This window comes from Hyla sarda, unplaced genomic scaffold (genome assembly GCF_029499605.1).
Source record: "Hyla sarda isolate aHylSar1 unplaced genomic scaffold, aHylSar1.hap1 scaffold_871, whole genome shotgun sequence".
Classification (NCBI taxonomy): Eukaryota; Metazoa; Chordata; class Amphibia; order Anura; family Hylidae; genus Hyla; species Hyla sarda.
Window position 1 is genome coordinate 76,713 of NW_026610899.1, and position 72,089 is coordinate 148,801.

Consider the following 72,089-nt stretch of genomic DNA (forward strand, 5'->3'; position numbering starts at 1 on the left):
ACACAGCAAACCTTCTTGGCACAGCTCGCATTGATGTGCCATCCTGGATGAGCTGCACTACCTGAGCCACTTGTGTGGGTTGTAGACTCCATCTCATGCTACCACTAGAGTGAAAGCACCGCCAGCATTTAAAAGTGACCAAAACGTCAGCCAGGAAGCATAGGAATTGAGAAGTGGTCTGTGGTCACCACCTGCAGAACCACTCCTTTATTGGGGGTGTCTTGCTAATTGCCTATAATTTCCACGTGTTGTCTGTTCCATGTGAAATTGATTGTCAATCAGTGTTCTTCCTGAGTGGACAGTGGGATCTCACACAAGTGTCAGTGACTTGGAGTTACGTTGTGGTGTTTAAGTGTTACCTTTATTTTTTAGAGCAGTGTATGAAACCAGACGGTGGGGCCCAGAGCATGTGGAATGTGGCCCCTTCTAGTTTTTAAACATCCCCTCCCCCACCCTGTAGTCACATGATCTGTGGTATTCACACAATTCCACCTAATGATCTGCACCAGGTATCTTCAGAGTGGATGATGGGGCTTCTCACCCAGAAGGTGGAGACAGAGGACTGTGGGGCAGATATTATACAGTGGCCCTCAGGTGACACTATGACATCACAGTCCATCAGAGAAGAGATGACGGATCCTGCCGGGATCTAGAGGATCCTATGGTGACACATGACCACATATAATGACAGCAGATGCCACAGGCCAATGACTGCATAGGACTATAGTAACTGCAGCTTGTTCTGGGGATGGACCCCTTCTCCTGATGATGGAGCTTATTCTGGAGATGGATCCCTTCTCCTGATGATGGAGCTTGTTCTGGAGATGGACCCATTCTCCTGATGATGGAGCTTGTTCTGTAGATGGATCCCTTCTCCTGATGATGGAGCTTGTTCTGTAGATGGATCCCTTCTCCTGATGATGGAGCTTGTTCTGGGGATGGACCCCTTCTCCTGATGATGGAGCTTGTTCTGGAGATGGATCCCTTCTCCTGATGATGGAGCTTGTTCTGGAGATGGACCCCTTCTCCTGATGATGGAGCTTGTTCTGTAGATGGATCCCTTCTCCTGATGATGGAGCTTGTTCTGTAGATGGATCCCTTCTCCTGATGATGGAGCTTGTTCTGTAAATGGACCCCTTCTCCTGATGATGGAGCTTGTCCTGTAGATGGATCCCTTCTCCTGATGATGGAGCTTGTTCTGTAAGATGGATCGTTTCTTCGGATTATGGAGCTTGTTCTGGAGATGGACCCCTTCTCCTGATGATGGAGCTTGTTCTGGAGATGGATTCCTTCTCCTGATGATGGAGCTTGTTCTGGAGATGGACCCCTTCTCCTGATGATGGAGCTTGTTCTGGAGATGGATCCCTTCTCCTGATGATGGAGCTTGTTCTGTAAGATGGATCGTTTCTTCTGATGATGGAGCTTGTTCTGGAGATGGACCCCTTCTCCTGATGATGGAGCTTGTTCTGGAGATGGATTCCTTCTCCTGATGATGGAGCTTGTTCTGGAGATGGACCCCTTCTCCTGATGATGGAGCTTGTTCTGGAGATGGATCCCTTCTCCTGATGAAGGAGCTTGTTCTGTAGATGGATCCCTTCTCCTGATGATGTAGCTTGTTCTGTAGATGGATCCCTTCTCCTGATTATAGAGCTTGTTCTGGAGATAGACCCCTTCTCCTGATGAGGGAGCTTGTTCTGTAGATGGATCCCTTCTCCTGATGATGGAGCTTGTTCTGTAGATTGATCCCTTCTCCTGATGATGGAGCTTGTTCTGTAAATGGATCCCTTCTCCTGAAGCTAGAGCTTGTTCTCGAGATGGACCCATTCTCCTGATGATAGAGCTTGTTCTGGAGATGGACCCATTCTCCTGATGATAGAGCTTGTTCTGGAGATGGGTCCCTTCTACTGATGATAGAGCTTGTTCTGGAGATGGGTCCCTTCTCCTGATGATGGAGCTTGTTCTGGAGATGGATCCCTTCTCCTGATGATGGAGCTTGTTCTAGAGATGGATCCCTTCTCCTGATGATAGAGCTTGTTCTGTAGATGGATCCCTTCTCCTGATGATGGAGCTTGTTCTGTAAATGGATCCCTTCTCCTGAAGATAGAGCTTGTTCTGGAGATGGACCCATTCTCCTGAAGATAGAGCTTGTTCTGGGGATGGGTCCCTTCTCCTGATGATGGAGCTTGTTCTGGAGATGGGTCCCTTCTCCTGATGATGGAGCTGGTTCTGGAGATGGATCCCTTCTCCTGATGATGGAGCTGGTTCTGTAGATTGATCCCTTCTCCTGATGATGGAGCTTGTTCTGTAAATGGATCCCTTCTCCTGAAGATAGAGCTTGTTCTGGAGATGGGTCCCTTCTCCTGATGATGGAGCGGGTTCTGGAGATGGATCCCTTCTCCTGATGATGGAGCTTGTTCTGGAGATGGATCCCTTCTCCTGATGATGGAGCTTGTTCTGGAAATGGATCCCTTCTCCTGATGACTGAGCTTGTTCTATAGATGGATCCCTTCTCCTGATGATGGAGCTTGTTCTGGAGATGGATCCCTTCTCCTGATGACTGAGCTTGTTCTATAGATGGATCCCTTCTCCTGATGATGGAGCTTGTTCTGGAGATGGATCCCTTCTCCTGATGATGGAGCTTGTTCTGTAGATTGATCCCTTCTCCTGATGATGGAGCTTGTTCTGTAAATGGATCCCTTCTCCTGATGATAGAGCTTGTTCTATAGATGGATCCCTTCTCCTGATGATGGAGCTTGTTCTGGAAATGGATCCCTTCTCCTGATGACTGAGCTTGTTCTATAGATGGATCCCTTCTCCTGATGATGGAGCTTGTTCTCGAGATGGATCCCTTCTCCTGATGATGGAGCTTGTTCTGGAGATGGATCCCTTCTCCTGATGATGGAGCTTGTTCTGGAGATGGATCCCATCTCCTGATGATGGAGCTTGTTCTGGAGACGCCTGGGGCTCAGTATGAGGACATCACGTGGGCAGTGATAAAGAATGTTTCTATTCAGTAGGGGGCACAGACAATATCTGGGGTGCTCAGCAGGATCTCCAGCCAGCAGGGGCAGGATGTAATGAATTGACGGGAATAGTAGGCACCCCAACCTTTGGCAAAGCTGATGCGCACACTGTGGGGGTCACAGGGCCCGTCCCCCAGGTCATAACACCCCAATAAATGAGCTGCTTGTTCAGCATCGAAGACCTTGATGGAGAATCCGGGCAGAACCTTATGCACAGGTTGCCCGCGGGCGGGGGCAGTGGCCAGGGTGGGCGAGTTGATGAAGATGGGGTGTTCGCTGCGGTTATACACCCACACATCTCCTTGCTCATTGCTCAGGACCAGGCCCTGGCCGATCTTCTTCCGGGTGCGTCTCACTATCTCATTGCTGGGCCCAGAGCCCAAGAACCCCAGGCAAAATCCACTGGCCTTGGGCAGATCATGGAAGATGTCGACGGAGGGTTCGGTGACGCTGTAGAGGCGCCCCACACGTGTGCGGTGCTCCCAGTACGCCAGCTTACACCAGTGCCCGTCCTGGATGGAGCCCCTGGACAGAGTGGTGTCTGCAATGACAAAAAGAGACGTAAGAACCTCATTGTAGCAGAGCTGACCCCCAAAACCAGTGTGTGCTGACCCCCAATGTGTACTGACCCCAAAACCAATATAGATGACCCCCAAAACAAAAGTGTACTGACCCCCAAACCAATGTGTACTGACCCAAAAACCAAAGTGTACTGACCCCCAAAACCAATGTGTACTGACCCCCAAAACCAATGTGTACTGACCCCCAAAACCAATGTGTACTGACCCCCAAAACCAATGTGTACTGACCCCCAAAATCAATGTGTACTAACCCCCAAAACCAATGTGTGCTGACCTCCAAAACCAGTGTGTACTGACCCCAAAACCAATATAGATGACCCCCAAAACAAAAGTGTACTCACCCCCAAACCAATGTGTACTGACCCCAAAACCAAAGTGTACTGACCCCCAAAACCAATGTGTACTGACCCCCAAAACCAATGTGTACTGACCCCCAAAACCAATGTGTACTGACCCCCAAAATCAATGTGTACTAACCCCCAAAACCAATGTGTGCTGACCTCCAAAACCAATGTGTACTGACCTCCAAAACCAATGTGTGCTGACCTCCAAAACCAATGTGTGCTGACCTCCAAAACCAGTGTGTGCTGACCTCCAAAACCAATGTGTGCTGACCTCCAAAACCAATGTGTACTGACCTCCAAAACCAATGTGTGCTGACCTCCAAAACCAATGTGTGCTGACCTCCAAAACCAGTGTGTGCTGACCTCCAAAACCAGTGTGTGCTGACCTCCAAAACCAATGTGTGCTGACCTCCAAAAACAATGTGTACTGACTCCCAAAACCAATGTGTGCTGACCTCCAAAAACAATGTGTGCTGACCCCAACCCCCTGTCCTCACCTTGTAATCCGCGCACATTATAGAAGTCGGATTCCTCCTCAGTGAGCGGCACTCTGGACAGGACGGTGCGGCAGGATTTCACCTTAGAGCCGAAGGAGATGGCGACTTCTAGTTCATAGTAAAAGAAATAAAAATATTTTTTTTTAAACGGCCCCCGATAATTTGTCCAGTTAACCTCCATGATCTCTCCCAATATCCTCCTCCCCTCCCTGTTATCCTCCATGATCTCTCCCAATATCCTCCACCCCTCCCTGTTATCCTCCATGATCTCCTGATATCCTCCTCCCCTCCCTGTTATCCTCCATGATCTCCTGATATCCTCCTCCCCTCCCTGTTATCCTCCATGATCTCCTCTGATATCCTCCTCTCCTCCCTGTTATCCTCCATGATCTCCTCTTATATCCTCCTCCCCTCCCTGTTATCCTCCATGATCTCCTGATATCCTCCTCCCCTCCCTGTTATCCTCCATGATCTCCTGATATCCTCCTCCCCTCCCTGTTATCCTCCATGATCTCCTGATATCCTCCTCTCCTCCCTGTTATCCTCCATGATCTCCTCTTATATCCTCCTCCCCTCCCTGTTATCCTCCATGATCTCCTCTGATATCCTCCTCTCCTCCCTGTTATCCTCCATGATCTCCTCTTATATCCTCCTCCCCTCCCTGTTATCCTCCATGATCTCCTCTGATATCCTCCTCTCCTCCCTGTTATCCTCCATGATCTCCTGATATCCTCCTCCCCTCCCTGTTATCCTCCATGATCTCCTGATATCCTCCTCCCCTCCCTGTTATCCTCCATGATCTCCTGATATCCTCCTCCCCTCCCTGTTATCCTCCATGATCTCCTCTTATATCCTCCTCTCCTCCCTGTTATCCTCCATGATCTCCTCTTATATCTTCCTCTCCTCCCTGTTATCCTCCATGATCTCCTGATATCCTCCTCTCCTCCCTGTTATCCTCCATGATCTCCTCTCATATCCTCCTCCCCTCCCTGTTATCCTCCATGGTCTCCTCTTATATCTTCCTCCCCTCCCTGTTATCCTCCATGATCTCCTGATATCCTCCTCCCCTCCCTGTTATCCTCCATGATCTCCTGATATCCTCCTCCCCTCCCTGTTATCCTCCATTATCTCCTGATATTCTCCTCCCCTCCCTGTTATCCTCCATGATCTCCTGATATCCTCCTCCACCTCTCCATGTTATCCTCCATGATCTCCTGATATCCTCCTCCCCTCCCTGTTATCCTCCATGATCTCCTGATATCCTCCTCCCCTCCCTGTTATCCTCCATTATCTCCTGATATTCTCCTCCCCTCCCTGTTATCCTCCATGATCTCCTGATATCCTCCTCCACCTCTCCATGTTATCCTCCATGATCTCCTGATATCCTCCTCCCCTCCCTGTTATCCTCCATGATCTCCTGCTATCCTCCTCTCCTCCCTGTTATCCTCCATTATCTCCTGATATTCTCCTCTCCTCCCTGTTATCCTCCATGATCTCCTGATATCCTCCTCCCCTCCCTGTTATCCTCCATGATCTCCTCTTATATCCTCCTCCCCTCCCTGTTATACTCCATGATCTCCTGATATCCTCCTCTCCTCCCTGTTATCCTCCATGATCTCCTCTGATATCCTCCTCCCCTCCCTGTTATCCTCCATGATCTCCTCTGATATCCTCCTCCCCTCCCTGTTATCCTCCATGATCTCCTGATATCCTCCACCCCTCCCTGTTATCCTCCATGATCTCCTCTTATATCTTCCTCCCCTCCCTGTTATCCTCCATGATCTCCTGATATCCTCCTCTCCTCCCTGTTATCCTCCATGATCTCCTGATATCCTCCTCCCCTCCCTGTTATCCTCCATGATCTCCTGATATCCTCCTCCCCTCCCTGTTATCCTCCATTATCTCCTCTGATATCCTCCTCCCCTCCCTGTTATCCTCCATGATCTCCTGATATCCTCCTCCCCTCCCTGTTATCCTCCATGATCTCCTCTGATATCCTCCTCCCCTCCCTGTTATCCTCCATGATCTCCTGATATCCTCCTCTCCTCCCTGTTATCCTCCATGATCTCCCAATATCCTCCTCCCCTCCCTGTTATCTTCCATGATCTCCTGATATCCTCCTCCCCTCCCTGTTATCCTCCATGATCTCCTGATATCCTCCTCTCCTCCCTGTTATCCTCCATGATCTCCCAATATCCTCCTCCCCTCCCTGTTATCCTCCATGATCTCCTGATATCCTCCTCTCCTCCCTGTTATCCTCCATGATCTCCTGATATCCTCCTCCCCTCCCTGTTATCCTCCATTAACTCCTGATATCCTCCTCCCCTCCCTGTTATCCTCCATGATCTCCTGATATCCTCCTCCCCTCCCTGTTATCCTCCATGATCTCCTCTGATATTCTCCTCTCCTCCCTGTTATCCTCCATGATCTCCTCTTATATCCTCCTCCCCTCCCTGTTATCCTCCATGATCTCCTCTTATATCCTCCTCCCCTCCCTGTTATCCTCCATGATCTCCTGATATCCTCCTCCCCTCCCCTTTATCCTCCATTATCTCCTGATATCCTCCTCTCCTCCCTGTTATCCTCCATTATCTCCTGATATCCTCCTCCCCTCCCTGTTATCCTCCATGATCTCCTGATATCCTCCTCTCCTCCCTGTTATCCTCCATGATCTCCTCTGATATCCTCCTCCCCTCCCTGTTATCCTCCATTATCTCCTGATATCCTCCTCCCCTCCCTGTTATCCTCCATGATCTCCTGATATCCTCCTCCCCTCCCTGTTATCCTCCATGATCTCCTGATATCCTCCTCTCCTCCCTGTTATCCTCCATGATCTCCTCTGATATCCTCCTCCCCTCCCTGTTATCCTCCATGATCTCCTGATATCCTCCTCCCCTCCCTGTTATCCTCCATGATCTCCTGATATCCTCCTCCCCTCCCTGTTATCCTCCATGATCTCCTCTGATATCCTCCTCCCCTCCCTGTTATCCTCCATGATCTCCTGATATCCTCCTCCCCTCCCTGTTATCCTCCATTATCTCCTCTGATATCCTCCTCCCCTCCCTGTTATCCTCCATGATCTCCTGATATCCTCCTCTCCTCCCTGTTATCCTCCATGATCTCCTGATATCCTCCTCTCCTCCCTGTTATCCTCCATGATCTCCTGATATCCTCCTCTCCTCCCTGTTATCCTCCATGATCTCCTGATATCCTCCTCTCCTCCCTGTTATCCTCCATGATCTCCTGATATCCTCCTCCCCTCCCTGTTATCCTCCATGATCTCCTCTGATATCCTCCTCCCCTCCCTGTTATCCTCCATGATCTCCTGATATCCTCCTCCCCTCCCTGTTATCCTCCATGATCTCCTGATATCCTCCTCTCCTCCCTGTTATCCTCCATGATCTCCTGATATCCTCCTCTCCTCCCTGTTATCCTCCATGATCTCCTGCTATCCTCCTCTCCTCCCTGTTATCCTCCATTATCTTCTGATATCCTCCTCCCCTCCCTGTTATCCTCCATTATCTTCTGATATCCTCCACCCCTCCCTGTTATCCTCCATAATCTCCTGATATCCTCCTCTCCTCCCTGTTATCCTCCATGATCTCCTGATATCCTCCTCTCCTCCCTGTTATCCTCCATGATCTCCTCTGATATCCTCCTCCCCTCCCTGTTATCCTCCATGATCTCCTCTGATATCCTCCTCCCCTCCCTGTTATCCTCCATGATCTCCTGATATCCTCCTCCCCTCCCTGTTATCCTCCATGATCTCCTGATATCCTCCTCCCCTCCCTGTTATCCTCCATGATCTCCTGATATCCTCCTCTCCTCCCTGTTATCCTCCATGATCTCCTGATATCCTCCTCTCCTCCCTGTTATCCTCCATGATCTCCTGATATCCTCCTCCCCTCCCTGTTATCCTCCATGATCTCCTGATATCCTCCTCTCCTCCCTGTTATCCTCCATGATCTCCTGATATCCTCCTCCCCTCCCTGTTATCCTCCATGATCTCCTGATATCCTCCACCCCTCCCTGTTATACTCCATGATCTCCTGATATCCTCCTCCCCTCCCTGTTATCCTCCATGATCTCCTGATATCCTCCTCTCCTCCCTGTTATCCTCCATTATCTCCTGATATCCTCCTCCCCTCCCTGTTATCCTCCATGATCTCCTCTGATATCCTCCTCCCCTCCCTGTTATCCTCCATTATCTCCTGATATCCTCCTCCCCTCCCTGTTATCCTCCATGATCTCCTGATATTCTCCTCTCCTCCCTGTTATCCTCCATGATCTCCTGATATCCTCCTCCCCTCCCTGTTATCCTCCATGATCTCCTCTGATATCCTCCTCCCCTCCCTGTTATCCTCCATGATCTCCTGATATTCTCCTCTCCTCCCTGTTATCCTCCATGATCTCCTGATATCCTCCTCTCCTCCCTGTTATCCTCCATGATCTCCTCTGATATCCTCCTCTCCTCCCTGTTATCCTCCATGATCTCCTGATATTCTCCTCCCCTCCCTGTTATCCTCCATGATCTCCTGATATCCTCCTCCCCTCCCTGTTATCCTCCATGATCTCCTGATATCCTCCTCCCCTCCCTGTTATCCTCCATGATCTCCTGATATCCTCCTCCCCTCCCTGTTATCCTCCATGATCTCCTCTGATATCCTCCTCCCCTCCCTGTTATCCTCCATGATCTCCTGATATCCTCCTCTCCTCCCTGTTATCCTCCATGATCTCCCAATATCCTCCTCCCCTCCCTGTTATCCTCCATGATCTCCTGATATCCTCCTCTCCTCCCTGTTATCCTCCATGATCTCCTGATATCCTCCTCCCCTCCCTGTTATCCTCCATGATCTCCTGATATCCTCCTCCCCTCCCTGTTATCCTCCATTATCTCCTCTGATATCCTCCTCCCCTCCCTGTTATCCTCCATGATCTCCTCTGATATCCTCCTCCCCTCCCTGTTATCCTCCATGATCTCTCCTGATATCCTCCTCCCCTCCCTGTTATCCTCCATGATCTCCTCTTATATCCTCCTCTCCTCCCTGTTATCCTCCATGATCTCCCAATATCCTCCTCCCCTCCCTGTTATCCTCCATGATCTCCTGATATCCTCCTCCCCTCCCTGTTATCCTCCATGATCTCCTGATATCCTCCTCTCCTCCCTGTTATCCTCCATGATCTCCCAATATCCTCCTCCCCTCCCTGTTATCCTCCATGATCTCCTGATATCCTCCTCTCCTCCCTGTTATCCTCCATGATCTCCTGATATCCTCCTCCCCTCCCTGTTATCCTCCATTAACTCCTGATATCCTCCTCCCCTCCCTGTTATCCTCCATGATCTCCTGATATCCTCCTCCCCTCCCTGTTATCCTCCATGATCTCCTCTGATATTCTCCTCTCCTCCCTGTTATCCTCCATGATCTCCTCTTATATCCTCCTCCCCTCCCTGTTATCCTCCATGATCTCCTCTTATATCCTCCTCCCCTCCCTGTTATCCTCCATGATCTCCTGATATCCTCCTCCCCTCCCCTTTATCCTCCATTATCTCCTGATATCCTCCTCTCCTCCCTGTTATCCTCCATTATCTCCTGATATCCTCCTCCCCTCCCTGTTATCCTCCATGATCTCCTGATATCCTCCTCTCCTCCCTGTTATCCTCCATGATCTCCTCTGATATCCTCCTCCCCTCCCTGTTATCATCCATTATCTCCTGATATCCTCCTCCCCTCCCTGTTATCCTCCATGATCTCCTGATATCCTCCTCCCCTCCCTGTTATCCTCCATGATCTCCTGATATCCTCCTCTCCTCCCTGTTATCCTCCATGATCTCCTCTGATATCCTCCTCCCCTCCCTGTTATCCTCCATGATCTCCTGATATCCTCCTCCCCTCCCTGTTATCCTCCATGATCTCCTGATATCCTCCTCCCCTCCCTGTTATCCTCCATGATCTCCTCTGATATCCTCCTCCCCTCCCTGTTATCCTCCATGATCTCCTGATATCCTCCTCCCCTCCCTGTTATCCTCCATTATCTCCTCTGATATCCTCCTCCCCTCCCTGTTATCCTCCATGATCTCCTGATATCCTCCTCTCCTCCCTGTTATCCTCCATGATCTCCTGATATCCTCCTCTCCTCCCTGTTATCCTCCATGATCTCCTGATATCCTCCTCTCCTCCCTGTTATCCTCCATGATCTCCTGATATCCTCCTCTCCTCCCTGTTATCCTCCATGATCTCCTGATATCCTCCTCCCCTCCCTGTTATCCTCCATGATCTCCTCTGATATCCTCCTCCCCTCCCTGTTATCCTCCATGATCTCCTGATATCCTCCTCTCCTCCCTGTTATCCTCCATGATCTCCTGATATCCTCCTCTCCTCCCTGTTATCCTCCATGATCTCCTGCTATCCTCCTCTCCTCCCTGTTATCCTCCATTATCTTCTGATATCCTCCTCCCCTCCCTGTTATCCTCCATTATCTTCTGATATCCTCCACCCCTCCCTGTTATCCTCCATAATCTCCTGATATCCTCCTCTCCTCCCTGTTATCCTCCATGATCTCCTGATATCCTCCTCTCCTCCCTGTTATCCTCCATGATCTCCTCTGATATCCTCCTCCCCTCCCTGTTATCCTCCATGATCTCCTCTGATATCCTCCTCCCCTCCCTGTTATCCTCCATGATCTCCTGATATCCTCCTCCCCTCCCTGTTATCCTCCATGATCTCCTGATATCCTCCTCCCCTCCCTGTTATCCTCCATGATCTCCTGATATCCTCCTCTCCTCCCTGTTATCCTCCATGATCTCCTGATATCCTCCTCTCCTCCCTGTTATCCTCCATGATCTCCTGATATCCTCCTCTCCTCCCTGTTATCCTCCATGATCTCCTCTGATATCCTCCTCCCCTCCCTGTTATCCTCCATGATCTCCTGATATCCTCCTCTCCTCCCTGTTATCCTCCATAATCTCCTGATATCCTCCTCTCCTCCCTGTTATCCTCCATGATCTCCTCTAATATTCTCCTCTCCTCCCTGTTATCCTCCATGATCTCCTGATATCCTCCTCCCCTCCCTGTTATCCTCCATGATCTCCTGATATCCTCCTCTCCTCCCTGTTATCCTCCATGATCTCCTGATATCCTCCTCCCCTCCCTGTTATCCTCCATGATCTCCTGATATCCTCCTCCCCTCCCTGTTATCCTCCATGATCTCCTGATATCCTCCACCCCTCCCTGTTATACTCCATGATCTCCTGATATCCTCCTCCCCTCCCTGTTATCCTCCATGATCTCCTGATATCCTCCTCTCCTCCCTGTTATCCTCCATTATCTCCTGATATCCTCCTCCCCTCCCTGTTATCCTCCATGATCTCCTCTGATATCCTCCTCCCCTCCCTGTTATCCTCCATTATCTCCTGATATCCTCCTCCCCTCCCTGTTATCCTCCATGATCTCCTGATATTCTCCTCTCCTCCCTGTTATCCTCCATGATCTCCTGATATCCTCCTCCCCTCCCTGTTATCCTCCATGATCTCCTGATATTCTCCTCTCCTCCCTGTTATCCTCCATGATCTCCTGATATCCTCCTCTCCTCCCTGTTATCCTCCATGATCTCCTCTGATATCCTCCTCCCCTCCCTGTTATCCTCCATGATCTCCTGATATCCTCCTCTCCTCCCTGTTATCCTCCATGATCTCCTCTGATATCCTCCTCTCCTCCCTGTTATCCTCCATGATCTCCTGATATTCTCCTCCCCTCCCTGTTATCCTCCATGATCTCCTGATATTCTCCTCCCCTCCCTGTTATCCTCCATGATCTCCTCTGATATCCTCCTCCCCTCCCTGTTATCCTCCATGATCTCCTGATATCCTCCTCCCCTCCCTGTTATCCTCCATGATCTCCTGATATCCTCCTCCCCTCCCTGTTATCCTCCATGATCTCCTGATATCCTCCTCCCCTCCCTGTTATCCTCCATGATCTCCTCTGATATCCTCCTCCCCTCCCTGTTATCCTCCATGATCTCCTGATATCCTCCTCTCCTCCCTGTTATCCTCCATGATCTCCCAATATCCTCCTCCCCTCCCTGTTATCCTCCATGATCTCCTGATATCCCCCTCCCCCTCCCTGTTATCCTCCATGATCTCCTGATATCCTCCTCCCCTCCCTGTTATCCTCCATGATCTCCTGATATCCTCCTCCCCTCCCTGTTATCCTCCATGATCTCCTGATATCCTCTACCCTCCCTGTTATCCTCCATGATCTCTCCCAATATCCTCCACCCCTCCCTGTTATACTCCATGATCTCCTGATATTCTCCTCTCCTCCCTGTTATCCTCCATGATCTCCTGATATCCTCCTCTCCTCCCTGTTATCCTCCATGATCTCCTCTAATATTCTCCTCTCCTCCCTGTTATCCTCCATGATCTCCTGATATCCTCCTCTCCTCCCTGTTATCCTCCATGATCTCCTGATATCCTCCTCTCCTCCCTGTTATCCTCCATGATCTCCTGATATCCTCCTCTCCTCCCTGTTATCCTCCATGATCTCCTGATATCCTCCTCCCCTCCCTGTTATCCTCCATGATCTCCTGATATCCTCCTCTCCTCCCTGTTATCCTCCATGATCTCCTCTGATATTCTCCTCTCCTCCCTGTTATCCTCCATGATCTCCTGATATCCTCCTCCCCTCCCTGTTATCCTCCATGATCTCCTCTGATATCCTCCTCTCCTCCCTGTTATCCTCCATGATCTCCTGATATCCTCCTCTCCTCCCTGTTATCCTCCATGATCTCCTGATATCCTCCTCCCCTCCCTGTTATCCTCCATGATCTCCTGATATCCTCCTCCCCTCCCTGTTATCCTCCATGATCTCCTCTGATATTCTCCTCCCCTCCCTGTTATCCTCCATGATATCCTGATATCCTCCTCTCCTCCCTGTTATCCTCCATGATCTCCTCTAATATTCTCCTCTCCTCCCTGTTATCCTCCATGATCTCCTGATATCCTCCTCTCCTCCCTGTTATCCTCCATGATCTCCTCTAATATTCTCCTCTCCTCCCTGTTATCCTCCATGATCTCCTGATATCCTCCTCTCCTCCCTGTTATCCTCCATGATCTCCTGATATCCTCCTCTCCTCCCTGTTATCCTCCATGATCTCCTGATATCCTCCTCCCCTCCCTGTTATCCTCCATGATCTCCTGATATCCTCCTCCCCTCCCTGTTATCCTCCATGATCTCCTGATATCCTCCCCTCCCCTCCCTGTTATCCTCCATGATCTCCTGATATCCTCCTCCCCTCCCTGTTATCCTCCATGATCTCCTGATATCCTCCTCTCCTCCCTGTTATCCTCCATGATCTCTCCCAATATCCTCCACCCCTCCCTGTTATACTCCATGATCTCCTGATATCCTCCTCCCCTCCCTGTTATCCTCCATGATCTCCTCTGATATTCTCCTCCCCTCCCTGTTATCCTCCATGATATCCTGATATCCTCCTCTCCTCCCTGTTATCCTCCATGATCTCCTCTAATATTCTCCTCTCCTCCCTGTTATCCTCCATGATCTCCTGATATCCTCCTCTCCTCCCTGTTATCCTCCATGATCTCCTCTAATATTCTCCTCTCCTCCCTGTTATCCTCCATGATCTCCTGATATCCTCCTCTCCTCCCTGTTATCCTCCATGATCTCCTGATATCCTCCTCTCCTCCCTGTTATCCTCCATGATCTCCTGATATCCTCCTCCCCTCCCTGTTATCCTCCATGATCTCCTGATATCCTCCTCCCCTCCCTGTTATCCTCCATGATCTCCTGATATCCTCCCCTCCCCTCCCTGTTATCCTCCATGATCTCCTGATATCCTCCTCTCCTCCCTGTTATCCTCCATGATCTCCTGATATCCTCCTCCCCTCCCTGTTATCCTCCATGATCTCCTGATATCCTCCCCTCCCCTCCCTGTTATCCTCCATGATCTCCTGATATCCTCCTCTCCTCCCTGTTATCCTCCATGATCTCCTCTGATATCCTCCTCCCCTCCCTGTTATCCTCCATGATCTCCTCTGATATCCTCCTCCCCTCCCTGTTATCCTCCATGATCTCCTGATATCCTCCTCTCCTCCCTGTTATCCTCCATGATCTCCTGATATCCTCCCCTCCCCTCCCTGTTATCCTCCATGATCTCCTGATATCCTCCTCCCCTCCCTGTTATCCTCCATGATCTCCTGATATTCTCCTCTCCTCCCTGTTATCCTCCATGATCTCCTGATATCCTCCTCCCCTCCCTGTTATCCTCCATGATCTCCTGATATCCTCCTCTCCTCCCTGTTATCCTCCATGATCTCTCCCAATATCCTCCACCCCTCCCTGTTATACTCCATGATCTCCTGATATCCTCCTCTCCTCCCTGTTATCCTCCATGATCTCTCCCAATATCCTCCTCCCCTCCCTGTTATCCTCCATGATCTCCTGATATCCTCCTCCCCTCCCTGTTATCCTCCATGATCTCCTGATATCCTCCTCTCCTCCCTGTTATCCTCCATGATCTCCTGATATCCTCCTCCCCTCCCTGTTATCCTCCATGAACTCCTGATATCCTCCTCCCCTCCCTGTTATCCTCCATGATCTCCTGATATCCTCCTCCCCTCCCTGTTATCCTCCATGATCTCCTGATATCCTCCTCTCCTCCCTGTTATCCTCCATGATCTCCTGATATCCTCCTCCCCTCCCTGTTATCCTCCATGATCTCCTGATATCCTCCTCTCCTCCCTGTTATCCTCCATGATCTCCTCTAATATTCTCCTCTCCTCCCTGTTATCCTCCATGATCTCCTGATATCCTCCTCCCCTCCCTGTTATCCTCCATGATCTCCTCTGATATTCTCCTCTCCTCCCTGTTATCCTCCATGATCTCCTGATATCCTCCTCTCCTCCCTGTTATCCTCCATGATCTCCTGATATCCTCCACCCCTCCCTGTTATCCTCCATGATCTCCTGATATCCTCCTCTCCTCCCTGTTATCCTCCATGATCTCCTGATATCCTCCTCTCCTCCCTGTTATCCTCCATGATCTCCTCTAATATTCTCCACCCCTCTGTTTCTGCCCCCCTTTCCTCGATATCCTCCCAATTCCCATTTCCCTCCGGTACCTGGTGCTGCCAGCCGGCTGAGGTGGTAGGGGTTGCAGCAGATGGTGGTGCCCTCTCCGCTTCTTCTCCAGAAGTTCTGGCAGTGGCTCAGGCTCTTTAGCTCGGCGTTGGTGCGGAGGTCCGGCCATCGGTACAGCCGGCAGAGGAGAACCTGAGGGGGCAGCACCTGTTTCCCTGCACGCACCTCCCAGGGCAGCCATATGCAGCCGCAGTCCCAGCGGCCCCGGCTCTTCACCGCCTCCGACAGCTGCCATAGGTGCTCATCCTTTAGCTTCTTGAATAGCTGATGGACCGCTGGGCGCAAGGCATTGTGGAGGTCCTCGGGGTTGGGGGGCGCCCCTTCCCCCTGACCCCGGTTTGATGTTATGCAGCGCTGCTTCCAAAGCTGCCTCACCAAAAGAGAGCGCCGAGAACGGAACATAAGATGGAGGCGATCGTTCTGCAGAACCCACGCACAGAACACGGGCCAGGGGAACCTGTCAGAAATTAGAGGAAACCGCGTGAGTGTGAACCCGGCCCAATCCTCAACTGATCACTACTGAGCAGACATTCATCAGACTCTCACCAGAAACTGACCAGACTCTAACCAGACACTCAGCAGAAACTGACCAGACTCTCACCAGACACTCATCAGACTCTTGCCAGACACTGACAAGACATTCGCCAGACAAGCACTAGACCTGCGCCAGACACTGACAAGACATTCGCCAGACACGCACTAGACCTGCGCCAGACACTGGCCAGACTCTCGCTAGACACTCATCAGACACTCATCAGACACGCATCAGACACTCATCAGACACGCATCAGACACGCATCAGACACGCATCAGACACGCATCAGACACTGACCAGACTCTCAGCAGACTCTTACCAGACACTCAGCAGACTCTCACCAGAAACTGACCAGACTCTCGCCAGACACTGACCAGACATTCGCCAGACTCTCACCAGAAACTGACCAGACTCTCACCAGACACTCACCAGACACTCATCAGACTCTTGCCAGACACTGAAAAGACATTCGCCAGACTCTCACCAGACACGCACTAGACCTGCGCCAGACACTGACCAGATTCTCGCTAGACACTCATCAGACACTCACCAGACACTGACCAGACTCTCAGCAGACTCTCACCACATACTCATCAGACACTCACCACATACTCATCAGACACTCACCAGATACTCATCAGACACTCACCAGATACTCATCAGACACTCATCAGACACTCACCAGAATCTCACCAGACACTCACCAGACACTCACCAGATACTCATCAGACACTCACCAGATACTCATCAGACTCTCACCAGACACTCACCACATACTCATCAGACTCTCACCAGATACTTGTTAGGATTCGGCTAGCTGGATGTGGATCCTCTGTGTCAGCGAGGGATTGGCGTGGACCATGTCGGTGGACCGGTTCTAGGGTTGCTACTGGTTTTCACCAGAGCCCGCCGCAAAGCGGGATGGTCTTGCTGCGGCGGTAGCAACCAGGTCGTATCCACCGGCAACGGCTCAACCTCGCTGACTGCTGAGAAGGCGTGGGACAGAAGGACTAGGCAGAGGCAAGGTCAGACGTAGCAGAAGGTCAGGGCAGGCGGCAAGGTTCGTAGTCAATGAGGATAGCAGGAGGTCAGGTACACTGGCTTTGGACAACACTAAACGCTTTCACTGGCACAAGGCAACAAGATCTGGCAAGGAAGTGCAGGGGAAGTGAGGTAATATGGACAGGGAGCAGGTGGAAGTTGATTGGGCCAGGCACCAATCACTGGTGCACTGGCCCTTTAAATCTTAGAGAGCTGGCGCGCGCGCCCTAGAGAGCGGAGCCGCGCACGCCAGAACATGACAGCCGGGGACCGGGACGGGTAAGTGACTTGGGATGCGATTCGCAAGCGGGCGCGTACCGTTATGCGAATCGCATCCCCGCCGGCAATGTCAGTGCAGCGCTCCCGGTCAGCTGGTCTGACCGGGGCGCTGCAGAGAGAGAGACGCCGCGTGCGCTCCGGGGAGGAGCATGGACCCGGAGCGCTCGGCGTAACAGTACCCCCCCCCCCTTAGGTCTCCCCCTCTTTTTGTCTCCTTGTCCCTTCAAAAGAGACGAGAACATCGGGGACGCCTCTTGAGTCTCTTTCTGAAAAAAGAAGTCCTGGGTAGCTATACCAGCAGCAGGTAGTTCAGAAGAAGTAAGAATGGGGAGGGGGGGCAGAGGGTGAAGCTTGTCACGGGGCAGAGTGTCACCAGGACGGGGGCTATGAGGAGGCACGGCACAGTCCTGATAGGCCTTGGGGAGACCAGGCACAGGAGGAGACACTGAGGCCCGACAGACGGGACTGGGAGCAGACGTGAGGCATTTCTTGCGGCAAGCAGAACCCCAATTCTTGATCTCCGCGGTGGTCCAGTCAAGGGTGGGAGAATGATGCTGGAGCCAAGGCAGACCGAGGAGGACTTCAGAGGTGCAGTTGGGAAGGACGAAAAATTCAATTTTCTCGTGATGCAGTCCAATGCTCATAGGCAAGGGCTCTGTACGGTAACGCACAGTGCAATCCAACTTCACTCCGTTGACCGAAGAAATGTAGAGCGGCTTGACGAGACGGGTCACCGGGATGCAGAACTTATTCACCAAAGAGGCCAGAATAAAATTTCCAGAAGAACCAGAGTCCAAGAAGGCCGCGGCTGAGAAGGAGGAGTTGGCAGAAGGAGAAATCCGCACGGGCACCGTGAGACGTGGAGAAGCAGACTTCACACCAAGAGACGCCACTCCCACGTGAGCTGGGTGCGTGCGTGCATTTCCCAGACGTGGAGGGCGAATAGGGCAATCCACCAAGAAGTGTTCGGTACTAGCGCAGTACAGACATAAATTTTTGTCCCTACGGCGAGTCCTCTCTTCATGGGTCAGGCGAGACCGATCCACTTGCATAGCCTCCTCGGCGGGAGGCACAGGGGTAGATTGCAAAGGATACTGTGAGAGAGGTGCCCAGAGATCAAGGTCTTTTTCCTGGCGGAGCTCCTGGTGTCTTTCAGAAAAACGCATGTCAATGCGGGTGGCCAAATGGATAAGTTCATGCAGGTTGGCAGGAATCTCTCGTGCGGCCAGGACATCCTTGATGTTACTGGATAGGCCTTTTTTAAAGGTCGCGCAGAGAGCCTCGTTATTCCAAGATAATTCGGAAGCGAGAGTACGAAATTGGATGGTGTACTCGCCTACTGAATAATTACCCTGGACCAGGTTCAGCAGGGCAGTCTCAGCAGAAGAAGCTCGGGCTGGTTCCTCGAAGACACTACGGACTTCAGCGAAGAAGGACTGGACTGTGGTAGGATCATTGCGGTCCCAGAGCGGTGTGGCCCAAGACAAGGCCTTTCCAGATAGAAGACTCACTACGAACGCCACCTTAGACCGTTCTGTAGGAAATTGGTCCGACAACATCTCCATATGTAGGGAACATTGAGACAAGAAGCCACGGCAGAGTCTAGAGCCCCCATCAAATTTGTCCGGCAGGGACAAGCGGAGGCTAGGAGCGGCCACTCGCTGCGGAGGAGGTGCAGGAGCTGGCGGAGGAGATGGTTGCTGCTGTAGCAGTGGCAGAAGTTGCTGTAACATGGCGGTCAACTGTGACAGCTGCTGTCCTTGTTGGGAAATTTGCTGCGATTGTTGGGCGACCACCGTGGGTAGGTCAGCGAGACTTGGCAGCGGCACCTCAGCGGGATCCATGGCCGGATCTACTGTTAGGATTCGGCAGGCTGAATGTGGATCCTCTGTGTCAGGCTGGGTTCACACTACGTTTTGTCCCATACGGGAGCGCATACGGCAGGGGGGAGCTAAAAGCTTGCGCTCCCGTATGTGACCGTATGCGCTCCCGTATGTAATTTATTTCAATGAGCCGACCGGAGTGAAACGTTCGGTCCGGTCGGCTCATTTTTGCGCCGTATGCGCTTTTACAACCGGACCTAAAACCGTGGTTGACCACGGTTTGAGGTCCGGTTGTAAAAGCGCATACGGCGCAAAAATGAGCCGACCGGACCGAACGTTTCACTCCGGTCGGCTCATTGAAATGAATGACATACGGGAGCGCATACGGTCACATACGGGAGCGCGAGCTTTTAGCTCCCCCCTGCCGTATGCGCTCCCGTATGGGACAAAACGTAGTGTGAACCCAGCCTCAGCGAGGGATTGGCGTGGACCGGTTCTAGGGTTGCTACTGGTTTTCACCAGAGCCCGCCGCAAAGCGGGATGGTCTTGCTGCGGCGGTAGCAACCAGGTCGTATCCACCGGCAACGGCTCAACCTCGCTGACTGCTGAGAAGGCGTGGGACAGAAGGACTAGGCAGAGGCAAGGTCAGACGTAGCAGAAGGTCAGGGCAAGCGGCAAGGTTCGTAGTCAATGTGGATAGCAGAAGATCTGCAACACAGGCTTTGGACAACACTAAACGCTTTCACTGGCACAAGGCAACAAGATCCGGCAAGGGAGTGCAGGGGAAGTGAGGTAATATAGCCAGGGAGCAGGTGGAAGCTAATTAGGCTGATTGGGCCAGGCACCAATCACTGGTGCACTGGCCCTTTAAATCTTAGAGAGCGCCCTAGAGAGCGGAGCTGCGCGCGCCCGAACATGACAGCCGGGGACCGGGACGGGTAAGTGACTTGGGATGCGATTCGCGAGCGGGCCCGTCCCGCTATGTGAATCACATCCCCGCCAGCAATGTCAGTGCAGCGCTCCCGGTCAGCGGGTCTGACCGGGGCGCTGCAGAGAGAGACGCCACGAGCGCTCCGGGGAGGGGCAGGGACCCGGAGCGCTCGGCGTAACAATACTCATCAGACTCTCACCAGATACTCATCAGACACTCACCAGATACTCATCAGACACTCACCAGATACTCATCAGACACTCATCAGACACTCATCAGACACTCACCAGACACTCATCAGACACTCACCAGATACTCATCAGACACTCACCAGATACTAACCAGACTCTCAGCAGACACTCACCAGATACTCATCAGACACTCACCAGATACTCATCAGACACTCACCAGATACTCATCAGACACTCACCAGATACTCATCAGACACTCACCAGACACTCATCAGACACTCACCAGATACTCATCAGACACTCACCAGATACTAACCAGACTCTCAGCAGACACTCACCAGATACTCATCAGACACTCACCAGATACTCATCAGACACTCACCAGATACTCATCAGACACTCACCAGATACTCATCAGACACTCACCAGACACTCATCAGACACTCACCAGATACTCATCAGATACTCATCAGACACTCACCAGATACTCATCAGACACTCACCAGACACTCATCAGACACTCACCAGACACTCATCAGACACTCACCAGACACTCATCAGACACTCACCAGATACTCATCAGACACTCACCAGATACTCATCAGACACTCACCAGATACTCATCAGACACTCATCAGACACTCATCAGACACTCACCAGATACTCATCAGACACTCACCAGATACTCATCAGACACTCACCAGATACTCATCAGACACTCATCAGACACTCACCAGATACTCATCAGACACTCTCTAGACACACTGAGGAATAGTTGCCCAGTTTTCCATAGCAACCAATCAGATCACTTCTTTCATTTTTACAAGGCCTCTGCAAAATGAAAGAAGCGATCTGATTGGTTGCTATGGGCAACTGGATAACTTTTCCTCTTCACAGGTTTTGATAAATCTCCCCCTCACATGATCACAGTGTGTCAGACTCCCATCACCCTGCACCACAGAGGAGACAATACAGGACACTTCATACTCCTCCGGCCACCAGGGGGCACCGAACAACTCCTCTATATATTGTATATATCTATGTGTGTGTGTGCACTGGGTGATGTGTACATTGAATACAGAGGACATCACTAGAGAATATTCCAGAACTACAGGATCGCTATGTATGTACACAGTGACCCCACCAGCAGAATAGTGAGTACAGCTCTGGAGTATAAAACAAGATATAACTCAGGATCAGTACAGGATAAGTAATGTAATGTATGTACACAGTGACCCCACCAGCAGAATAGTGAGTACAGCTCTGGAGTATAATACAAGATATAACTCAGGATCAGTACAGGATAAGTAATGTAATGTATGTACACAGTGATCTCACCAGCAGAATAGTGAGTACAGCTCTGGAGTATAATACAGGATATAACTCAGGATCAGTACAGGATAAGTAATGTATGTACACAGTGACCTCACCAGCAGAATAGTGAGTACAGCTCTGGAGTATAATACAGGATATAACTCAGGATCAGTACAGGATAAGTAATGTAACGTATGTACACAGTGATCTCACCAGCAGAATAGTGAGTACAGCTCTGGAGTATAATACAAGATATAACTCAGGATCAGTACAGGATAAGTAATGTAATGTATGTACACAGTGATCTCACCAGCAGAATAGTGAGTACAGCTCTGGAGTATAATACAAGATATAACTCAGGATCAGTACAGGATAAGTAATGTAATGTATGTACACAGTGACCTCACCAGCAGAATAGTGAGTACAGCTCTGGAGGGTGTGGTCGCTAGGTGTGTCTGTTGCTGAGCTCCTGAGACTCCAGACTTCCAGAGGAGAGAGGCTGATTTTTCCACCTGCTTTCCCAGGAAGGTGGCAGATTCCTGGGGGAGCCATCAGCATGAATCCCCTGACCTCCACTCCTCGGTCCAGGCTGGCGAGGGGTGTAGAGGGAAAGCTACCAGCCAGTGCCCCGGCTGGAGGGGTTAGAAGATCTGGCAGGGTCCGCAGCGATGTGGATTCTGTCCCTCCAGCAATGGTTGGAAGCCGCAAGGCTCTCAGCCAGGAAGAAAAGCCTGCAAGCAAGACAAGTTTAAAGAAGGTCTCTGCAGCACAGAAGAGCTCCTCCAAGAGCCAGGTTGTGGAGCAGTGGGGCCAGAGAAAACCCAAGGAGTCTATGGCGACATACAGCTCCAGACTTGCTGCCAAGATTGGTGAGTACGAACTCCTTGGGAAGAAGCTGAGGGAGCTGAGAGAGGAGCTAAAGTTTGCAAAGTATCAGGTGAGCACAACTACCAAGCGGAAGAAACCAGAGTACTCTGCAAGGGTTAAGTCCTTGAGGCTGGAGCTGGAGGAGACTGAGCTGAGGAGAATGGCTGTCCTGGAGGGGAGCGATTTATTTAGGGAGAAACTTCTTAATGAGGATCGCTCCTCCAGGATGAAATCCCCAGTCAAAGAAGAGGAGATTGGGGGTGATTGTTCAGCAGATGAGAGCAGTAGTGAGGATGAGGTCCAAGAAATGGAGGCTGAAGAGGCTAAGGTGCTGGCAAGTGGGGAAGCTGTGGAAGCCAAGCCGCAGCCAATGCAGGGTGTGAACATGTCCCAAGCAAGTCTACCTGCAGGACAAGTGGCATTACCACCTTCATCGGGCGAGAGTGCTGGCGAGGAGGAGGAGGGTTGTGGTGGCGCCCTGCTGGCACAAATTGTAAAGATGGAGTCCCCCATGCATTTGGATAATTTTAGTTTTGGCGACGACCTTGGAGAGGAACAAATAATAAAAAAGAAGAAGAAAAGGCAGAAAAAAACATCTGAGCAAGTAAGCTTGATTTATGTTCCTTTTGTGCACCCTGGGCCGGCTGCAAAGTCAGTTCAGGGTGCAGACCCTGGTAATCTGCCTGTCCCCCCTTCTGCAAATGTGGAGCGGGGCCAGAACACCTGGGATAATAAAGTAAAGATGGGGGAAAGCGCTGACCTCGCTTGTCATAGTAGCGGGGCCAGCACCTGCAAAGATACGGCCAAGGGGCCGGACAGTGTTGCGGACAAGGTAGCATGTCCCCAGTTAGGGGATATTGGCGTTGCGGGGCACTCCTCTGCAGGTGAGGGGGGGAGTGTCCAGGTGGCAGAGGTTGGTATGGAGCTCGGGCGGCCGGGCAATTATAAAGACAAGGGAGAGGGCAGCTCCCAGAACAGGTCTGGCACTGCAGGGCACTCCTCTGCAGGCAAAGGGGGGAGTGTCCAGGTGTCTGGAACCGGAGCGCCATTCTCGGCGGCCCAGTCAGCGGTGTCTGGCTCTTTTGAGTTGTGGCGCTGTGGTGGGGCTGCTGTGGGTGGAGCTGGCGGTGGAGGACTGGTACCACAGGAACATGGACATGATACAACCCATGCAATGTTAGTAGCAGTTAAAGAAATTGAAGCCGAGGTATTGGCGGAGGCCGAGGGCAAAGTATGCGACAAAGCAGCTTCTTCCGATATTTCTAAAGGGAAGACTGCTGCAAGGTTGAGTGTGCCCAATGAAGCCAATGATGCAAGTGTAAAGCCCGGCATCATAAAGCCAGCAAGATTATATCCCGGCCAGTCCAGTGCAGCTAGGCAGGAGGAGACAGGCACAAGTGTTATGTATAATGTTACTGCCTCTACTGTTGTTTCTGGGGGGAGTGGTGTCGGTCCGGCTGCCCCCCCGGTAGCGACTGCTCCAATAAGGAGTTATGCTAATGTCGCTGCTGGGGGTCCCAGGGGATCCTCATCTCTTAATCCAGGGGAAGGTAACTTGCAACAGCGCCTCCTGGAGGCTTTAAGGAGAGGGGATAGAACGCTCCAGGTAGAGGACCGGGAGGTCGACTTGTCTTTTTGGATAGAAAGACATGGACTTGGGGCATTCCGAGAGCATAATGGGGAGGTGGTCTGGTCCCTTCCAACAAGCGGGCAGGAGCGTGGCCGGAGGAATGTGGCCCGTCTGGTATGGAGAGGCGGTGATGCATGCCCTTCTAGGGCAAAAGTTGTGGAGCTTCTTTTCCAGATGGGATTCAGGGCTAATGACATCTTTGCTCTGATCCACCCCTTCAGTACCTCTGAGTTCGACATCAGTTTTGTGAAGCCAGAAGGGCTTGAGCTCTTTTGGTCTAATCACGCACTGGTGAAGAACGAGCCTGTCTGGCAGGATTTCGCTGTGAAGGCGGTATCCCGCCAGAGTTTTGTCAAGAAAGTGACCGTTCTGACACGTAACGAGTCTCTTTCTTGCTATGACATAATGACCTGGCTGAGCAGGTATGGGGAGGTGACGGACGTCCCCAAGAAAAATCTGGATGAACATGGCATTTGGTCTGGAGCCTGGACGTTTTCCGTCCGCCTCCGCCGTTCAGGTAACACTGTCGCACACATTCCATCAGCCGCCTTTCTCGGCCGCGATAGGATCCAAGTCTTTTACCAGGGACAGCCGAAGCTGTGCCACAAGTGTGGTGATCCCACACACTTTAGCGCAAACTGCACTAAGCAGATGTGCGCATTGTGCGGTGCGGAGGGTCATCTGGCTGCAACCTGTGGCCAGATTCGCTGTAACCTGTGTGGTGACCTTGGTCACCCATTTAGCCGGTGTCCCCGCTCATTCTCCAATGCTGTGACCACCCGGGATGGGGAGAGCAGTGAGGTTGCCTCATCTGGGGTGGGGACCAGCAGAGGAGAAGGGGCACTAGAGCCAATGAAGAAAGTTAAGAACAAGAGCCCCTCTAAGCTTAGGAGGGAGGAGAGGCGCAGAAGGAGCAGGGATCTTGAAAGTTCCCTGGTAGAAGGTGTAGTCCGGGATCCTGCTCCCGACGCTGGCTCAGAGAAGACAGCTGAGGCTCTTGGGGACGCCGAGTTAGGTGAAGAGATAAGGAAACTTCGTAAAGAGGAGGCAAATAGGGCCATTTCCTCAAGTTCCTCTCAATATGAAAGTTTGGATGAGGAAGATGGGAAAGGGCAAAAGGAAAAACAAAAGTGCGGCAGAAGGAGGCAGGGCCAGAGGGTACTCAGGGCATCATCTTCCTCCTCCGGTGTTGCAGGCCAAGTGCCTGGGAAAAGCCTGACCAACCCCCCTCTGATCGTTCTATCCAATAGGTATCGGGCCCTTGGCAAGGACTCTTCCCTTTCTTTGGAGGGGGAGGCTGAGAGTCTTTGTTCAGAGGCGGAGGAACCTCCGGGAGGTGCTGAGCCTGTTCCTTCTGAGGTAACTTCCTTGGGAGGGCAGGTGGCCCCTGGGTCAGGAGATGAGGATCGTGGGATGGATATGTCAGCATCCCTAAAGAGGTCTAAAAAGAAGGAAAGGGGGTCTTCTTCTGATGGGGAAGGGGGGAAGAAGAAGGGTAAGAGGTAAAGGGGATAGGCCATCCAACTCGATCACTCAGGATGGCGGCACTCACCCCATTGACGCTGGCATCCATTAACTGTGCCAGCATTAAGTCTGATATGGCTAGATTTGCAGCCTTTGATTTTCTCGGCCGAGTTGAAGCCGACATTTTGTATCTGCAAGAGACCAGGTTGTCAGATCTAGCCTCCCTGGTAAAAGCCAGGAGAGAGTGGAGGCGCGGCCCCTCCCACTGGTCTCTTGCGGCTGAGCCATATAGTGGGGTGGCGGTCCTTTTTACCGCTCCTGTTGAATGCAGACGGGTTATCGAGTTGGAAATGGGGAGGTGCCTGATCTTAGATGTCCTCATGAAGGGGCAAGAGCTCCGGCTCATTAACATCTACGCCCCACAAACAAAGTGGGACCGTAAAAGCCTCTTTATGAGGATCAAGCCCTTCCTTTTTACAAGTCGGCAAGTGATCTTTGGAGGGGACTTCAATACTGTCACGAGGTCCCAAGATAGGAGAGGCTCCAATGGTCCGCTGGCTTATGACAGTACAGCCCTCAATAGCATAGTTAGGGAAGCTCGCCTAGAGGACGCCCACATCCGGAGCCCCTCAGGCCACGCGGGTTTCACCTATCATCGAGGTAGCTGCAGGTCTAGGATAGACAGGTTTTATTTAAAGGAGGAAGCCGTCTCTTCCGCAGTGTCCGTGATTGAGGTGGAGTTCTCCGATCACTGTATGATTTTGTTTTCCTTGAATGTTTCAGAGACCCCCCGGATGGGTAAAGGTTATTGGAAGCTGAATTCGTCCCTCCTGGAGGAAGCGGAGATAAGACAGTCCTTTGAGGATTTTCTTCAGAGTCAGGTACCTTTACTGGGCCTTTGTAGTAGTAAGTCAGAGTGGTGGGAGATATTCAAGAAGCGGGTTGCGGGGTTCTTCCGCCAGCTCTCGAGCCTCAGGTCCCTGAACAGGTATCGCCTGTATCAGGGTCTGAGGAGGAAACTCGAGCTTCTCGTCTCGACTGGAGGTAGCCGAGAGGATATCTCCACAGTGAAATCCTTGCTGATGAGGTGTCAGTACGATAGGCACGCATCTTTGGTTTTTGAGAGGGATTTCGGGAAGTACCGCTCGCCCGACCCTTACAGAAACTGTAAGATGTCAGTGAGTAGTAAAGTCATTTCAGGACTGATCGATAGTACGGGATCTCTGAATCGGTCCAGATCAGGGATCCTGGAGGTTGTCAGATCCTTCTACTCACACCTCTTGGGGAGGAAGGATCTAGATCGGGACAAGATGTCGGCTTTCCTGGCTGAAACCATTCCTGAGCCAGGGGTAGACCCCTCTCTTGATGTTTTGGCAGAAGAAATCAGGGAAGAGGAAGTGAGACTGGCGATCGAGGGGCTTGCCCCTAAGAAGTCTCCAGGTCCGGATGGCTTAACATCCGAGTGGTACAGGACCTTTAAGGAGTCTTTAGCTCCCCTCTTGACTGAGGTATTTAATGAGTGTCTCTCCTCGGGCACTCTGCCAAAGTCAATGAGGAGGTCGGCCCTGATTCTTCTCTCAAAGGGTAAAGATCCTAGCCGGATTGAGAATTGGAGACCCATAGCTCTTCTCAATACGGACAGGAAGCTTCTGGCCAAGATACTGTTTAATCGGTTGGTGAAGTTTGCACCCCGGCTCCTTTCGGGGGCCCAGCACTGCTCTGTTCCGGGCCGAAGCACCTTAAGTGCTGTCCTCAGTGTCAGGGAGGCAGTGGAGCGGAGTAGTGCGGGTCTCTGGAAGGGGTACTTGTTGTCCCTGGATCAGGCCAAAGCATTTGATCGGGTGAACCACGAGTACCTCTGGTCCGTCCTCCTGAGATATGGCTTACCGAGTACTTTTGTGAATTGGCTTGTCACCATATATGCAGGGGCAGAGAGTTTCCCACTGGTGAACGGTTGGTCTGGCCGCTCTTTTGAAGTGGGGTCCGGAGTCCGTCAGGGTTGTCCTTTGAGCCCGCTGTTATATGTGTTCGCAATCGATCCCTTCGTCCGGAGGGTAGATTGTGGGCCGTTAGCGGGAGTCGGGATGAGTCTGGCGGAGCTGGATGTCGCCCAGAGAGTGGTGGCGTACGCTGATGATGTCACCATTTTCGTCTCCTCGAGGGTGGAGGTCGAGGTGGTGATGTCGGAGGTGGATCGTTACTCGGAGGCATCCGGGTCCAAGATCAATCGGGATAAGTGTGAAAGTCTCTGGCTGGGAGGGGGAGATCCCACGTTTGATCTCCCGGACACCCTTCCAGGGCTCCAAGAGTCAGCAAAAGTTTTGGGCATCACATTCGGCCAGGATGATTATCCCACCAAAAACTGGGACGGTAAGCTCCAGGATGCCACTCAGAAGGTGGACCAGTGGAAGGGTTGGTCTATGACCCTCAGGGAAAGGGTACACCTGATCAAATCGTACCTGCTCCCCTTGTTTATCTATCTGGGCAGCGTATGTATCTTGCCAGAGGCTTACTACACTAGGATCTACAGCCTGTTTTTCCAACTGTTATGGGGGAACAGGTTGAACCTAGTCAAGAGGGAGGTTACGTACCGCACGAGGAGACTAGGGGGTTTATCTATGGTAAACCCTGTGGTGTTCTTAACGAACACCTTCTTGAAAGCCAACATCGCAAACCTCTGGAAAGAGAGGGCTCCTCCGTGGGTATTCTCCTGCAGGGAGTGGTTTCGGCCTTTCTTCCAGGAATGGGAGACAGGAGGGCAAGTGAAGGACCTCCGTACACCACATGGATATCTTCCGGCTTACGCTACCCCGACTCTGAAGGCGTTACGTCGGTGGGGTCTGGGAGTGTGGGAGATCAGGACCCAGTCAAGGCGTTCCCTTGACAAACGGGTTCTGTTGACCCACTTCCAGAGGCCTCTGGCGCTCAGGGACTGCCCAGGTCGGGATCTGAGGGTTGGTTTAAGTCTTTTGAACTCGAAACGGATCCCCCAGAAGTTTTGGGACTTGGCCTGGCGCTGCTTTCAGGGGAAGCTATGTGTAAGGGACAACCTGAAGTGTAGGAGCTCTGATGACCGGGACTGTCCCCGAGAAGAGTGCGGGAACACGCTGGAAAGCATGGACCACTTCCTGCTTCATTGTCCCTTTAATATAGGGGTCTACAACCGGGTGGGCGCTTCCATCGGCTGGAGTCAACTTGCCGGCCTTGCCTATCCGGAGTGGGCTTATGGAGCATTCAAGATCCTGGGTGGCCGAGATCGGTGCACATTATTTTTAGTTAGCTTAGTGGTTAGGTACCACACGTGGAATGCACGGTGTTTAGTATCTACACAGCGAAAAGTCCTCTCTGAGGTGGAGGTCTGTAGGAATATCACTGGTGACCTCGGGAAGATCAGGTCTTTAGAGTATGGCAGATTGGGTACAAGTAGGGCTTCTCTCCTATGGAGAGGGTTTTCATTTGATGTGCCCTAGATGCTGAACCCTTTGGGGGAGGCACCTTAATTCTGGTTAGGGATAGAGTGGTAGGGTCAGTGTAGGGTCAGTGTGTAGGGACAGCTTAAACTTTAGGGGCAGCGATAGTGTGAGTCTAGGGAAAGTAGGTGAGGGATAGGTTTAAAAATTATTTGGTATCTGGTCTGCCATACTCTGATCCCGGTGGAGGGCTGGCGCATGTCACCTTTAGCTTTTTGTTTTGTTTTAGAGAAATGAGTGTATGAAGGGCTTGCAGGTAACTGAACTTGGGCCTTACAATTGTTATGTTATGTATATAGTAATGTAGTTATATGTATAGTTATGTTATGTATATAGTTATGTTTATGTTAATAAGTGTATAGTATGTGTTTAAGTAATTATGTTGTGTGGCAAACCTTTTGGTGGCATGGCTGAATAGGCCTTGCTTTTACTTTCTTGTATATATGTATATAGGGGGCTATAGAATAGGTTGGGTGGGGGAATGGGGGGTAAGAGGTGAGCTGGGTGGAGCCATTGATGAACAATATTGGACTCCATGATGCCCGGCTCCTGGTGTGGATTATGGACTGGACTGGACATTTATACCATCTCATGGCCAGAGGGGCTGGAGGGGCTTTGGGATTAGATAGTGAAAGAGTTGTTATGGTTATTCATTTACCTGTATTTCTGTATTACCGTATATGTATGCTTATTTAATGTTTAGTTACCTTTTGTTTTAGTTAAGGCAGCCGGATCTATTTGTTTTGAAATTTTTTTTTTTTTTTTTTTTTTTTTTTATATATATTAGGAGAGGAGGGGTATGAGTGTGATATCCGCTAATGATGGTGGTGAGGATGGGTGTGAGTGAGTGTGGGATTGGAGGGAGGGAGAGAGAGAGGGAGAGAGGGGGAGAGAGAGAGAGAGAGAGAGAGAGAGAGAGAGAGAGAGAGAGAGGAAAAGTAAAAAAAAAAAAGTCTATGTATGTTTATATGTATGTTTATATGTATGTTTATATGTATGTTTATATGTATGTTTATATGCATGTTTATGTTTATGTGTATGTTTTGTCTGTAATGTATCTGCTGCCTGTTAGTCAATATCTTCATTATGTCCAGGTTTGGACGGCTTTTATTTCCTATTGCCGGGCATGGCAGAGTTTTTGTTTGTGTATTTGGTGTGATGTATGGTGTGAGTTTGGTGTGATGTATGGGGTGATGTATGGGGTTGGGGTACACATATTATTTCATTAGTTTATATATACGTGTACGTAATTAGTTTTAGTTGAAACTGGACTGGCTGGTAAAAGTTTAGTTTTTGTTATAATGACAATTTGTCTTATTTTGTTTCATATTTATGGCGCATGTAAGCTGAGTTTATGTTATGTATTATTGATTATGTCTGTTATGTTTTAGATTTTTATAATAAAAAGATTTACAGGATATAACTCAGGATCAGTACAGGATAAGTAATGTATGTACACAGTGACCTCACCAGCAGAATAGTGAGTACAGCTCTGGAGTATAATACAGGATATAACTCAGGATCAGTACAGGATAAGTAATGTAATGTATGTACACAGTGACCTCACCAGCAGAATAGTGAGTACAGCTCTGGAGTATAATACAGGATATAACTCAGGATCAGTACAGGATAAGTAATGTAATGTATGTACACAGTGACCTCACCAGCAGAATAGTGAGTACAGCTCTGGAGTATAATACAGGATATAACTTACCTGTGTATTAAGGTTAATTATTAATCTTTTTATTCTATTTCAGCAACTTTAAATATCCAAACAACATCCGATGTCTGAGAACCATCCCCCCTATTATGGAGTTATTGGGGGTGCGAAGTTATTGGGGGTGCAGAGTTATGGGGGGTGCGTTATTATGGGGGCACAATGTTTGGGGCTTCGGAGGATTATGGGGGCTGAATGTTTGGGGCTCCGGAGGATTATGGGGGCACAATGTTTAGGGCTCCGGAGGATTATGGGGGGCACAATGTTTGGGGCTCCGGAGGATTATGGGGGGCACAATGTTTGGGGCTCCGGAGGATTATGGGGGGAACAATGTTTGGGGCTCCGGAGGATTATGGGGGGCACAATGGTTGGGGCTCCGGAGGATTATGGGGGGCACAATGTTTAGGGCTCCGGAGGATTATGGGGGGCACAATGTTTGGGGCTCCGGAGGATTATGGGGGGCACAATGTTTGGGGCTCCGGAGGATTATGGGGGGAACAATGTTTGGGGCTCCGGAGGATTATGGGGGGCACAATGGTTGGGGCTCCGGAGGATTATGGGGGCACAATGGTTGGGGCTCCGGAGGATTATGGGGGCACAATGGTTGGGGCTCCGGAGGATTATGGGGGCACAATGTTTGGGACTCTGGAGGATTATGGGGGGCACAATGGTTGGGGCTCTTGAGGATTAGGGGGCACAATGGTTGGGGCTCCGGAGGATTATGGGGGCACAATGTTTGGGGCTCCGGAGGATTATGGGGGGCTGAATATTTGGGGCTCCGGAGGATTATGGGGGGCACAATGGTTGGGTCTCTGGAGGATTATGGGGGACACAATGTTTGGGGCTTCGGAGGATTATGGGGGGCACAATGGTTGGGGCTCTGAAGGATTATGGGGGCACAATGTTTGGGGCTCCGGAGGATTATGGGGGGCTGAATGTTTGGGGTTCCGGAGGATTATGGGGGGCACAATGGTTGGGGCTCCGGAGGATTATGGGGGGCTGAATATTTGGGGCTCCGGAGGATTATGGGGGGCACAATGGTTGGGGCTCCGGAGGATTATGGGGGGCTGAATGTTTGGGGCTCCGGAGGATTATGGGGAGCACAATGTTTGGGGCTTCGGAGGATTATGGGGGGCACAATGGTTGGGGCTCTGAAGGATTATGGGGGCACAATGTTTGGGGCTCCGGAGGATTATGGGGGGCTGAATGTTTGGGGCTCCAGAGGATTATGGGGGGCACAATGGTTGGGGCTCTGGAGGATTATGGGGGACACAATGTTTGGGGCTCCGGAGGATTATGGGGGCACAATGTTTGGGGCTTCGGAGGATTATGGGGGGCACAATGTTTGGGGCTCTGGAGGATTATGGGGGGCACAATGTTTGGGGCTCCGGAGGATTATGGGGCACAATGTTTGGGGCTCCGGAGGATTATGGGGGGCACAATGTTTGGGGTTCCGGAGGATTATGGGGGGCACAATGTTTGGGGCTCTGGAGGATAATGGGGGGGCTGAATGTTTGGGGCTCTGGAGGATTATGGGGGCACAATGTTTGGGGCTCTGGAGGATTATGGGGGGCTGAATGTTTGGGGCTCCGGTAGATTATGGGGGCACAATGTTTGGGGCTTCGGAGGATTATGGGGGACACAATGTTTGGGGCTCCGGAGGATTATGGGGGGCTGAATGTTTGGGGCTCCGGAGGATTATGGGGGCACAATGTTTTGGGGTTCCCGAGGATTATGGGGGCACAATGTTTGGGGCTCCGGATGATTATGGGGGAACAATGTTTAGGGCTCTGGAGGATTTTAGGGGCACAATGTTTGGGGTTCCAGAGGATAATGGGGGGCACAATGTTTGGGGCTCTGGAGGATTATGGGGGCTGAATGTTTGGGTCTCTGGAGGATTATGGGGGCTGAATGTTTGGGGCTCTGGAGGAATATGGGGGGCACAATGTTTGGGGCACAATCCGGAGGATTATGGAGGGCTGAATGTTTGGGTCTGCGGAGGATTATGGGGGGCTGAATGTTTGGGGCTCTGGAGGATAATGGGGGGCACAATGTTTGGGGCTCTGGAGGATAATGGGGGGCACAATGTTTGGGGCTCTGGAGGATAATGGGGGGCACAATGTTTGGGGCTCTGGAGGATAATGGGGGGCACAATGTTTGGGGCTCTGGAGGATTATGGGGGCACAATGTTTGGGGCTCTGGAGGATTATGGGGGCACAATGGTTGGGGCTCCGGAGGATTATGGGGGCACAATGTTTGGGACTCTGGAGGATTATGGGGGGCACAATGGTTGGGGCTCTTGAGGATTAGGGGGCACAATGGTTGGGGCTCCGGAGGATTATGGGGGCACAATGTTTGGGGCTCCGGAGGATTATGGGGGGCTGAATATTTGGGGCTCCGGAGGATTATGGGGGGCACAATGGTTGGGTCTCTGGAGGATTATGGGGGACACAATGTTTGGGGCTTCGGAGGATTATGGGGGGCACAATGGTTGGGGCTCTGAAGGATTATGGGGGCACAATGTTTGGGGCTCCGGAGGATTATGGGGGGCTGAATGTTTGGGGTTCCGGAGGATTATGGGGGGCACAATGGTTGGGGCTCCGGAGGATTATGGGGGGCTGAATATTTGGGGCTCCGGAGGATTATGGGGGGCACAATGGTTGGGGCTCCGGAGGATTATGGGGGGCTGAATGTTTGGGGCTCCGGAGGATTATGGGGAGCACAATGTTTGGGGCTTCGGAGGATTATGGGGGGCACAATGGTTGGGGCTCTGAAGGATTATGGGGGCACAATGTTTGGGGCTCCGGAGGATTATGGGGGGCTGAATGTTTGGGGCTCCAGAGGATTATGGGGGGCACAATGGTTGGGGCTCTGGAGGATTATGGGGGACACAATGTTTGGGGCTCCGGAGGATTATGGGGGCACAATGTTTGGGGCTTCGGAGGATTATGGGGGGCACAATGTTTGGGGCTCTGGAGGATTATGGGGGGCACAATGTTTGGGGCTCCGGAGGATTATGGGGCACAATGTTTGGGGCTCCGGAGGATTATGGGGGGCACAATGTTTGGGGTTCCGGAGGATTATGGGGGGCACAATGTTTGGGGCTCTGGAGGATAATGGGGGGGCTGAATGTTTGGGGCTCTGGAGGATTATGGGGGCACAATGTTTGGGGCTCTGGAGGATTATGGGGGGCTGAATGTTTGGGGCTCCGGTAGATTATGGGGGCACAATGTTTGGGGCTTCGGAGGATTATGGGGGACACAATGTTTGGGGCTCCGGAGGATTATGGGGGGCTGAATGTTTGGGGCTCCGGAGGATTATGGGGGCACAATGTTTTGGGGTTCCCGAGGATTATGGGGGCACAATGTTTGGGGCTCCGGATGATTATGGGGGAACAATGTTTAGGGCTCTGGAGGATTTTAGGGGCACAATGTTTGGGGTTCCAGAGGATAATGGGGGGCACAATGTTTGGGGCTCTGGAGGATTATGGGGGCTGAATGTTTGGGTCTCTGGAGGATTATGGGGGCTGAATGTTTGGGGCTCTGGAGGAATATGGGGGGCACAATGTTTGGGGCACAATCCGGAGGATTATGGAGGGCTGAATGTTTGGGTCTGCGGAGGATTATGGGGGGCTGAATGTTTGGGGCTCTGGAGGATAATGGGGGGCACAATGTTTGGGGCTCTGGAGGATAATGGGGGGCACAATGTTTGGGGCTCTGGAGGATAATGGGGGGCACAATGTTTGGGGCTCTGGAGGATAATGGGGGGCACAATGTTTGGGGCTCTGGAGGATTATGGGGGCACAATGTTTGGGGCTCTGGAGGATTATGGGGGCACAATGTTTGGGGCTCTGGAGGATTATGGGGGCACAATGTTTGGGGCTCTGGAGGATTATGGGGGGCACAATGTTTGGGGCTCTGGAGGATTATGGGGGGCACAATGTTTGGGGTTCTGGAGGATTATGGGGGCACAATGTTTGGGGCTCTGGAGGATTATGGGGGCACAATGTTTGGGGCTCTGGAGGATTATGGGGGGCACAATGTTTGGGGCTCTGGAGGATTATGGGGGGCACAATGTTTGGGGCTCTGGAGGATTATAGGGGACTCTGCACAGACAGATGATGTTGGGTGAAGCTCCGGCTCTTACCGTACAGACTGTGCGTCCTGCTGGCTCCAGGGATCTGAGACTTTGGGACAGAGAGATGTGGAGCTTCCTGTGCCTCCCCCTCCCCGGCCACAACCCAGCCCCCACCCCCCGGGCGTCACTGCTCACCCACCATAACACTGCACCCCTCAACATCACCCCCGGGCATCACTGCTCACCCACCATAACACTACACCCCTCAACATCACCCCCCGGGCATCACTGCTCACCCACCATAACACTGCACCCCCCAACATCACCCCCCGGGGGGGGATCACTGCTCGCCCACCATGAAACTGCACCCCCCAACATCACCCCCCGGGGGTCACTGCTCACCCACCATAACACTGCACCCCCCAACATCACCCCCCGGGCGTCACTGCTCACCCACCATAGCACTGCACCCCCCAACATCACCCCTGGGGGTCACTGCTCACCTACCATAACACTGCACCCCCCAACATCGTCCCCCGGGGGTCACTTCTCACCTACCATAACACTGCACCCCCCAACATAACCCCCCCGGGCGTCACTGCTCACCCACCATAACACTGCACCCCCCAACATCACCCCTGGGGGTCACTGCTCACCCACCATAACACTGCACCCCCCAACATCACCCCCCGGGGGTCACTGCTCACCCACCATAACACTGCACCCCCCAACATCACCCCCCGGGCGTCACTGCTCACCCACCATAACACTGCACCCCCCAACATCATCCCCCGGGGGTCACTTCTCACCTACCATAACACTGCACCCCCCAACATCACCCCCCCGGGGGTCACTTCTCACCTACCTTAACACTGCACCCCCCAACATCACCGCCCGGGGGTCACTGCTCACCCACCATAACACTGCACCCCCCCAACATCACCCCCCGGGCATCACTTCTCACCCACCATAACACTGCACCCCCCAACATCACCCCCCGCGGGTCACTGCTCACCTACCATAACACTGCACCCCCCAACATCACCCCCCCGGGGGTCACTGCTCACCCACCATAACACTGCACCCCCCAACATCATCCCCCGGGCATCACTTCTCACCAACCACAACACTGCACCCCCCAACATCACCTCCCGGGCATCACTGCTCACCTACCATAACACTGCACCCCCCAACATCACCCCCCGGGCGTCACTTCTCACCCACCAAAACACTGCACCCCCCAACATCACCCCCCGGGGGGTCACTGCTCGCCCACCATGAAACTGCACCCCCCGACATCACTGCTCACCCACCATAACACTGCACCCCCCAACATCACCCCCCGAGTGTCACTGCTCACCCACCATAGCACTGCACCCACCCAACATCACCCCCCGGGCATCACTGCTCCCCACCATAACACTGCACCCTCCAACATCACCCCCCCGGTGGTCACTGCTCACCCACCATAGCACTGCACCCACCCAACATCACCCCCCGGGCGTCACTGCTCACCCGCCATAACACTGCACCCCCCAACATCACCCCCCCCCGAGGGTCACTGCTCACCTACCATAACACTGCACCCCCCAACATCACCCCCCGGGCAACACTGCTCACCTACCATAACACTGCACCCCCCAACATCACCCTCCGGGGGTCACTTCTCACCCACCATAACACTGCAACCCCCAACTTCACCCCCCGGGCATCACTGCTCACCCACCATAACACTGCACCCCCCAACATCATCCCCCGGGCATCACTTCTCACCTACCATAACACTGCACCCCCCCGACGTCACTGCACCCCCCAACATCACCCCCCGGGCGTCACTGCTCACCCACCATAACACTGCACCCCCCAACATCATCCCCCGGGCATCAGTTCTCACCCACCATAACACTGCACCCCCCCGACATCACCCCCCGGGCGTCACTGCTCACCCATCATAACACTGCACCCCCCAACATCACCCCCCCGAGGGTCACTGCTCACCTACCATAACACTGCACCCCCCGCCCGACATCACCCCCCGGGCATCACTGCTCACCTACCATAACACTGCACCCCTAGACATCACCCCCCCCGGGGGTCAATGCTCACCTACCATAACACTGCACCCCCAAACATCACTCCACAGGGGTCACTGCTCACCCACCATAACACTGCACCCCCCAACATCACCCCCCGGGGGTCACTGCTCACCCACCATAACACTGCACCCCCCGACATCACCCCCCGAGGGTCACTGCTCACCTACCATAACACTGCACCCCCCGCCCGACATCACCCCCCGGGCATCACTGCTCACCTACCATAACACTGCACCCCTAGACATCACCCCCCCCGGGGGTCAATGCTCACCTACCATAACACTGCACCCCCAAACATCACTCCACAGGGGTCACTGCTCACCCACCATAACACTGCACCCCCAAATATCACCCCCCGGGCATCACTTCTCACCTACCATAACACTGAACCCCCGACATCACCGCTCACCCACCATAACACTGCACCCCCCGGGCATCACCGCTCACCCACCATAACACTGCACCCCCCAACATCACCCCCCGGCATCACTGCTCACCCACCATAACACTGCACCCCCCAACATCACCCCCGGGGGTCACTGCTCACCCGCCATAACACTGCACCACCCAACATCACCCCCCGGGCATCACTTCTCACCTACCATAATACTGCACCCCCCCGACATCACCCCCCGGGCGTCACTGCTCACCCACCATAACACTGCACCCCCCAACATCACCCCCGGGGGTCACTGCTCACCCGCCATAACACTGCACCACCCAACATCACCCCCCGGGCATCACTTCTCACCTACCATAATACTGCACCCCCCCGACATCACCCCCCGGGCGTCACTGCTCACCCACCATAACACTGCACCCCCCCAACATCACCCCCCGGGCATCACTGCTCACCTACCATAACACTGCACCCCCCAACATCATCCCCCGGGCATCACTTCTCACCTACCATAACACTGCACCCCCCCGACATCACCCCCCGGGCGTCACTGCTCACCCACCATAACACTGCACCCCCGACATCACCCCCCGGGGGTCACTGCTCACCCACCATAACACTGCACCCCCCAACATCACTGCTCACCCACCATAACACTGCACCCCCCAACATCACCCCCGGGGGTCACTGCTCACCCATCATAACACTACACCCCCCAACATCACCCCCGGGGCGTCACTGCTCACACACCATAACACTGCACCCCCCAACATAACCCCCCCGGTGGTCACTGCTCACCCACCATAAAACTGCACCCCCCAACATCACCCCTGGGCGTCATTGCTCACCCACCATAACACTGCACCCCCCCAACATCACCCCCCGGGCGTCACTGCTCACCCACCATAACACTGCACCCCCCAACATCACCCCCCGGGCGTCACTGCTCACACACCATAACACTGCACCCCCCAACATCATCCCCCCGGGGGTCATTGCTCACCCACCATAACACTGCACCCCCCGCCCGACATCACCCCCCGGGCATCACTGCTCACCTACCATAACACTGCACCCCCCCAACATCACCCCGGGGGTCACTGCTCACCCACCATAACACTGCACCCCCCAACATCACCCCCCGGGCATCACTGCTCACCCGCCATAACACTGCACCCCCCAACTTCACCCCCCGGGCATCACTGCTCACCCACCATAACACTGCACCCCCAAACATCACCCCCGGGGGTCACTGCTCACCCGCCATAACACTGCACCCCCCAACATCACCCCCCGGGCATCACTGCTCACCTACCATAACACTGCACCCCCCAACATCATCCCCCGGGCATCACTTCTCACCTACCATAACACTGCACCCCCCCGACATCCCCTACCGGGCGTCACTGCTCACCTACCATAACACTGCACCCCCCGCCCGACATCACCCCCCGGGCATCACTGCTCACCTACCATAACACTGCACCCCCCAACATCATCCCCCGGGCATCACTTCTCACCCACCATAACACTGCACCCCTCGACATCACCCCCCGGGGGTCAATGCTCACCTACCATAACACTGCATCCCCCAACATCACCCCCGGGGTCACTGCCCACCCACCATAACACTGCACCCCCCAACATCACCCCCCGGGCATCACTGCTCACCCACCATAACACTGCACCCCCCAACATCATCCCCCGGGCATCACTTCTCACCTACCATAACACTGCATCCCCCAACATCACCCCCCGAGGGTCACCGCTCACCCACCATAACACTGCACCCCCCAACATCACCCCCCGAGGGTCACCGCTCACCCACCATAACACTGCACCCCCCAACATAACCCCCCGGGCATCACTGCTCACCCACCATAACCCTGCACCCCCCAACATCACCCCCGGGGGTCACTGCTCACCTACCATAACACTGCACCCCCCAACATCACCCCCCGGGCGTCACTGCTCACCCACCATAACACTGCACCCCCCAACATCACCCCCCGGGGGTCACTTCTCACCCACCATAACACTGCACCCCCCAACATCACCCCCCGGGCATCACTGCTCACCTACCATAACACTGCACCCCCCAACATCACTCCCCCGGGGGTCACTGCTCACCCGCCATAACACTGCACCCCCGACATCACCCCCCGGTGGTCACTGCTCACCTACCATAACACTGCACCCCCTGATATCACCCCCCGGGTGTCACTGCTCACCCACCATAACACTGCACCCCCCAACATCACCCCCCGGGCATCACTGCTCACCTACCATAACACTGCACCCCCAACATCACCCCCCGGGCATCACTGCTCACCTACCTTAACACTGCACCCCCCAACATCACTCCCCCGGGGGTCACTGCACCCTCCAACATCACCCCCCGGGCATCACTGCTCACCCACCATAATACTGCACCCCCCAACATCACCCCGCGGGCATCACTGCTCACCCACCATAACACTGCACCCCCCAACATCACTCCCCCGGGGGTCACTGCTCACCCACCATAACACTGCACCCCCCAACATCACCCCCCAGTGGTCACTGCTCACCTACCATAACACTGCACCCCCCGATATCACCCCCCGGGGGTCACTGCTCACCTACCATAACACTGCACCCCCCGATATCACCCCCCGGGCATCACTGCTCACCTACCATAACACTGCACCCCCCAACATCACTCCCCCGGGGGTCACTGCTCACCCACCATAACACTGCACCCCCCAACATCACCCCCCGGGGGTCACTGCTCACCCACCATAACACTGCACCCCCCAACATCACCCTCCGGGGGTCACTGCTCACCCACCATAACACTGCACCCCCCAACATCACCCCCCCCCGGTGGTCACTGCTCACCTACCATAACACTGCACCCCCCAACATCACCCCCCGGGCATCACTGCTCACCTACCTTAACACTGCACCCCCCAAGATCACTCCCCCGGGGGTCACTGCTCACCTACCATAACACTGCACCCTCCAACATCACCCCCCGGGCATCACTGCTCACCCACCATAACACTGCACCCCCCAACATCACCCCCCGGGCATCACTGCTCACCTACCATAACACTGCACCCCCCAACATCACTCCCCCGGGGGTCACTGCTCACCCACCATAACACTGCACCCCCCAACATCACCCCCCGGTGGTCACTGCTCACCTACCATAACACTGCACCCCCCGATATCACCCCCCGGGGGTCACTGCTCACCTACCATAACACTGCACCCCCCGATATCACCCCCCGGGCATCACTGCTCACCTACCATAACACTGCACCCCCCAACATCACTCCCCCGGGGGTCACTGCTCACCCACCATAACACTGCACCCCCCAACATCTACCCCCGGGGGTCACTGCTCACCCACCATAACACTGCACCCCCCAACATCACCCCCCCCGGTGGTCACTGCTCACCTACCATAACACTGCACCCCCCGATATCACCCCCCGGGGGTCACTGCTCACCTACCATAACACTGCACCCCCCGATATCACCCCCCGGGGGTCACTGCTCACCTACCATAACACTGCACCCCCCAATATCACCCCCCGGGGGTCACTGCTGACCTACCATAACACTGCACCCCCCAACATCACCGCCCGGGGTCACTGCTCACCCACCATAACACTGCACCCTCCAACATCACCCCCCGGGCATCGCTGCTCACCTACCATAACACTGCACCCCCCCAACATCACCCCCCGGGCATTACTGCTCACCCACCATAACACTGCACCCCCCAACATCACCCCCCGGGCATTACTGCTCACCCACCATAACACTGCACCCCCCAACATCACCCCCGAGGGTCACCGCTCACCCACCATAACACTGCACCCCCCAACATAACCCCCCGGGCATCACTGCCCACCCAACATCACCCCCCGGGGGTCACTGCTCACCTACCATAACACTGCACCCCCCAACATCACCCCCCGGGCGTCACTGCTCACCCACCATAACACTGCACCCCCCAACATCACCCCCCGGGCGTCACTGCTCACCCACCATAACACTGCACCCCCCAACATCACCCCCCGGGGGTCACTTCTCACCCACCATAACACTGCACCCCCCCCAACATTACTGCTCACCCACCATAACACTGCACCCCCCAACATCACCCCCCGGGCATCACTGCTCACATACCATAACACTGCACCCCCCAACATCACCCCCCGGGCATCACTGCTCACCTACCTTAACACTGCACCCCCCAACATCACTTCCCCGGGGGTCACTGCTCACCTACCATAACACTGCACCCTCCAACATCACCCCCCGGGCATCACTGCTCACCCACCATAACACTGCACCCCCCAACATCACCCCCCGGGGGTCACTTCTCACCCACCATAACACTGCACCCCCCCCCAACATTACTGCTCACCCACCATAACACTGCACCCCCCAACATCACCCCCCGGGCATCACTGCTCACATACCATAACACTGCACCCCCCAACATCACCCCCCGGGCATCACTGCTCACCCACCATAACACTGCACCCCCCGCCCGACATCACCCCCCGGGCATCACTGCTCACCTACCTTAACACTGCACCCCCCAACATCACTCCCCCGGGGGTCACTGCTCACCTACCATAACACTGCACCCCCCAACATCACCCCCCGGGCATCACTGCTCACCTACCATAACACTGCACCCCCCAACATCACTCCCCCGGGGGTCACTGCTCACCCACCATAACACTGCACCCCCCAACATCACCCCCCGGTTGTCACTGCTCACCTACCATAACACTGCACCCCCCGATATCACCCCCCGGGGGTCACTGCTCACCTACCATAACACTGCACCCCCCAATATCACCCCCCGGGCATCACTGCTCACCTACCATAACACTGCACCCCCCAACATCACTCCCCCGGGGGTCACTGCTCACCCACCATAACACTGCACCCCCCAACATCACCCCCCGGGGGTCACTGCTCACCCACCATAACACTGCACCCCCCAACATCACCCCCCGGGGGTCACTGCTCACCCACCATAACACTGCACCCCCCAACATCACCCCCCTCGGTGGTCACTGCTCACCTACCATAACACTGCACCCCCCGATATCACCCCCCGGGGGTCACTGCTCACCTACCATAACACTGCACCCCCCCGATATCACCCCCCGGGGGTCACTGCTCACCTACCATAACACTGCACCCCCCGATATCACCCCCCGGGGGTCACTGCTGACCTACCATAACACTGCACCCCCCAACATCACCGCCCGGGGTCACTGCTCACCCACCATAACACTGCACCCTCCAACATCACCCCCCGGGCATCACTGCTCACCTACCATAACACTGCACCCCCCCAACATCACTCCGCCGGGGGTCACTGCTTACCCACCATAACACTGCACCCCCCAACATCACCCCCCGGGCATTACTGCTCACCCACCATAACACTGCACCCCCCAACATCACCCCCCGGGCATTACTGCTCACCCACCATAACACTGCACCCCCCAACATCACCCCCGAGGATCACCGCTCACCCACCATAACACTGCACCCCCCAACATAACCCCCCGGGCATCACTGCTCACCCAACATCACCCCCCGGGGGTCACTGCTCACCTACCATAACACTGCACCCCCCAACATCACCCCCCGGGCGTCACTGCTCACCCACCATAACACTGCACCCCCCAACATCACCCCCCGGGCGTCACTGCTCACCCACCATAACACTGCACCCCCCAACATCACCCCCCAACATCACCCCCCGGGGGTCACTTCTCACCCACCATAACACTGCACCCCCCCCCCAACATTACTGCTCACCCACCATAACACTGCACCCCCCAACATCACCCCCCGGGCATCACTGCTCACCTACCATAACACTGCACCCCCCAACATCACTCCCCCGGGGGTCACTGCTCACCCGCCATAACACTGCACCCCCCAACATCACCCCCTGGGCATCACTTCTCACCCACCATAACACTGCACCCCCCAACATCACCCCCCGGTGGTCACTGCTCACCTACCATAACACTGCACCCCCCGATATCACCCCCCGGGGGTCACTGCTCACCTACCATAACACTGCACCCCCTGATATCACCCCCCCGGGGGTCACTGCTCACCCACCATAACACTGCACCCCCCAACATCACCCCCCGGGCATCACTGCTCACCCACCATAACACTGCACCCCCCAACATCACCCCCCGGGCATCACTGCTCACCCATCATAACACTGCACCCCCAAACATCACTCCCCCGGGGGTCACTGCTCACCTACCATAACACTGCACCCTCCAACATCACCCCCCGGGGGTCACTGCTCACCCACCATAACACTGCACCCCCCCAACATCACCCCCCGGGGGTCACTGCTCACCTACCATAACACTGCACCCCCCGATATCACCCCCCGGGGGTCACTGCTCACCTACCATAACACTGCACCCCCCGATATCACCCCCCGGGGGTCACTGCTCACCCACCATAACACTGCACCCCCCGATATCACCCCCCCGGGGGTCACTGCTCACCTACCATAACACTGCACCCCCCGATATCACCCCCCGGGGGTCACTGCTCACCTACCATAACACTGCACCCCCAAACATCACCCTGAACTCCCTGACTTCCTGGGGAAAGCTAAGTGACAAGGAATAAAGCTTCAACTTTCCAGGCTCCTGAGCAACCAGGACCTAGGAAGTTGTACTGTGCAGTGTCCATATATACAGGACTAGGGAAGTTGTACTGTGTAGTGTCCATATATACAGGACTAGGGAAGTTGTACTGTGCAGTGTCCATATATACAGGACTAGGGAAGTTGTACTGTGCAGTGTCCATATATACAGGACTAGGGAAGTTGTACTGTGCAGTGTCCATATATACAGGACTAGGGAAGTTGTACTGTGCAGTGTCCATATATACAGGACTAGGGAAGTTGTACTGTGCAGTGTCCATTTATATACAGGACTATAGAAGTTGTACTGTGCAGTGTCCATTTATATACAGGACTAGGGAAGTTGTACTGTGCAGTGTCCATATATACAGGACTAGGGAAGTTGTACTGTGCAGTGTCCATATATACAGGACTAGGGAAGTTGTACTGTGCAGTGTCCATATATACAGGACTAGGGAAGTTGTACTGTGCAGTGTCCATATATACAGGACTAGGGAAGTTGTACTGTGCAGTGCACACTGGAGACTGTGACATGTCAGGTGACTCCCTCTCCCTCCATTTCCTTCCCTATTCTGTTTATTGAGTCTGAGACTTCCCCAAGAGATAAGAGAACCGCCCGGCGCCCAAGACCCCACCGCAGCCTGTATCCAAGCCTGTGCTGTGTGATACTGTGTGCTGAGCTGTGTATCCAAGCCTGTGCTGTGTGATACTGTGTGCTGAGCTGTGTATCCAAGCCTGTGCTGTGTGATACTGTGTGCTGAGCTGTGTATCCAAGCCTGTGCTGTGTGATACTGTGTGCTGAGCTGTGTATCCAAGCCTGTGCTGTGTGATACTGTGTGCTGAGCTGTGTATCCAAGCCTGTGCTGTGTGATACTGTGTGCTGAGCTGTGTATCCAAGCCTGTGCTGTGTGATACTGTGTGCTGAGCTGTGTATCCAAGCCTGTGCTGTGTGATACTGTGTGCTGAGCTGTGTATCCAAGCCTGTGCTGTGTGATACTGTGTGCTGAGCTGTGTATCCAAGCCTGTGCTGTGTGATACTGTGTGCTGAGCTGTGTATCCAAGCCTGTGCTGTGTGATACTGTGTGCTGAGTTGTGTATCCAAGCCTGTGCTGTGTGATACTGTGTGCTGAGCTGTGTATCCAAGCCTGTGCTGTGTGATACTGTTTGCTGAGCTGTGTATCCAAGCCTGTGCTGTGTGATACTGTGTGCTGAGCTGTGTATCCAAGCCTGTGCTGTGTGATACTGTGTGCTGAGCTGTGTATCCAAGCCTGTGCTGTGTGATACTGAGTGCTCAGCCTGTATCCAAGCCTGTGCTGTGTGATACTGTGTGCTGAGCTGTGTATCCAAGCCTGTGCTGTGTGATACTGTGTGCTGAGCTGTGTATCCAAGCCTGTGATGTGTGATACTGTGTGCTGAGCTGTGTATCCAAGCCTGTGCTGTGTGATACTGTGTGCTGAGCTGTGTATCCAAGCCTGTGCTGTGTGATACTGTGTGCTGAGCTGTGTATCCAAGCCTGTGCTGTGTGATACTGTGTGCTGAGCTGTGTATCCAAGCCTGTGCTGTGTGATACTGTGTGCTGAGCTGTGTATCCAAGCCTGTGCTGTGTGATACTGTGTGCTGAGCTGTGTATCCAAGCCTGTGCTGTGTGATACTGTGTGCTGAGTTGTGTATCCAAGCCTGTGCTGTGTGATACTGTGTGCTGAGCTGTGTATCCAAGCCTGTGCTGTGTGATACTGTTTGCTGAGCTGTGTATCCAAGCCTGTGCTGTGTGATACTGTGTGCTGAGCTGTGTATCCAAGCCTGTGCTGTGTGATACTGTGTGCTGAGCTGTGTATCCAAGCCTGTGCTGTGTGATACTGAGTGCTCAGCCTGTATCCAAGCCTGTGCTGTGTGATACTGTGTGCTGAGCTGTGTATCCAAGCCTGTGCTGTGTGATACTGTGTGCTGAGCTGTGTATCCAAGCCTGTGCTGTGTGATACTGTGTGCTGAGCTGTGTATCCAAGCCTGTGCTGTGTGATACTGTGTGCTGAGCTGTGTATCCAAGCCTGTGCTGTGTGATACTGTGTGCTGAGCTGTGTATCCAAGCCTGTGCTGTGTGATACTGTGTGCTGAGCTGTGTATCCAAGCCTGTGCTGTGTGATACTGTGTGCTGAGCTGTGTATCCAAGCCTGTGCTGTGTGATACTGTGTGCTGAGTTGTGTATCCAAGCCTGTGCTGTGTGATACTGTGTGCTGAGCTGTGTATCCAAGCCTGTGCTGTGTGATACTGTTTGCTGAGCTGTGTATCCAAGCCTGTGCTGTGTGATACTGTGTGCTGAGCTGTGTATCCAAGCCTGTGCTGTGTGATACTGTGTGCTGAGCTGTGTATCCAAGCCTGTGCTGTGTGATACTGAGTGCTCAGCCTGTATCCAAGCCTGTGCTGTGTGATACTGTGTGCTGAGCTGTGTATCCAAGCCTGTGCTGTGTGATACTGTATGCTGAGCTGTGTATCCAAGCCTGTGATGTGTGATACTGTGTGCTGAGCTGTGTATCCAAGCCTGTGCTGTGTGATACTGTGTGCTGAGCTGTGTATCCAAGCCTGTGCTGTGTGATACTGTGTGCTGAGCTGTGTATCCAAGCCTGTGCTGTGTGATACTGTGTGCTGAGCTGTGTATCCAAGCCTGTGCTGTGTGATACTGTGTGCTGAGCTGTGTATCCAAGCCTGTGCTGTGTGATACTGTGTGCTGAGCTGTGTATCCAAGCCTGTGCTGTGTGATACTGTGTGCTGAGCTGTGTATCCAAGCCTGTGCTGTGTGATACTGTTTGCTGAGCTGTGTATCCAAGCCTGTGCTGTGTGATACTGTGTGCTGAGCTGTGTATCCAAGCCTGTGCTGTGTGATACTGTGTGCTGAGCTGTGTATCCAAGCCTGTGCTGTGTGATACTGAGTGCTCAGCCTGTATCCAAGCCTGTGCTATGTGATACTGTGTGCTGAGCTGTGTATCCAAGCCTGTGCTGTGTGATACTGTGTGCTGAGCTGTGTATCCAAGCCTGTGCTGTGTGATACTGTGTGCTGAGCTGTGTATCCAAGCCTGTGCTGTGTGATACTGTGTGCTGAGCTGTGTATCCAAGCCTGTGCTGTGTGATACTGTGTGCTGAGCTGTGTATCCAAGCCTGTGCTGTGTGATACTGTGTGCTGAGCTGTGTATCCAAGCCTGTGCTGTGTGATACTGTGTGCTGAGCTGTGTATCCAAGCCTGTGCTGTGTGATACTGTGTGCTGAGCTGTGTATCCAAGCCTGTGCTGTGTGATACTGTGTGCTGAGCTGTGTATCCAAGCCTGTTGTGTGCAGGATACTCTGCCGAATCCTATCATGTGATACACTCTGCTGTATCTAATCCTATCACGCGTTACACTGTATGCTAATCAGTTGTATCTAATCCGTTAATGAGCGATACTCTCTGCTGAGCCGCTGCTCTGTACCATCAGGTATCCCACATGACGGCTTAGATACACTGACCCTGTAGATGAGACGTGTCCCGGTGGTGACTGTTCTCCAGGACGGAGGTCGGGGCCCCTCTCAGCTCCAGACAGTCTGGGCCCCGAACTGACGAAAACTTCCGGTGACCCTGAGAGCCGGGATCCAACTGCAGCCAGAGAGGCGGCCGCGGGCACCGGGGGGTTAATGCATCACATGACCACAACTGATACACAGCAACATAGGCAGGAGGACAGCAGTGCTCTGCAGAGGTCACAGGTGTAATAGTCTGCGGGAGATATCACTATGTATATATAGAGGTCAGAGGTGTAATAATCTGCAGGAGATATCACTATGTATATATAGAGGTCAGAGGTGTAATAGTCTGCAGGAGATATCACTATGTATATATAGAGGTCAGAGGTGTAATAGTCTGCAGGAGATATCACTATGTATATATAGAGGTCAGAGGTGTAATAGTCTGCGGGAGATATCACTATGTATATATAGAGGTCAGAGGTGTAATAGTCTGCAGGAGATATCACTATGTATATATAGAGGTCACAGGTGTAATAGTCTGCGGGATATATCACTATGTATCTATATAGAGGTCAGAGGTGTAATAGTCTGCGGGAGATATCACTATGTATATATAGAGGTCAGAGGTGTAATAGTCTGCGGGAGATATCACTATGTATATATAGAGGTCAGAGGTGTAATAGTCTGCGGGAGATATCACTATGTATATATAGAGGTCTGAGGTGTAATAGTCTGCGGGAGATATCACTATGTATATATAGAGGTCAGAGGTGTAATAGTCTGCGGGAGATATCACTATGTATATATAGAGGTCAGAGGTGTAATAGTCTGCAGGAGATATCACTATGTATATATAGAGGTCAGAGGTGTAATAGTCTGCAGGAGATATCACTATGTATATATAGAGGTCAGAGGTGTAATAGTCTGCGGGAGATATCACTATGTATATATAGAGGTCAGAGGTGTAATAGTCTGCGGGAGATATCACTATGTATATATAGAGGTCAGAGGTGTAATAGTCTGCGGGAGATATCACTATGTATATATAGAGGTCAGAGGTGTAATAGTCTGCGGGAGATATCACTATGTATATATAGAGGTCAGAGGTGTAATAGTCTGCGGGAGATATCACTATGTATATATAGAGGTCAGAGGTGTAATAGTCTGCGGGAGATATCACTATGTATATATAGAGGTCAGAGGTGTAATAGTCTGCGGGAGATATCACTATGTATATATAGAGGTCAGAGGTGTAATAGTCTGCAGGAGATATCACTATGTATATATAGAGGACAGAGGTGTAATAGTCTGCAGGAGATATCACTATGTATATATAGAGGTCAGAGGTGTAATAGTCTGCGGGAGATATCACTATGTATATATAGAGGACAGAGGTGTAATAGTCTGCAGGAGATATCACTATGTATATATAGAGGACAGAGGTGTAATAGTCTGCGGGAGATATCACTATGTATATATAGAGGACAGAGGTGTAATAGTCTGCAGAATATATCACTATGTATCTATAGAGAGGCCACAGGTGTAATAGTCTGCAGAATATATCACTATGTATATATAGAGGTCAAAGGTGTAATAGTCTGCAGGAGATATCACTATGTATATATAGAGGTCACAGGTGTAATAGTCTGCAGGAGATATCACTATGTATATATAGAGGTCAGTGGTGTAATAGTCTGTGGGAGATATCACTATGTATATATAGAGGTCAGAGGTGTAATAGTCTGCGGGAGATATCATATGTGTATATATAGAGGTCAGAGGTGTAATAGTCTGCGGGAGATATCACTATGTATATATAGAGGTCAGACGTGTAATAGTCTGCGGGAGATATCAGATGTGTATATATAGAGGTCAGAGGTGTAATAGTCTGCAGGAGATATCACTATGTATATATAGAGGACAGAGGTGTAATAGTCTGCAGAATATATCACTATGTATCTATAGAGAGGCCACAGGTGTAATAGTCTGCAGGATATATCAATAATATATCACTATGTATATATAGAGGTCAGAGGTGTAATAGTCTGCAGGAGATATCACTATGTATATATAGAGGACAGAGGTGTAATAGTCTGCAGAATATATCACTATGTATCTATAGAGAGGCCACAGGTGTAATAGTCTGCAGGATATATCAATAATATATCACTATGTATATATAGAGGTCAGAGGTGTAATAGTCTGCAGGAGATATCACTATGTATATATAGAGGTCAGAGGTGTAATAGTCTGCAGAATATATCACTATGTATATATAGAGGTCAGAGGTGTAATAGTCTGCAGTATATATCACTATGTATGTATATGTCAGAGGTGTAATAGTCTGCAGGATATATCACTATGTATCTATAGAGAGGACAGAGGTGTAATAGTCTGCAGGATATATCACTATGTATATATAGAGGTCAGAGGTGTAATAGTCTGCAGAATATATCACTATGTATCTATAGAGAGGGCACAGGTGTAATAGTCTGCAGGATATATCAATAATATATCACTATGTATATATAGAGGTCAGAGGTGTAATAGTCTGCAGGATATATCACTATGTATATAGAGAGGTCAGAGGTGTAATAGTCTGCAGGATATATCACTATGTATCTATAGAGAGGTCAGAGGTGTAATAATCTGCAGGATATATCATTATGTATCTATAGAGGTCAGTGGTGTAATCTGCAGAATATATCACTATGTATCTATAGAGAGGTCAGAGGTGTGATAGTCTGCAGGATATATCACTATGTATCTATAGAGGTCAGAGGTGTGATAGTCTGCAGGATATATCACTATGTATCTATAGAGAGGTCAGAGGTGTGATAGTCTGCAGGATATATCACTATGTATCTATAGAGAGGTCAGTGGTGTAATAATCTGCAGAATATATCACTATGTATCTATAGAGAAGTCAGAGGTGTAATAGTCTGCAGGATATATCACTATGTATCTATAGAGAGGTCAGAGGTGTGATAGTCTGCAGGATATATCACTATGTATCTATAGAGAGGTTAGAGGTGTAATAATCTGCAGGATATATCACTATGTATCTATAGAGAGGTCAGAGGTGTAATAATCTGCAGGATATATCACTATGTATCTATAGAGAGGTCAGTGGTGTAATAATCTGCAGGATATATCACTATGTATCTATAGAGAGGTCAGAGGTGTAATAATCTGCAGGATATATCACTATGTATATATAGAGATCAGAGGTGTAATAATCTGCAGGATATATCATTATGTATCTATAGAGGTCAGTGGTGTAATAATCTGCAGAATATATCACTATGTATCTATAGAGAGGTCAGAGGTGTAATAGTCTGCAGGATATATCACTATGTATCTATAGAGAGGTCAGAGGTGTGATAGTCTGCAGGATATATCACTATGTATCTATAGAGAGGTCAGAGGTGTAATAGTCTGCAGGATATATCACTATGTATCTATAGAGAGGTCAGAGGTGTAATAATCTGCAGGATATTTGAGACCGCTCTGCTAGGGGAGGAGACTCCAGTATATTTGCCCTCAGTTACAATGTAGATACAGTTTTGGGTGCATGCTGGGAGCTGTAGTCCCTTCCACAGACCGTGCGCGGTGAGTGATGGTTGTGTCGCCAGTCTGCCTGTCCCCGGCGGCTCAGCATTTCCTCTGGGGGCTCCTGAGTGTGAGTGAGGACGCTCCCTCTTCCTGCTGCGCTTTATATAGAATCTCCTCCTAGAGATCCGGACCCCTCCCCCATCCAAGGGACAACTCCCTCATCATTCTGCTGCTGATAACAGAGAACAATAGATATATTCACCTGTCCTACAGTCACCTCTCCTCTCCTGACATGGCTGATAACAGAACAATAGATTATATTCACCTGTCCTACAGTCGCCTCTCCCCTCCTGACATGGCTGATAACAGAGAACAATAGATATATTCACCTGTCCTACAGTCACCTCTCCCCTCCTGACATGGCTGATAACAGAACAATAGATTATATTCACCTGTCCTACAGTCGCCTCTCCCCTCCTGACATGGCTGATGACAGAGAACAATAGATATATTCACCTGTCCTACAGTCACCTCTCCCCTCCTGACATGGCTGATGACAGAGAACAATAGATATATTCACCTGTCCTACAGTCACCTCTCCTCTCCTGACATGGCTGATAACAGAACAATGGATATATTCACCTGTCCTACAGTCACCTCTCCTCCTGACATGGCTGATATCAGAGAACACTAGATATATTCACCTGTCCTACAGTCACCTCTCCTCTCCTGACATGGCTGATAACAGAGAACAATAGATATATTCACCTGTCCTACAGTCACCTCTCCCCTCCTGACATGGCTGATAACAGAGAATAGATATATTCACCTGTCCTACAGTCACCTCTCCTCTCCTGACATGGCTGATAACAGAACAATAGATTATATTCACCTGTCCTACAGTCGCCTCTCCCCTCCTGACATGGCTGATAACAGAGAACAATAGATATATTCACCTGTCCTACAGTCACCTCTCCTCTCCTGACATGGCTGATAACAGAGAACAATAGATTATATTCACCTGTCCTACAGTCGCCTCTCCCCTCCTGACATGGCTGATAACAGAACAATAGATTATATTCACCTGTCCTACAGTCGCCTCTCCCCTCCTGACATGGCTGATAACAGAGAACAATAGATATATTCACCTGTCCTACAGTCACCTCTCCCCTCCTGACATGGCTGATAACAGAACAATAGATTATATTCACCTGTCCTACAGTCGCCTCTCCCCTCCTGACATGGCTGATGACAGAGAACAATAGATATATTCACCTGTCCTACAGTCACCTCTCCCCTCCTGACATGGCTGATGACAGAGAACAATAGATATATTCACCTGTCCTACAGTCACCTCTCCTCTCCTGACATGGCTGATAACAGAGAACAATAGATTATATTCACCTGTCCTACAGTCGCCTCTCCCCTCCTGACATGGCTGATAACAGAGAACAATAGATATATTCACCTGTCCTACAGTCACCTCTCCCCTCCTGACATGGCTGATAACAGAGAACAATAGATATATTCACCTGTCCTACAGTCACCTCTCCTCTCCTGACATGGCTGATAACAGAGAACAATAGATATATTCACCTGTCCTACAGTCACCTCTCCCCTCCTGACATGGCTGATAACGGAGAACAATAGATATATTCACCTGTCCTACAGTCACCTCTCCTCTCCTGACATGGCTGATAACAGAGAACAATAGATATATTCACCTGTCCTACAGTCACTTCTCCCCTCCTGACATGGCTGATAACAGAGAACAATAGATATATTCACCTGTCCTACAGTCACCTCTCCCCTCCAGACATGGCTGATAACAGAGAACAATAGATATATTCACCTGTCCTACAGTCACTTCTCCTCTCCTGACATGGCTGATAACAGAGAACAATAGATTATATTCACCTGTCCTACAGTCACCTCTCCTCTCCTGACATGGCTGATAACAGAGAACAATAGATATATTCACCTGTCCTACAGTCACCTCTCCTCTCCTGACATGGCTGATAACAGAGAACAATAGATTATATTCACCTGTCCTACAGTCACTTCTTCTCTCCTGACATGGCTGATAACAGAGAACAATAGATTATATTCACCTGTCCTACAGTCACCTCTCCTCTCCTGACATGGCTGATAACAGAGAACAATAGATATATTCACCTGTTCTACAGTCACCTCTCCTCTCCTGACATGGCTGATAACAGAGAACAATAGATATATTCACCTGTCCTACAGTCACCTCTCCTCTCCTGACATGGCTGATAACAGAGAACAATAGATATATTCACCTGTCCTACAGTCACCTCTCCTCCTGACATGGCTGATAACAGAGAACAATAGATATATTCACCTGTCCTACAGTCACCTCTCCTCTCCTGACATGGCTGATAACAGAGAACAATAGATATATTCACCTGTCCTACAGTCACCTCTCCTCTCCTGACATGGCTGATAACAGAGAACAATTGATATATTCACCTGTCCTACAGTCACCTCTCCTCTCCTGACATGGCTGATAACAGAGAACAATAGATATATTCACCTGTCCTACAGTCACCTCTCCTCTCCTGACATGGCTGATAACAGAGAACAATTGATATATTCACCTGTCCTACAGTCACCTCTCCTCCTGACATGGCTGATAACAGAGAACAATAGATATATTCACCTGTCCTACAGTCACCTCTCCTCTCCTGACATGGCTGATAACAGAGAACAATAGATATATTCACCTGTCCTACAGTCACCTCTCCTCTCCTGACATGGCTGATAACAGAGAACAATAGATATATTCACCTGTCCTACAGTCACCTCTCCCCTCCTGACATGGCTGATAACAGAGAACAATAGATATATTCACCTGTCCTACAGTCACCTCTCCTCTCCTGACATGGATGATAACAGAGAACAATAGATATATTCACCTGTCCTACAGTCACCTCTCCTCTCCTGACATGGCTGATAACAGAGAACAATAGATACATTCACCTGTCCTACAGTCACCTCTCCCCTCCTGACATGGCTGATAACAGAACAATAGATATATTCACCTGTCCTACAGTCACCTCTCCCCTCCTGACATGGCTGATAACAGAGAACAATAGATATATTCACCTGTCCTACAGTCACCTCTCCTCTCCTGACATGGCTGATAACAGAGAACAATAGATATATTCACCTGTCCTACAGTCACCTCTCCCCTCCTGACATGGCTGATAACAGAACAATAGATATATTCACCTGTCCTACAGTCACCTCTCCTCTCCTGACATGGCTGATAACAGAGAACAATAGATATATTCACCTGTCCTACAGTCACCTCTCCCCTCCTGACATGGCTGATAACAGAACAATAGATATATTCACCTGTCCTACAGTCACCTCTCCTCTCCTGACATGGCTGATAACAGAGAACAATAGATATATTCACCTGTCCTACAGTCACCTCTCCTCTCCTGACATGGCTGATAACAGAGAACAATAGATATATTCACCTGTCCTACAGTCACCTCTCCTCTCCTGACATGGCTGATAACAGAGAACAATAGATATATTCACCTGTCCTACAGTCACCTCTCCTCTCCTGACATGGCTGATATCAGAGAACAATAGATATATTCACCTGTCCTACAGTCACCTCTCCTCTCCTGACATGGCTGATAACAGAGAACAATAGATATATTCACCTGTCCTACAGTCACCTCTCCTCTCCTGACATGGCTGATAACAGAGAACAATAGATATATTCACCTGTCCTACAGTCACCTCTCCCCTCCTGACATGGCTGATAACAGAGAACAATAGATATATTCACCTGTCCTACAGTCACCTCTCCTCTCCTGACATGGCTGATAACAGAACAATAGATTATATTCACCTGTCCTACAGTCACCTCTCCTCTCCTGACATGGCTGATAACAGAACAATAGATTATATTCACCTGTCCTACAGTCGCCTCTCCCCTCCTGACATGGCTGATAACAGAGAACAATAGATATATTCACCTGTCCTACAGTCACCTCTCCCCTCCTGACATGGCTGATAACAGAACAATAGATTATATTCACCTGTCCTACAGTCGCCTCTCCCCTCCTGACATGGCTGATGACAGAGAACAATAGATATATTCACCTGTCCTACAGTCACCTCTCCCCTCCTGACATGGCTGATGACAGAGAACAATAGATATATTCACCTGTCCTACAGTCACCTCTCCTCTCCTGACATGGCTGATAACAGAACAATGGATATATTCACCTGTCCTACAGTCACCTCTCCTCCTGACATGGCTGATATCAGAGAACACTAGATATATTCACCTGTCCTACAGTCACCTCTCCTCTCCTGACATGGCTGATAACAGAACAATAGATTATATTCACCTGTCCTACAGTCGCCTCTCCCCTCCTGACATGGCTGATAACAGAGAACAATAGATATATTCACCTGTCCTACAGTCACCTCTCCCCTCCTGACATGGCTGATAACAGAACAATAGATTATATTCACCTGTCCTACAGTCGCCTCTCCCCTCCTGACATGGCTGATGACAGAGAACAATAGATATATTCACCTGTCCTACAGTCACCTCTCCCCTCCTGACATGGCTGATGACAGAGAACAATAGATATATTCACCTGTCCTACAGTCACCTCTCCTCTCCTGACATGGCTGATAACAGAACAATGGATATATTCACCTGTCCTACAGTCACCTCTCCTCCTGACATGGCTGATATCAGAGAACACTAGATATATTCACCTGTCCTACAGTCACCTCTCCTCTCCTGACATGGCTGATAACAGAGAACAATAGATATATTCACCTGTCCTACAGTCACCTCTCCCCTCCTGACATGGCTGATAACAGAGAATAGATATATTCACCTGTCCTACAGTCACCTCTCCTCTCCTGACATGGCTGATAACAGAACAATAGATTATATTCACCTGTCCTACAGTCGCCTCTCCCCTCCTGACATGGCTGATAACAGAGAACAATAGATATATTCACCTGTCCTACAGTCACCTCTCCTCTCCTGACATGGCTGATAACAGAGAACAATAGATTATATTCACCTGTCCTACAGTCGCCTCTCCCCTCCTGACATGGCTGATAACAGAACAATAGATTATATTCACCTGTCCTACAGTCGCCTCTCCCCTCCTGACATGGCTGATAACAGAGAACAATAGATATATTCACCTGTCCTACAGTCACCTCTCCCCTCCTGACATGGCTGATAACAGAACAATAGATTATATTCACCTGTCCTACAGTCGCCTCTCCCCTCCTGACATGGCTGATGACAGAGAACAATAGATATATTCACCTGTCCTACAGTCACCTCTCCCCTCCTGACATGGCTGATGACAGAGAACAATAGATATATTCACCTGTCCTACAGTCACCTCTCCTCTCCTGACATGGCTGATAACAGAGAACAATAGATTATATTCACCTGTCCTACAGTCGCCTCTCCCCTCCTGACATGGCTGATAACAGAGAACAATAGATATATTCACCTGTCCTACAGTCACCTCTCCCCTCCTGACATGGCTGATAACAGAGAACAATAGATATATTCACCTGTCCTACAGTCACCTCTCCCCTCCTGACATGGCTGATAACAGAGAACAATAGATATATTCACCTGTCCTACAGTCACCTCTCCCCTCCTGACATGGCTGATAACGGAGAACAATAGATATATTCACCTGTCCTACAGTCACCTCTCCTCTCCTGACATGGCTGATAACAGAGAACAATAGATATATTCACCTGTCCTACAGTCACTTCTCCCCTCCTGACATGGCTGATAACAGAGAACAATAGATATATTCACCTGTCCTACAGTCACCTCTCCCCTCCAGACATGGCTGATAACAGAGAACAATAGATATATTCACCTGTCCTACAGTCACTTCTCCTCTCCTGACATGGCTGATAACAGAGAACAATAGATTATATTCACCTGTCCTACAGTCACCTCTCCTCTCCTGACATGGCTGATAACAGAGAACAATAGATATATTCACCTGTCCTACAGTCACCTCTCCTCTCCTGACATGGCTGATAACAGAGAACAATAGATTATATTCACCTGTCCTACAGTCACTTCTTCTCTCCTGACATGGCTGATAACAGAGAACAATAGATTATATTCACCTGTCCTACAGTCACCTCTCCTCTCCTGACATGGCTGATAACAGAGAACAATAGATATATTCACCTGTTCTACAGTCACCTCTCCTCTCCTGACATGGCTGATAACAGAGAACAATAGATATATTCACCTGTCCTACAGTCACCTCTCCTCTCCTGACATGGCTGATAACAGAGAACAATAGATATATTCACCTGTCCTACAGTCACCTCTCCTCCTGACATGGCTGATAACAGAGAACAATAGATATATTCAACCTGTCCTACAGTCACCTCTCCTCTCCTGACATGGCTGATAACAGAGAACAATAGATATATTCACCTGTCCTACAGTCACCTCTCCTCTCCTGACATGGCTGATAACAGAGAACAATTGATATATTCACCTGTCCTACAGTCACCTCTCCTCTCCTGACATGGCTGATAACAGAGAACAATAGATATATTCACCTGTCCTACAGTCACCTCTCCTCTCCTGACATGGCTGATAACAGAGAACAATTGATATATTCACCTGTCCTACAGTCACCTCTCCTCCTGACATGGCTGATAACAGAGAACAATAGATATATTCACCTGTCCTACAGTCACCTCTCCTCTCCTGACATGGCTGATAACAGAGAACAATAGATATATTCACCTGTCCTACAGTCACCTCTCCTCTCCTGACATGGCTGATAACAGAGAACAATAGATATATTCACCTGTCCTACAGTCACCTCTCCCCTCCTGACATGGCTGATAACAGAGAACAATAGATATATTCACCTGTCCTACAGTCACCTCTCCTCTCCTGACATGGATGATAACAGAGAACAATAGATATATTCACCTGTCCTACAGTCACCTCTCCTCTCCTGACATGGCTGATAACAGAGAACAATAGATACATTCACCTGTCCTACAGTCACCTCTCCCCTCCTGACATGGCTGATAACAGAACAATAGATATATTCACCTGTCCTACAGTCACCTCTCCTCTCCTGACATGGCTGATAACAGAGAACAATAGATATATTCACCTGTCCTACAGTCACCTCTCCTCTCCTGACATGGCTGATAACAGAGACAATAGATATATTCACCTGTCCTACAGTCACCTCTCCTCTCCTGACATGGCTGATAACAGAGAACAATAGATATATTCACCTGTCCTACAGTCACCTCTCCCCTCCTGACATGGCTGATAACAGAGAACAATAGATATATTCACCTGTCCTACAGTCACCTCTCCTCTCCTGACATGGCTGATAACAGAGAACAATAGATATATTCACCTGTCCTACAGTCACCTCTCCCCTCCTGACATGGCTGATAACAGAGAACAATAGATATATTCACCTGTCCTACAGTCACCTCTCCTCTCCTGACATGGCTGATAACAGAGAACAATAGATATATTCACCTGTCCTACAGTCACCTCTCCTCTCCTGACATGGCTGATAACAGAGAACAATAGATATATTCACCTGTCCTACAGTCACCTCTCCTCTCCTGACATGGCTGATAACAGAGAACAATAGATATATTCACCTGTCCTACAGTCACCTCTCCTCTCCTGACATGGCTGATAACAGAGAACAATAGATATATTCACCTGTCCTACAGTCACCTCTCCTCTCCTGACATGGCTGATAACAGAGAACATAGATATATTCACCTGTCCTACAGTCACCTCTCCTCTCCTGACATGGCTGATAACAGAGAACAATAGATATATTCACCTGTCCTACAGTCACCTCTCCCCTCCTGACATGGCTGATAACAGAGAACAATAGATATATTCACCTGTCCTACAGTCACCTCTCCTCTCCTGACATGGCTGATAACAGAACAATAGATTATATTCACCTGTCCTACAGTCGCCTCTCCCCTCCTGACATGGCTGATAACAGAGAACAATAGATATATTCACCTGTCCTACAGTCACCTCTCCCCTCCTGACATGGCTGATAACAGAGAACAATAGATTATATTCACCTGTCCTACAGTCGCCTCTCCCCTCCTGACATGGCTGATAACAGAGAACAATAGATATATTCACCTGTCCTACAGTCACCTCTCCCCTCCTGACATGGCTGATGAACAGAGAACAATAGATATATTCACCTGTCCTACAGTCACCTCTCCTCTCCTGACATGGCTGATAACAGAACAATAGATATATTCACCTGTCCTACAGTCACCTCTCCTCCTGACATGGCTGATAACAGAGAACAATAGATATATTCACCTGTCCTACAGTCACCTCTCCTCTCCTGACATGGCTGATAACAGAGAACAATAGATATATTCACCTGTCCTACAGTCACCTCTCCCCTCCTGACATGGCTGATAACAGAGAACAATAGATATATTCACCTGTCCTACAGTCACCTCTCCCTCTCCTGACATGGCTGATAACAGAGACAATAGATTATATTCACCTGTCCTACAGTCGCCTCTCCCCTCCTGACATGGCTGATAACAGAGAACAATAGATATATTCACCTGTCCTACAGTCACCTCTCCTCTCCTGACATGGCTGATAACAGAGAACAATAGATATATTCACCTGTCCTACAGTCACCTCTCCCCTCCTGACATGGCTGATAACAGAGAACAATAGATTATATTCACCTGTCCTACAGTCGCCTCTCCCCTCCTGACATGGCTGATAACAGAGAACAATAGATATATTCACCTGTCCTACAGTCACCTCTCCCTCTCCTGACATGGCTGATAACAGAGAACAATAGATTATATTCACCTGTCCTACAGTCGCCTCTCCCCTCCTGACATGGCTGATAACAGAGAACAATAGATATATTCACCTGTCCTACAGTCACCTCTCCCTCCTGACATGGCTGATAACAGAGAACAATAGATATATTCACCTGTCCTACAGTCACCTCTCCCTCTCCTGACATGGCTGATAACAGAGAACAATAGATATATTCACCTGTCCTACAGTCACCTCTCCCTCTCCTGACATGGCTGATAACAGAGAACAATAGATATATTCACCTGTCCTACAGTCACCTCTCCTCTCCTGACATGGCTGATAACAGAGAACAATAGATATATTCACCTGTCCTACAGTCACCTCTCCCTCCTGACATGGCTGATAACAGAGAACAATAGATATATTCACCTGTCCTACAGTCACCTCTCCTCTCCTGACATGGCTGATAACAGGAGAACAATAGATATATTCACCTGTCCTACAGTCACTCTCTCCTCTCCTGACATGGCTGATAACAGAGAACAATAGATATATTCACCTGTCCTACAGTCACCTCTCCTCTCCTGACATGGCTGATAACAGAGAACAATAGATATATTCACCTGTCCTTCTCCTCTCCTGACATGGCTGATAACAGAGAACAATAGATATATTCACCTGTCCTACAGTCACTTCTCCCCTCCTGACATGGCTGATAACAGAGAACAATAGATATATTCACCTGTCCTACAGTCACCTCTCCCCTCCAGACATGGCTGATAACAGAGAACAATAGATATATTCACCTGTCCTACAGTCACTTCTCCTCTCCTGACATGGCTGATAACAGAGAACAATAGATTATATTCACCTGTCCTACAGTCACCTCTCCTCTCCTGACATGGCTGATAACAGAGAACAATAGATATATTCACCTGTCCTACAGTCACCTCTCCTCTCCTGACATGGCTGATAACAGAGAACAATAGATTATATTCACCTGTCCTACAGTCACTTCTTCTCTCCTGACATGGCTGATAACAGAGAACAATAGATTATATTCACCTGTCCTACAGTCACCTCTCCTCTCCTGACATGGCTGATAACAGAGAACAATAGATATATTCACCTGTTCTACAGTCACCTCTCCTCTCCTGACATGGCTGATAACAGAGAACAATAGATATATTCACCTGTCCTACAGTCACCTCTCCTCTCCTGACATGGCTGATAACAGAGAACAATAGATATATTCACCTGTCCTACAGTCACCTCTCCTCCTGACATGGCTGATAACAGAGAACAATAGATATATTCACCTGTCCTACAGTCACCTCTCCTCTCCTGACATGGCTGATAACAGAGAACAATAGATATATTCACCTGTCCTACAGTCACCTCTCCTCTCCTGACATGGCTGATAACAGAGAACAATTGATATATTCACCTGTCCTACAGTCACCTCTCCTCTCCTGACATGGCTGATAACAGAGAACAATAGATATATTCACCTGTCCTACAGTCACCTCTCCTCTCCTGACATGGCTGATAACAGAGAACAATTGATATATTCACCTGTCCTACAGTCACCTCTCCTCCTGACATGGCTGATAACAGAGAACAATAGATATATTCACCTGTCCTACAGTCACCTCTCCTCTCCTGACATGGCTGATAACAGAGAACAATAGATATATTCACCTGTCCTACAGTCACCTCTCCTCTCCTGACATGGCTGATAACAGAGAACAATAGATATATTCACCTGTCCTACAGTCACCTCTCCCCTCCTGACATGGCTGATAACAGAGAACAATAGATATATTCACCTGTCCTACAGTCACCTCTCCTCTCCTGACATGGATGATAACAGAGAACAATAGATATATTCACCTGTCCTACAGTCACCTCTCCTCTCCTGACATGGCTGATAACAGAGAACAATAGATATATTCACCTGTCCTACAGTCACCTCTCCCCTCCTGACATGGCTGATAACAGAACAATAGATATATTCACCTGTCGTACAGTCACCTCTCCTCTCCTGACATGGCTGATAACAGAGAACAATAGATATATTCACCTGTCCTACAGTCACCTCTCCTCTCCTGACATGGCTGATAACAGAGAACAATAGATATATTCACCTGTCCTACAGTCACCTCTCCCCTCCTGACATGGCTGATATCAGAGAACAATAGATATATTCACCTGTTCTACAGTCACCTCTCCTCTCCTGACATGGCTGATAACAGAGAACAATAGATATATTCACCTGTCCTACAGTCACCTCTCCTCTCCTGACATGGCTGATAACAGAGAACAATAGATATATTCACCTGTCCTACAGTCACCTCTCCTCCTGACATGGCTGATAACAGAGAACAATAGATATATTCACCTGTCCTACAGTCACCTCTCCTCTCCTGACATGGCTGATAACAGAGAACAATAGATATATTCACCTGTCCTACAGTCACCTCTCCTCTCCTGACATGGCTGATAACAGAGAACAATTGATATATTCACCTGTCCTACAGTCACCTCTCCTCTCCTGACATGGCTGATAACAGAGAACAATAGATATATTCACCTGTCCTACAGTCACCTCTCCTCTCCTGACATGGCTGATAACAGAGAACAATTGATATATTCACCTGTCCTACAGTCACCTCTCCTCCTGACATGGCTGATAACAGAGAACAATAGATATATTCACCTGTCCTACAGTCACCTCTCCTCTCCTGACATGGCTGATAACAGAGAACAATAGATATATTCACCTGTCCTACAGTCACCTCTCCTCTCCTGACATGGCTGATAACAGAGAACAATAGATATATTCACCTGTCCTACAGTCACCTCTCCCCTCCTGACATGGCTGATAACAGAGAACAATAGATATATTCACCTGTCCTACAGTCACCTCTCCTCTCCTGACATGGATGATAACAGAGAACAATAGATATATTCACCTGTCCTACAGTCACCTCTCCTCTCCTGACATGGCTGATAACAGTTGTATGGAATGTGCAGATCCTGAGATTACAATGTGGCCCCTATAGGATGCAGTTCTCTTCCCCACATACTGGTCAACGCCGGTGGCAGATATCACATCTTATTACAATACAGTAGTGTTATATAGAGGATGATATCTTATTACAGTACAGTAGTGTTATATAGAGGATGATATCTTATTACAGTACAGTAGTGTTATATAGAGGATGATATCTCATTACAGTACAGTAGTGTTATATAGAGGGTGACATCTTATTACAGTACAGTAGTGTTATATAGAGGATGACATCTTATTACAGTACAGTAGTGTTATATAGAGGATGACATCTTATTACAGTACAGTAGTGTTATATAGAGGGTGACATCTTATTACAGTACAGTAGTGTTATATAGAGGATGATATCTTATTACATTACAGTAGTGTTATATAGAGGGTGATATCCTATTACAGTACAGTAGTGTTATATAGAGGATGATATCTTATTACAGTACAGTAGTGTTATATAGAGGGTGATATCCTATTACAGTACAGTAGTGTTATATAGAGGATGATATCTTATTAGAGTACAGTAGTGTTATATAGAGGATGACATCTTATTACAGTACAGTAGTGTTATATAGAGGATGACATCTTATTACAGTACAGTAGTGTTATATAGAGGATGACATCTTATTACAGTACAGTAGTGTTATATAGAGGATGACATCTTATTACAGTACAGTAGTGTTATATAGAGGATGACATCTTATTACAGTACAGTAGTGTTATATAGAGGGTGACATCTTATTACAGTACAGTAGTGTTATATAGAGGGTGACATCTTATTACAGTACAGTAGTGTTATATAGAGGGTGACATCCTATTACAGTACAGTAGTGTTATATAGAGGATGATATCTTATTACAGTACAGTAGTGTTATATAGAGGATGATATCCTATTACAGTACAGTAGTGTTATATAGAGGATGATATCTTATTACATTACAGTAGTGTTATATAGAGGATGATATCTTATTACAGTACAGTAGTGTTATATAGAGGATGATATCTTATTACAGTACAGTAGTGTTATATAGAGGATGACATCCTATTACAGTACAGTAGTGTTATATAGAGGATGATATCTTATTACAGTACAGTAGTGTTATATAGAGGATGATATCCTATTACAGTACAGTAGTGTTATATAGAGGATGACATCTTATTACAGTACAGTAGTGTTATATAGAGGGTGATATCTTATTACAGTACAGTAGTGTTATATAGAGGGTGATATCTTATTACAGTACAGTAGTGTTATATAGAGGGTGATATCTTATTACAGTACAGTAGTGTTATATAGAGGATGACATCTTATTACAGTACAGTAGTGTTATATAGAGGATGACATCTTATTACAGTACAGTAGTGTTATATAGAGGATGATATCTTATTACAGTACAGTAGTGTTATATAGAGGAGGAGATCTTATTACAGTACAGTAGTGTTATATAGAGGATGACATCTTATTACAATACAGTAGTGTTATATAGAGGATGACATCTTATTACAGTACAGTAGTGTTATATAGAGGGTGACATCTTATTACAGTACAGTAGTGTTATATAGAGGGTGATATCTTATTACAGTACAGTAGTGTTATATAGAGGGTGATATCTTATTACAGTACAGTAGTGTTATATAGAGGATGATATCTTATTACAGTACAGTAGTGTTATATAGAGGATGATATCTTATTACAGTACAGTAGTGTTATATAGAGGATAATATCTTATTACAGTACAGTAGTGTTATATAGAGGATGATATCTTATTACAGTACAGTAGTGTTATATAGAGATGATATCTTATTACAGTACAATAGTGTTATATAGAGGATGATATCTTATTACAGTACAGTAGTGTTATATAGAGGGTGATATCTTATTACAGTACAGTAGTGTTATATAGAGATGATATCTTATTACAGTACAGTAGTGTTATATAGGGGATGACATCTTATTACAGTACAGTAGTGTTATATAGGGGATGACATCTTATTACAGTACAGTAGTGTTATATAGAGGATGATATCTTATTACAGTACAGTAGTGTTATATAGAGGCTGATATCTTATTACAGTACAGTAGTGTTATATAGAGGATGACATCTTATTACATTACAGTAGTGTTATATAGAGGATGATATCTTATTACAGTAGTGTTATATAGAGGATGACATCTTATTACAGTACAGTAGTGTTATATAGAGATGATATCTTATTACAGTACAGTAGTGTTATATAGAGGGTGACATCTTATTACAGTACAGTAGTGTTATATAGAGGGTGACATCTTATTACAGTACAGTAGTGTTATATAGAGATGATATCTTATTACAGTACAGTAGTGTTATATAGAGGATGATATCTTATTACAGTACAGTAGTGTTATATAGAGGGTGATATCTCATTACAGTACAGTAGTGTTATATAGGGGATGATATCTTATTACAGTACAGTAGTGTTATATAGAGGGTGATATCTCATTACAGTACAGTAGTGTTATATAGAGGATGATATCTTATTACAGTACAGTAGTGTTATATAGAGGATGATATCTCATTACAGTACAGTAGTGTTATATAGAGGATGATATCTTATTACAGTACAGTAGTGTTATATAGAGGATGATATCTTATTACAGTACAGTAGTGTTATATAGAGGTGATATCTTATTAAAGTACAGTAGTGTTATATAGAGGGTGACATCTTATTACAGTACAGTAGTGTTATATAGAGGGTGACATCTTATTACAGTACAGTAGTGTTATATAGAGGGTGACATCTTATTACAGTACAGTAGTGTTATATAGAGGGTGACATCCTATTACAGTACAGTAGTGTTATATAGAGGATGATATCTTATTACAGTACAGTAGTGTTATATAGAGGATGATATCCTATTACAGTACAGTAGTGTTATATAGAGGATGATATCTTATTACATTACAGTAGTGTTATATAGAGGATGATATCTTATTACAGTACAGTAGTGTTATATAGAGGATGATATCTTATTACAGTACAGTAGTGTTATATAGAGGATGACATCTTATTACAGTACAGTAGTGTTATATAGAGATGACATCTTATTACAGTACAGTAGTGTTATATAGAGGATGATATCTTATTACAGTACAGTAGTGTTATATAGAGGGTGATATCTTATTACAGTACAGTAGTGTTATATAGAGGATGATATCTTATTACATTACAGTAGTGTTATATAGAGGATGATATCTTATTACAGTACAGTAGTGTTATATAGAGATGATATCTTATTACAGTACAGTAGTGTTATATAGAGGATGATATCTTATTACAGTACAGTAGTGTTATATAGAGATGATATCTTATTACAGTACAGTAGTGTTATATAGAGGGTGATATCTTATTACAGTACAGGAGTGTTATATAGAGGGTGACATCTTATTACAGTACAGGAGTGTTATATAGAGGGTGACATCTTATTACAGTACAGTAGTGTTATATAGAGGATGACATCTTATTACAGTACAGTAGTGTTATATAGAGGGTGACATCTTATTACAGTACAGTAGTGTTATATAGAGGGTGACATCCTATTACAGTACAGTAGTGTTATATAGAGATGATATCTTATTACAGTACAGTAGTGTTATATAGAGGATGACATCTTATTACAGTACAGTAGTGTTATATAGAGGATGATATCTTATTACAGTACAGTAGTGTTATATAGAGGATGACATCTTATTACAGTACAGTAGTGTTATATAGAGGATGACATCTTATTACAGTACAGTAGTGTTATATAGAGGATGACATCTTATTACAGTACAGTAGTGTTATATAGAGGGTGATATCTTATTACAGTACAGTAGTGTTATATAGAGGGTGACATCTTATTACAGTACAGTAGTGTTATATAGAGGGTGACATCCTATTACAGTACAGTAGTGTTATATAGAGGATGATATCTTATTACAGTACAGTAGTGTTATATAGAGGATGATATCCTATTACAGTACAGTAGTGTTATATAGAGGATGACATCTTATTACAGTACAGTAGTGTTATATAGAGGGTGATATCTTATTACAGTACAGTAGTGTTATATAGAGGATGACATCTTATTACAGTACAGTAGTGTTATATAGAGGATGACATCTTATTACAGTACAGTAGTGTTATATAGAGGATGATATCTTATTACAGTACAGTAGTGTTATATAGAGGGTGATATCTTATTACAGTACAGTAGTGTTATATAGAGGATGATATCTTATTACAGTACAGTAGTGTTATATAGAGGGTGACATCTTATTACAGTACAGTAGTGTTATATAGAGGATGACATCTTATTACAGTACAGTAGTGTTATATAGAGGATGACATCTTATTACAGTACAGTAGTGTTATATAGAGGATGACATCTTATTACAGTACAGTAGTGTTATATAGAGGGTAATATCTTATTGCAGTACAGTAGTGTTATATAGAGGATGATATCTTATTACAGTACAGTAGTGTTATATAGAGGGTAATATCTTATTGCAGTACAGTAGTGTTATATAGAGGATGATATCTTATTACAGTACAGTAGTGTTATATAGAGGGTGACATCTTATTACAGTACAGTAGTGTTATATAGAGGATGACATCTTATTACAGTACAGTAGTGTTATATAGAGGATGACATCTTATTACAGTACAGTAGTGTTATATAGAGGATGACATCTTATTACAGTACAGTAGTGTTATATAGAGGGTGATATCTTATTACAGTACAGTAGTGTTATATAGAGGATGACATCTTATTACAGTACAGTAGTGTTATATAGAGGATGACATCTTATTACAGTACAGTAGTGTTATATAGAGGATGATATCTTATTACAGTACAGTAGTGTTATATAGAGGGTGATATCTTATTACAGTACAGTAGTGTTATATAGAGGATGACATCTTATTACAGTACAGTAGTGTTATATAGAGGATATCTTATTACAGTACAGTAGTGTTATATAGAGAATGATATCTTATTACAGTACAGTAGTGTTATATAGAGGATATCTTATTACAGTACAGTAGTGTTATATAGAGGATGATATCTTATTACAGTACAGTAGTGTTATATAGAGGATGATATCTTATTACAGTACAGTAGTGTTATATAGAGGATGATATCCTATTACAGTACAGTAGTGTTATATAGAGGATGATATCTTATTACAGTACAGTAGTGTTATATAGAGGATGATATCTTATTACAGTACAGTAGTGTTATATAGAGGATGATATCTTATTACATTACAGTAGTGTTATATAGAGGGTGATATCCTATTACAGTACAGTAGTGTTATATAGAGGATGATATCTTATTACAGTACAGTAGTGTTATATAGAGGATTATATCTTATTACAGTACAGTAGTGTTATATAGAGGATGACATCTTATTACAGTACAGTAGTGTTATATAGAGGATGATATCCTATTACAGTACAGTAGTGTTATATAGAGGGTGACATCTTATTACAGTACAGTAGTGTTATATAGAGGATGATATCTTATTACAGTACAGTAGTGTTATATAGAGGATGATATCTTATTACAGTACAGTAGTGTTATATAGAGGATGATATCTTATTACAGTACAGTAGTGTTATATAGAGATGATATCTTATTACAGTACAGTAGTGTTATATAGAGATGATATCTTATTACAGTACAGTAGTGTTATATAGAGGGTGACATCTTATTACAGTACAGTAGTGTTATATAGAGGGTGACATCTTATTACAGTACAGTAGTGTTATATAGAGGCTGATATCTTATTACAGTACAGTAGTGTTATATAGAGGGTGATATCTTATTACAGTACAGTAGTGTTATATAGAGGATGATATCTCATTACAGTACAGTAGTGTTATATAGAGGATGATATCTTATTACAGTACAGTAGTGTTATATAGAGGATGATATCTTATTACAGTACAGTAGTGTTATATAGAGGATGATATCTCATTACAGTACAGTAGTGTTATATAGAGATGATATCTTATTACAGTACAGTAGTGTTATATAGAGGATGATATCTTATTACAGTACAGTAGTGTTATATAGAGGATGATATCTTATTACAGTACAGTAGTGTTATATAGAGATGATATCTTATTACAGTACAGTAGTGTTATATAGAGGATGATATCTTATTACAGTACAGTAGTGTTATATAGGGGATGACATCTTATTACAGTACAGTAGTGTTATATAGGGGATGACATCTTATTACAGTACAGTAGTGTTATATAGAGGATGATATCTTATTACAGTACAGTAGTGTTATATAGAGGCTGATATCTTATTACAGTACAGTAGTGTTATATAGAGGATGACATCTTATTACATTACAGTAGTGTTATATAGAGGATGATATCTTATTACAGTACAGTAGTGTTATATAGAGGATGATATCTTATTACAGTACAGTAGTGTTATATAGAGGTGATATCTTATTAAAGTACAGTAGTGTTATATAGAGGGTGACATCTTATTACAGTACAGTAGTGTTATATAGAGGGTGACATCTTATTACAGTACAGTAGTGTTATATAGAGGGTGACATCCTATTACAGTACAGTAGTGTTATATAGAGGATGATATCTTATTACAGTACAGTAGTGTTATATAGAGGATGATATCCTATTACAGTACAGTAGTGTTATATAGAGGATGATATCTTATTACATTACAGTAGTGTTATATAGAGGGTGACATCTTATTACAGTACAGTAGTGTTATATAGAGGATGATATCTTATTACAGTACAGTAGTGTTATATAGAGGATGATATCTTATTACAGTACAGTAGTGTTATATAGAGGATGACATCTTATTACAGTACAGTAGTGTTATATAGAGATGACATCTTATTACAGTACAGTAGTGTTATATAGAGGGTGACATCTTATTACAGTACAGTAGTGTTATATAGAGGATGATATCTTATTACAGTACAGTAGTGTTATATAGAGGGTGACATCTTATTACAGTACAGTAGTGTTATATAGAGGATGATATCTTATTACATTACAGTAGTGTTATATAGAGGATGATATCTTATTACAGTACAGTAGTGTTATATAGAGATGATATCTTATTACAGTACAGTAGTGTTATATAGAGGATGACATCTTATTACAGTACAGTAGTGTTATATAGAGGATGACATCTTATTACAGTACAGTAGTGTTATATAGAGGATGACATCTTATTACAGTACAGTAGTGTTATATAGAGGGTGATATCTTATTACAGTACAGTAGTGTTATATAGAGGGTGACATCTTATTACAGTACAGTAGTGTTATATAGAGGGTGACATCCTATTACAGTACAGTAGTGTTATATAGAGGATGATATCTTATTACAGTACAGTAGTGTTATATAGAGGATGACATCTTATTACAGTACAGTAGTGTTATATAGAGGATGATATCCTATTACAGTACAGTAGTGTTATATAGAGGATGACATCTTATTACAGTACAGTAGTGTTATATAGAGGGTGATATCTTATTACAGTACAGTAGTGTTATATAGAGGATGACATCTTATTACAGTACAGTAGTGTTATATAGAGGATGACATCTTATTACAGTACAGTAGTGTTATATAGAGGATGATATCTTATTACAGTACAGTAGTGTTATATAGAGGGTGATATCTTATTACAGTACAGTAGTGTTATATAGAGGATGACATCTTATTACAGTACAGTAGTGTTATATAGAGGATGACATCTTATTACAGTACAGTAGTGTTATATAGAGGATGATATCTTATTACAGTACAGTAGTGTTATATAGAGATGATATCTTATTACAGTACAGTAGTGTTATATAGAGGATGATATCTTATTACAGTACAGTAGTGTTATATAGAGGATGACATCTTATTACAGTACAGTAGTGTTATATAGAGGATATCTTATTACAGTACAGTAGTGTTATATAGAGGATATCTTATTACAGTACAGTAGTGTTATATAGAGGATGATATCTTATTACAGTACAGTAGTGTTATATAGAGGATGATATCTTATTACAGTACAGTAGTGTTATATAGAGGATGATATCCTATTACAGTACAGTAGTGTTATATAGAGGATGATATCTTATTACAGTACAGTAGTGTTATATAGAGGATGATATCTTATTACAGTACAGTAGTGTTATATAGAGGATGACATCTTATTACAGTACAGTAGTGTTATATAGAGGGTGACATCTTATTACAGTACAGTAGTGTTATATAGAGGGTGACATCTTATTACAGTACAGTAGTGTTATATAGAGGATGATATCTTATTACAGTACAGTAGTGTTATATAGAGGATGATATCTTATTACAGTACAGTAGTGTTATATAGAGGATGACATCTTATTACAGTACAGTAGTGTTATATAGAGTGACAGCTGTTTCTACCCCCCCCCTCCCCCCAGATACCATTATGGTGATAATCCCCTCCCCCACCGGATACAGACACAGGACATGTAGTCAGTAACCAAAGGGCTTTATTGGTAATATCTTGTGCACGTCTCCATGGCGCTCTGGGGTTGGCGCAGTGCCGGCTGCGCACACGTCTCCATGGCTCTCTGGGATTGGCGCAGTGCCGGCCGCGCACACGTCTCCATGGCGCTCTGGGATTGGCGCAGTGCCGGCCGCGCACACGTCTCCATGGCGCTCTGGGATTGGCGCAGTGCCAGCCGCGCACACGTCTCCATGGCGCTCTGGGGTTGGCTCTCTGGGATTGGCGCAGTGCCGGCCGCGCACACGTCTCCATGGCGCTCTGGGATTGGCGCAGTGCCGGCCGCGCACACGTCTCCATGGCGCTCTGGGATTGGCGCAGTGCCGGCAGCACACACGTCTCCATGGCGCTCTGGGATTGGCGCAGTGCCGGCCGCGCACACGTCTC

At 48.6% G+C, this 72,089-nt stretch overlaps 2 protein-coding genes across 6 annotated transcripts in view; both read right to left on the bottom strand.

The window, feature by feature from the left end:
* Positions 1–2,959: 2,959 nt before the first annotated feature.
* Positions 2,960–51,366, bottom strand: LOC130348165 (mothers against decapentaplegic homolog 6-like). 5 transcript variants are annotated; one of them, XM_056554711.1, is made up of 4 exons: positions 51,238–51,366; positions 15,582–16,057; positions 4,446–4,553; positions 2,960–3,564 (listed from the first exon to the last, which is right to left on the bottom strand). In XM_056554711.1, exons 2-4 carry the CDS (start codon positions 16,000–16,002, stop codon positions 3,011–3,013), a joined length of 1,083 nt encoding a protein of 360 aa, XP_056410686.1. In that variant the 5' UTR covers positions 16,003–16,057; positions 51,238–51,366; the 3' UTR covers positions 2,960–3,010. The 5 variants fall into 5 exon arrangements, with proteins under 5 accessions (XP_056410686.1, XP_056410688.1, XP_056410684.1 ...); XM_056554713.1 differs by lacking the exon at positions 51,238–51,366 and adding an exon at positions 47,637–47,744 and having other exon boundaries at positions 4,446–4,550; XM_056554709.1 differs by lacking the exon at positions 51,238–51,366 and adding an exon at positions 47,637–47,744.
* A 20,322-nt stretch (positions 51,367–71,688) lies between these two features.
* Positions 71,689–72,089, bottom strand: part of LOC130348167 (uncharacterized) — a 1,772-nt gene continuing 1,371 nt past the window's right edge. The window contains exon 2 of the mRNA XM_056554714.1: positions 71,689–72,089. This exon is cut by the window's right edge and continues 1,155 nt beyond it. Coding sequence (XP_056410689.1) covers positions 71,689–72,089 — 401 coding nt within the window.

Coding starts and splice junctions, on each gene's coding strand:
- LOC130348165 (XM_056554711.1), bottom strand. CDS start 16,002: ATGTTCCGTTCTCGGCGCTCTCTTTTGGTGAGGCAGCTTTGGAAGCAG. Junction 4,554..15,581: donor CAGCCGGCTGGCAGCACCAG/GTACCGGAGGGA, acceptor ACTATGAACTAG/AAGTCGCCATCTCCTTCGGC. Junction 3,565..4,445: donor TAATGTGCGCGGATTACAAG/GTGAGGACAGGG, acceptor TTGTCATTGCAG/ACACCACTCTGTCCAGGGGC.